This window comes from Nicotiana tomentosiformis, chromosome 11, assembly GCF_000390325.3.
Source record: "Nicotiana tomentosiformis chromosome 11, ASM39032v3, whole genome shotgun sequence".
Classification (NCBI taxonomy): Eukaryota; Viridiplantae; Streptophyta; class Magnoliopsida; order Solanales; family Solanaceae; genus Nicotiana; species Nicotiana tomentosiformis.
This window is the reverse complement of record NC_090822.1, coordinates 19,801,176-19,862,123: the sequence shown is the minus strand read 5'-3', so window position 1 is coordinate 19,862,123 and position 60,948 is coordinate 19,801,176. Positions and strand designations below refer to the sequence as shown.

The following is a 60,948-nucleotide window of genomic DNA, read 5'->3' as shown; positions in this document are numbered from 1 at the left end:
TAAGCTTGTTTACACTGCGTTTGTTGTTGTTTACTCAACAGATAAATCCAGCAAGAGAAAGGAAAATGTAAAGTTTTCCATCGTTACTTCTTTTCCTCCCTCTAGATTCTAATCAAAGCACAAACTCCCTTTAATCATGTGATACAATACATTGAAACTCTAGCAATGCCTCGTCCATAGAGTTGGCAAAGGACTCACCTGAACTGATGTTTTGCAATGTATGAATATTCAAGTTGTAATCGACTCCAACACACAACTAAGTGCGCAAAATTACTAATCTAAACAAATAAAAGCACTCTGAAAGAATAAGAGTAAATCATTTACAATATCAAACAAGTGACAATCAAACCAACAAGCAGCAGATCTACTTATGCCAATTCTGCGCCAAGGAGGTCAGCTATGACATGTTAACTCATGTCAACTGATCTCTCTGTTTCTTTCTTTTTTTCTTCTTTTTCCTTTTTTTTAGGGGGGGAGGGGGGGGGGGGGAGGTGGTTACTCTAACTTATTTTCCTGGGCAACCATAAAAATCTACAAGGTGATGAACTTATAAAAGAGAACTAAAAAGAAACATTTACAGATTTCAGAGGAATCAATTGGTGGCCAAACTGTCTGAATCAATATCATCAACGGTGAGCCAGTCACTCGATTCCTCACCTTCGGAATCTTTATCCCGGTGAATTGATTGGCCAGCCTTCTGCTGACTACCCTGAGCTTTAGAGTTCTCATTTAGTTGAATCCATTCATGGGATTCACTAGATGAGGAAACTTTCTTTCTATGTGTAGGCTTGCTTCCTTGCAGTCTATCTGATAGATCGGTATCATCATCCTCAAGATCACTGAAAGAAACATCGTCCTCATCCTTGTCAGCAAATGAAGTTGTAGTCTTCGTCTTTTCATCTTCTAACTGCTGCTGAGGTTTCTTACCCTGCAAACTGTCTTTGTCTTGAGAAGCATTTGCAGTCTCCGCTGAAATATTTTTCTCCTCCAATTTACTTTCAGAACCTTGCTGCTGTCCACTGACCTTGACATCCTTCTCAGATGCATCAACAGTCTCCAACTCCTTAGATGCCTCTGGCTGTGGGGTTTTCTTACTTTGCAACTGCTGCAGAAGCGTCTCCCTTACTTCAACAATCTACAGTAAAAGTCAAATTAACTTGAAAAGGCTTGATCATATCATCAAAAAATTTCATTCAGAAAAAAGTTAGAGAAAAGAGAGAACCACATGCACGAATGAGAAAAGAAAAGAAAAAAAGGGACATGAGTAAAAGAACTGACTACATAAAAAGAAATGACCAAAAGAATTGACTACATAAAAAGACATGACCAAAAGAACTGACTACATTCCCCCATAGAACAACACACCTGAACAGCACCCCAACAGCTCACCCCAAACAGTCCCCTGAAAACCAGTGATTACATCATCTCTCATCCTAAGTCCATTTTGAGATTACATGTGCTATATGTTGGATCAAACAAAAAAAAATAAGATTCGGAAGTAAACCACAACAACCACCTGAAAAGGCAATAACTTTTGGCATTTCAGGAATGAAAAGTTCGGTTAAGAAAGTCGATAAATGTCCATACAGGGAAGAGCATGCTTTGAGGATTAGATCTTCACAAGGCAAGCCAGTTGAAGCCTACACTATTATCTACTGACTCTCTTTTCAGAGGTAGTAGAATATGTCATTCTTCCCTCCATCTAAAATGCCAAGTCGAGACTTGGATTTTTTTCTTTAGTAGGCCACACTTTGTACATTATCCTTGGCATGAATTGTACAGACGCACTGCAAAATGCTGTATCTTACCATTCCAAGAACTATCTACACCTTCCGATGGCATTGGGTACTTTGGTTTTCTCCAAATTCTCAAGGGTGTAAGAATGATAGTAGAAAACAGATACTTTTAAATAAGGTTGATACTAGAGGGCCAACTTCACGTTCTCATTTATCTTTTACTCTTCGTTTTCAATTTTCTTTCCTAATTCAATGGAGCAGTACAGAGTACTGACAATCATCCAGCTTAATGATTCCGAAGAAAACGTGAGGAAAAAGTATACTACAATCCTATTTTTTCATCTGCCACATCTCTTCTGCCGAATCAAAAGAATGGGCCTCACTGATAATGCAAGAAACATCAGTAGACAGTCTTAAGGACACTATTGCTATGCTAGTCAATGAGCTTGCGAGGAAACACCTTGATATTTCGATCTAAATCTCTGCTTGGCAATCCAAACGCAACACAAAAAACCGCTCTGTTTCTACCATTTCTAAGGTTTAACGTTATTTTGGCTATGGACCATTATTCTCTTTCGGTTTAATTTAGCTGGGACCAAAATGATCCAATTTTGAAAACTTTAAGGGCTATTAATGTTCAGGATGATGTACCTGGGCCTCCCATTGGGCGCTTCATATAAGGATACTACGGTTTGGAATGCAGTGATCGAGTATGCCCACCTATTACTTATCCCTGTTGCAAGCACCGGTGAGCATCACAGAAAAACTGGAGCGACTTCAAAGGAACTTTCTTTGGGATGCGGCGGATGGAACTAGAAAGTTTCATCTAGTGAATTGGCAGACAGTCACTTCCCCAAAGAAGTGGGGTGGACTTGGAGTGAAAGATCTTAGGGTATTTAACAGAGCTTTAATGGGGAAGTGGCTGTGGAGATTCGTGGTAGAAGAGCATGCTCTATGGAGAGAGGTCAAAGTAGAAAAGTACGATTCCACGGGAGGGGGTTGGAGGACCAAGGCAATCACAACACCTTTCGGGTGTGGCATGTGGAGGAGCATCATGAAGAATTGGGAAGCATTCAGTGGCAACATCACTTACAGGGTGGGAGATAGAAGGAAAATCAGCTTTTGGAATCATAGGTGGTGTGGAGAGGATACTCTGAGGGTCTCCTTCCCCCACGTCTTCAGAGTTTCAAACCAGAAGGAACTGATGGTCCAACAGATTCGTAAGGAACATGAAGGGGGTAGTATGGGACCTCTCATTCAGAAGGAACATGCAAGATTGGGAGATTGCGGAGCTCCAAGATTTGTTGGCACTGCTATATGGGCAAGACAGGCCCCAGCCATCCTACGACTCTTGGAGATGGGGCTTGCGTGGCGATGGTTTGTTCACCGTAAAGTCTTTTTACCAGAGTATGTTGGTGAGAGAGGAGACCACTTTTCCATACTCCTCGATCTGGATTCCTACGGCGCCCACGAAGGTGTGCTTTTTTGCATGGCTAGCGGCGAGGGGAGTGATCTTGACTGCTGAAAATCTCCGAAAGAAAGGAATTACACTTGTTAGTTGGTGCTACATGTGTAAAAGCTCAGGGCAATAAGTTAATCACCTTTTGTTGCATTGCCCTGTGTCCTCTGCCTTGTGGAGGGCAATCCTGAATCTTTTTGGTGTTCAATGGGTGATACCAAGCACTGTAAAGGAAATGTTATATAGTTGGGCCGGTTTCCGTAGAAGAAGAAAGCAAAAGGCGTGTAAGTTCACCCCGTTAGCTCTCATATGGATAGTATGGGGGGAGAGAAATAGGAGAGCTTTTGAGGAGATTGAGTCTCCTTTTTCACATCTTAAGAATAGTCTTTTATCTTTGATCGCTTTTTGGTGCACTCATTTAGCCCCTACTTGTATAGAAGATTGGGCGTCTTTTGTAGAGAATCATGTTCTGATGTAAATTCTCTACGTTTTTGGTATACTTCGTGTATACGGGAGTTCTCTCCCTTTTGATTAATACAATTTACCTTATCAAAAAAACAATGTTCAGGATGATGTATTAGGGACCAAGATAAACCTAGCTCGGGGATTATTTTGGTATTTTTTAGTTCTTTCTTCACTTTCTGTCTTAGTTTCTCACTTATTTGACTTACAGGCAATGACGGATGAAGTTTTACGCTTCCCTCCTTCCTTTTTTTAATTAAAAAAAAGATTTTATTGATGAGAGAGAGGACAGATACAGAAGACCAGAAGCAAGAAGTCATCATAAGGAGGGAGTTAGCGAAGATGAGGTACAAAATTCTAGAAGTTAAAAAAACATGAGTGCCCACAGTTTAAAGCTGTTGTAGTGAAGATACCATTGCCCTTCTTCACACACAGGATGTGAAACCCCCTTTAACTCAGACCAAGTATTCTGGTAGATATTTAGTCCAAGCATTTTTCTCGATTCTGTTCTTATAACTGCGCCAATTAGAAACTCTTCTAATTAACTTCAGCAGAAATTTCTTTTGGCATGATATCTTCATATAGTTAAACAAAAATCTGATACTTGACATGTGACTAGTTTTAGACAAAAATCATCGTGAATTTGACTTTAGCGTTTCTTCTTGCTTTAACATTCCTACTAGTATTATCTATTTGGAGAGTCAATATAAATAAATCTCTACACTAACTTTTACGGGATAACTACATACATGTAAAAGGACAATAAAGAGTCAAATCATCCCTTTAAGTTTTGAACAATTTATTGAATAAGGGTTGAGGAAATGAGAAAATTCCAAAACAATAAAACATCAAATTACTAGCTTGCAGTAACATAATCAAGTATAGAGCAAACAGCATGTCTTTCTTATAAGTTCAATGGAAAGGAAAGAACTAGATATTGGTGAAGTAAGTTGTAGCGCTTTCACATGGAGCTGGATTAATCATGAACTCCTCAGATAACCTCGTTTTGGACTAGCTCGAGTTAGTCAGCATCAAGCTCTATCTAAGCTGATTGCTCAAAGCGCCTGGTTAGTAGGCTCACAAGCCGGTCCGTATGTTTCCATATTACATCTTCCATAAGCTGACACGTTTGTTGCTTAAGTTTACAGTGAACTTATTTGTACACAACACCCTACCCCTCTCTGCAACCACCCTCCTCCTTTACAAAAATTATTACACAATCTATTGAGGAAATGGAAGTAGAGATCAAACCAATTATTACACCCTCCTCCATGTCATTTGTCATAATATGAGGAGCTCCTGCTGGTGCTTCTGGCTTCAAGAATTTGGGGATATGCAGGAGGATCATGAATGAGTCTAGAAAGATTCAAACTGACTTCTCAGCAATCTATTTTTTTGTGGCATTTAGGAGTTTTTGGGATAATGAGGCTAGTATGCAGGTAAATCAAGAATACCGAATAAATCAAAAATACTGCCCAGGTTTTCTTAATTCTATATTGGCAACTGTACAGGGCAGCTCCTCTTTGGTGCCTTTCGATATTTTCACTTAACTAGCTTATCTAAAGCTTATGGAATCTGAAACACTCGGACTAAATTTGAGCCTGAAATCTTCTAAGAAGCACCCTAATAAATTTCAGCTTGATTCAACTTGTAAACAGTCATAAAAAGATAGATAAAGTATATCCCATGGGCTGACTATGTAGGGAAATCAAGAAACTTAATTCGATGAAATTATGTGATTCCCAAATTTCGTGTAACGGAAAAGGAGGATGTTCTGACGTTATCATCTCTCCCCAACTTCAACCGCCACCCCACCCCCTACCCCCCCCAAAAAAAAGAGTCAATAGAAAGGTTCTCATCCAGTCTAATAAATTTAAAGATCTCCTCACTTTTTTGGATAAGGTAAATTCAAAATCCCATCAATTTCCCAATAGCAGGCTTCAACAAAATACGAACCAAGCTTATTCGGTGGGTGGAATGGTGATTGTCTTGGGTAATCCTCATCTCTTGAGCTAGCTTTTAGGGTTGAGTTAGACCGAGGTCCATTTCTTTATCAGGTCAATAGATGGTATTAAATATCATCTAGTGGCCGTGTAAACTTCCTTCTCTTATTATAGAAAGAACCCAGCTTAGAAGACCACACAGAAAGTAAGAATGCAATTATTTCAACTTGCATTAATGAACTGGATAATTTTATTGTTCAGTAAATGCTATGTGAAGTAGTAGCAGCACTTTAGAGCATACAGTTTTTAATCTACAGCACTGCAAATTTTTCTCAGATTAAAAATCTCCTCTCCACTCACAAATTTATAAAACATTGCAGGCAAAACAGCGCCATTTAGTATATAACTTATCAGAGAGAAACTTGCCTCAGGAGTTGACAACAGCTCCAGGTCATTCCCATTCAACCTTGGAAGCAATAAAACAAAATAGATCATCCAAAATTGCCCATCAGACAATTCATGGCAAACCTTCTGCCTCAAGGAATCAAGACCAGGCACAAACTGCTCAATAGACGTCACATGTTCTTTCTGACTATCAGACATGGTAAAATCTGCAACAAAACTTCATAAAGATCAACCAGAGGCCACTAGACATATGAAGAATATTTGTACAAACAAGGATTCTATCAAGGAAGTACTCCTTTTAATTGACATATGAAGTATGTAAGCATCCAGAAGTGGTCGAAACTCGGAAAAGAACTAGAAAGGAAACTCACTGCTCATTATTTTTGAGAATAATAAATATATACTCACTGCTTATAATTCTAGGTACATTCTTTACATTTTCTTTGATAAAATTCTACATTAATAAAGTCTTCTTTACGAAGTGCGTAGAGCAACATAAAATTGTCCCACATCATATTAATACAAAGTATGTTACACCTAATGCAACTCTTGGTGACAGTGAAATGCTATAGTATACCAAATACCCAACTCTTGGTGCCCGCAAAGATTTTTTCTCGGTCATCTATGAATCTCCATGAGAGTCAACAACAACAACAACTATGCCTCAGTCCCAAACAAGTTGGGGTCGGCGAAATGAATCCTCGTTCTTTTCATTTAGCTCAACTCATACATCGTCATTACCAAAATAAAATAAGAGTGCAAGTAAACTCTATGAGATTAAGAGAACACTTTTTTTATAAGGTAGAAGTTTTATTAATGAAAGTACGAAGAAAGTACATAAAAGAACAAAAACCACACAGCCCCTACAATAGTTTGAAGTTACATAATTTCCAAGTGAATCCAAGAAATCCAAATAGTGATCCATATTCCCAAGCTAACTCCTGTTACACCAAAAAAATAAAAATAGATTATGCCGAAAAAGGTTCTTGACTCTAGAAATATGATTCTTTTTGTCCTCAAAGCAAGCACTATTGCTCTCACTCAAATAGTCCAGAAAATATACAAAGGATTGGTCATCCAAAATTGTTTCTGGATCATCTTCTGCCTTTTCCAGCTTTCCAGTAGGCACCTGACATATGAAGGCATTACCCAAGCTACACCATACAGATTTAGAAAGAGCTCCCAGCATTGCTTAGCAACTTTACAACGAAGAAATAGGTGATTGACTGATTCCAGTTCATCTTCACAAAAATAACATGTATTACTTAACATGAAACCTTTCCTTTGCAAATTATCTTGGGTTAAGCATGCTTCTCTGATGACAACCCACCCAAAACAGGACACCTTGACAGGTGCTTTGGACTTCCATAACAATTTTTTTTGGATAAGTAAAGTCTTCTATTCATCTGGTACCAAGATGGTACTGGAACAGTTACGTATTTCCCCCAATAAATATAAAAAAGTCCAAATATTGATCTATCCTACCAAGAGTACTGCTATAACACCAAAAATATAAATTCTTTATACACGTATTTTTTACTCTAGCAATCTGCAGCCTCTTCCCCTCAAAGCATGCTTTATTTCTTTCCAGCCAAAGAGTCCACATAGTGCAATTAGGAATAGTCCTCCATATCTGCTTCAAATTTCTTCTTACTCTTTGAGATTGCCAACTTTCCAACAGGCTCTTGATCTTCTGTGGTAAGACAATAGATACACCCATATTGTTAAGGAATAATTTCCAGCATTGTCTGGAGTACCTGCAATGCAGAAATAAATGCTCTACTGTTTCCTCCTCATTGTTACAAAAAAAAGCATCTGCTACACAATGGGAAACCTCTCCTCTGCAAATTGCTCTGAGTTAAAGTTAAACAAGCCTCCCTAGTTGCTATCCAACCAAAACACGCTGCTCTCACAGGTGCCTTGGTTTTCCAAATCACCTTCCAAGTCCAACTAGAAGTCCCATGACTATTCTGCTGTAAAAGCATTTTATAGCAATTATTATCTGTGAAAAGCTTGACCCTGCTATTTGATCAAACTAAATTGTCTATTTTGTCCATACTCCATAGCAATTTGGACTTCCATAACAATTTTCCATGACCAATATGGCTCAAAATACTTTGATTGCTTTTGCAGAATGCTATAACAGCTCTAAACAAAGTATTTAATATCTTTACTTGCTGTCCATACTATAACCTCCTCTTTATCTTCCTCTGCCACTGTTTCACCCAATAGTTGTAGTGATTGCCCGACATCCTCCACCTCCCTATCATTGAAATCACTTCTAAAATTCAATTGCTACCCACCAGAGTGAAATTCAGAAATACAACCTTCACTATTAAAGGAGTAATCGTACAAAGTTGGGATCCATAACCAATTTGGTCAACTTACCTTAGGTACTTTGACTATGTCCTATGATCGAGATCTATATATTGATTGGGTATTGGTTTGATTTTTAGGTTTAGGTATGTATATATATATATAGTATGAGAATGCTTTTCTATTACGCGAGATATTATATGAATAAAATATTGGTGTTTAGAAATAATAAAGTTCTATTAATTTTAGTTCAATAACTTTAAATAATTGAAATGTCTACTTTATATGTCATAATCAACATTTATTGCCCTTTTCCGTCCATACCCCGAATCCTAAAGTTTATGTGATGAAGAATCCGACCTCTAGATCCGCACTCGAATCGGATCCCCGTACCAGAGTCCAAGCAACATAGATGACGGCTCATTAATGATTCAGGAAAAATCCCTCATAGCTCTTGTATTTCTAGCATCACCGTTCTTCTCATCCTCAAATCTAATACATTAAAATCCCCACTAATTACCCAAGGTTGTGAGTGTGAGGTCAAACCATAAATTGCAGCCAACTCCTTCCACAATCCTATTCTCAACTTCCTGTCACAAGGTGCATAAATCCCTGTGAATGTACATTGAAAGCCAGAATTTTCCTCCTTTAGAAACATAGTTACGAAGTGTTGTCCCACATATTTGTCCCTGCAACTGCATCTCCTTATATCCCAGTACACCACTATTCCCCTACTATTACCTTGAGCAACTCCACCCATTCACTCCACCTAGAACCCTGAACTTGCATAATTTTTTTGACTCATGCCATTTATTTTTGTTTCAGAGAAACAAACAAGGTCTGCATTCCATCTCCTTAAAAGGAAATCTACCCGTCTTCTTTTACCATTGTCATTCATACCCCTAACATTTTTTGCGTGAATCAATAAATATATGGCTCAATCCAAATCATTTGGTGTTGGTTATATGATCTATATTAAATCTACTCTATTCAGGTCTACTCATTAACTCCAGTCATAGCGGGAATGTTTACCCAGCGAACTGCTAGCTGGATTAGTCGAGTTGCAGGCATCTGGCGCAGAAACAATGTTTACGCAAAAAGCACACAAACTCCTTTAACAAGCGGTTGTGGAGTGGACTAGTTGTTAGAGAATATACTTGTCCTTCATCAGTTATGTAAGGGGTTTATAATATCCTGGACAACACCCATTACCTTAAGATTTTGGGTTGGACGCACTTATACTTTAAACTAGTGACACATTCAGCAAAGAATAGAGTAATGAATTTCTTACACCATCTGTGCAATTTAACCAGCTACAAAAGGTCACTTACCATTTATTCTAGGTTATCAATCAACAATATTAAATAGAGTTGCTTATTCTAAAATGATCACCACTCAAAGAAACTAAACAAGTAATAATACTCCAAAACATAATCAGTAAACTAGAGCAAAATATTATTTAGGAGTTACCAGTGGGTAAAGATAGTGGAAAATCGGTCCACAACTGAGGCCGCTGTGAGATTGTGCTAACAAACTCCACTACTTCATCCGTAATGCCCACAATTTCCTCTTCGTAATCATCATCGTCGTCGTCGCGATCTTCATCTTCAGTTTCACGATCATTCGGCGACTCATCACTAAACTGTAAAAAATTAGAAGCTAACTTTGAAATCTCTGAAACAGTTTTGTTCGAAGAGAACAAAGAGAGTCCTGATTTAAAGCTATCTCCAATTTCAACTAAGTCGTTTTTAATTCCACTGAATTTTTCAGAAGACGGAACTTGCTCCGACGACTGAGTCGGCGATGGCGGCGCCAGAAAAGAAGCGACACCGCGGAGGTGGTGGGAGAAAGTTTGGGAAATTGCTGAAAAATCTTCCTTTATGCTAGAGGAATTAGGATCGGAAATTTTCTCACCCGCCGGCGATGAGGGTTTTTCGCCGCCGCCGGCGTCGTCGTCGTCGGATTTGAAAGGATTGGGAAGAGGAAGAGAGAACCAAGATGACATCTTTTTTTTTCCTCTTTCTTCAATCTGCTCTTTCTCTCTCTTATTATTATTACTTCCTTTTTCCTCCTTTAATATTTATTCTTTTTACCAAATTTTCTTCTTTTTTTCTTTTTTATCCCCTTGTTTTTTTATTTGCAAAAATGTTACTTTGGGAGTAAAGCTCTGCAGACAAAGCTTGAACCCGAGACCTCTAGTTAAGATACATTTATTATTTTATCATAACATTTGATGGTTACAAATTTGTTTTGTTCGTTTTAAAGAGGATAGAAATAATATCCCAAAGAAGAGTTAGTGTTAGCTATATAATTTTCATTCAGTGTGATTCTCTATTTAACTAATCTTAAACTAATATTATGCATAACAAAACTATAAAAAAAAAAAGTAGTAGAAGTTTTATATATTTTTACAAGCATAAAATTTTTTGATAGAGTTTTCTTTAAATCATAAAATTGGCTAGTTTTCCACTGAGTATTATAATCCTCTTCTTTTATGCGGTTTCAAACTACAACAATGTGAGTAATATCATATAAGTGGCGCTTAAAGAAGGACATATCGGAAGCAAATTATTCATACGAGTGTGACCAACTAATTACAATTAAACATAAAATTTAGTTACTTTTGTACATTTAAGTTACTCCAAGTCTATTGTTTAACATGATTTTCTTATTTGGTTAGAGATCGTATGTTAGTAGAGGGATAAGTGTTGAGTCATGATAAGTTATGTTTCTTTTGTTTTGATGATTTGACAAACTTTATGAGAAAATCAGATACGGAACCTGATACAATTAGTTTCCTTGTGTTCAGAGTAACTAGTGAGATGTCTGGTTCAATTCTCAATGAAATCAGATAAGGGAACAACAGAGGAAACATATACGGATCAGTTCCCCTAGTCGTCGTGTTGTCAACTCTATAGTTGTAAAAGTTGTTGTATTGTACCTTCTGGCAGGTTGCTGCACTGTACCGTCTGGCAGCAGTACATAGCACAATTGTAGCTTGCTAAGGCCAAACTAAAGGACACTTTATTGCATCATCCTTGATGACATCACACACACATATTATCAACATGAGGCAAGAGATTTTTTTTCTCTAACACTTGCAAATCAAAAGATAATATTCTCTGAAGTGTTAGCCACCACGTCTCTCACGAACAAAGTTGTTGCAACCTCAAGGACCAGATTCAAAGATTGAAGATATGTTAAGTCCTTAGGTTTGTTGAGTCTTTGTTATTTTGTTCTTCATTTGTAAACTTACACTACTTTCAAGAAGTGTCTTTGTAAGATAGATTTAAACTACTGTTTGGTTTAGTTTCTTGACTAGAGTTAGTCAAGTTTTGTTGCTTTGTAATAGAGTTATTGCAAAGGCTTACAATAGAGGTTATCGTAAGGGGTGAGGGTTTAAGAGTTTAATTCCTAGATTGACTAGAGTTAGTCAAGGTTTGATGCTTTGTAATATAGTTATTACAAAGGGCTTACAATAGAGTTATTGTAAGGAGTGAGGGATTAAGAGTTTAATTCCTAGATTGCAATAGGTTGTAATATGAAGTTTGCTCGGTTTAGTGGAGTTGAAGTCCTAGTAGGGTAGGTTGTGGTTTTTAATCCCTTGAGCAAAGAGTTTTCCACGTAAATATCGCGTTTTCTTTATTTTCTGTGGGAACAGATAGAAAACTTGGTTCCCTATATTGTTTGATTTTACAGTTTGTTGCTTACTGTGGGAACTGGTAGAGAACGTGGTTCTCTATACAACTTGGTGGACTCTTAGTTTCTATCAAGTCATGTGTTTGATAGTAATTTATTTTCCACGTTTAATTAGGTAATTATTTATTAATAGAGCAATGATTTAAGAATCATTATTTAAGAGTAAAACGATTAAAATTACTAAAAAAAGGTAGCCCGGTGCATTAAGTTCACGGGGTCCGGGGAAGAGTCGGACTATAAAAGTCTATTATACGCAACTTTTCGTTACATTTCTGCAAGAGGTTATTTTCACGGCCCAAACTCGTGACATCCTAGTCACATGATAACAACTTTACCACTTACCAGTTATGCCAAAACACCCCTTCTAAAAAAATTACTAAATATCTCAATATAAATTATTGAAATGAATCAGAAATTTTTAGATTCATATACTCAATTAAATTAATTTGAGATAGAAATACTGGTATAGTTATTATTTTGGAAAGGTTATTATCAAAGGAAGGTCAGTAGTAGTATTCCAGTAGTTAGGGCTCTTTGACTGTTGACTCTATCTGTTGTTTTTTCCGCTTGTTCTTTTTCTTATTACTATTTTGGTGGGGAGATGTGTAATAAAGTTGCTTATTTGGTTGCTTTATTTATGGTATATTTGTTTATCTTTATCTAATTTTGGGATGTCTCTATCTGTTACCAAAAGTTGTATATTGAGAATGGTGGGTCCCCCAAACTCACTACTTAACTCCAGATCCTACGCCAAGTAATATGACGGCGAATTCTTCAGAAAAATTATAACTTTCATAATGGAATTTGATAAGTGAGATTTCGAATATAAGTATTTAAATAATCTTCTTTTGTACGAAAACATAGAACAACTTATTTGTTCCTTAAAGAACGACTCTTAACGAGGTTAATCCATTAAAAGTTATGAATAATCATGTCTCCCAAGAGCATAATATGTTAAAGAGTGAGGGTAATATTTATTATCGCCATTTTCTATTTTACTTTCTTAGCGTTTCATAAAATATATAGAATGAAGATAATATAAAAATCGAGTTAGTTCAACAAAACTTGTGAATAATTGAATATTATAGACAAATTTTATCGACTTGGCAAAACCTGTTAACAACATGTTCAAATTACGTTCATCATAATTGTAAACAAGGCAAGTTTTGTCCCAAAAGAAATTTGTAAACAATTTGTACTAAAGTTATACCTCGTCGCTCTAACTTGTAGACAAGGCAAGTTGTGCCAACCTGGCAAGAAAACTAATGTTCCAATACTATCTTCGCACAAATTCCTTAATCGAGGATAAAAGTTAAACAACGGCACAAAAGAATCATATTTTTAGTCACCTCTTGCCAAATATACCTCAACATAGAAGAGTTCCTTTGAAGAATTCATACAAAGAAGATAGTAAAAATAGAGAGTATACAAAAGGACCACATTTCATATGCAAATCATGTACAATCACTAAGCAAATTTGTTTCACAATACAAATCTTACAAAAATTCAAAACTGATAAAAGAGCCAACAAATGGCATTAAGAAAATCCAACCCGAGAATAAGCAGGTTTAGAAGAAGAAAAAAATTGAGTCAAGAATTATTGAGCGTTCCCGCGATGTTTGCAAATAAAGAATGAACCAAGAAAGTTACCTAAATATTTAACAAATAATTTTACACTACCTCCTGCAGTGATACAAATCTATTCATCAATATCTTCTGAGTATCAAAATCAATAGCTGTATGCAGCAACATGTTCTCTCTGTAAATTGCTCAAATGAGGCCAGTATTATAGGGATTATATGCTTGTACAGGCATACCGGGGCCGTATGGATTGGCATTTGCTCCGTAAGGGTTGGCGAAAGGATTCGCAGTTAGCAGTGGTTGGGGAGTCATCATCATCATCTGTTGTTGTTGTTGCTGTAACATGAAAGCCTGTTGCTGGTTGGCCATGGCTGCCATCTGCACATTAGTTGGGGCAGCCACCATGTTGGAGACGTAGAACGGGTCGTATCCTACGTTCGGCATCATTTGAGAAGCTGCTGGTGCTGGTTCCCACGGATTATAGCTCACATTTTGGTTGGTTTGTCTCATTGCATCATCATACAAACTATCTAGCGTAAGTTTGTCAAGTCCTCCGGCCTAGTTTTTACAAAATTAGGAAGCGTCAGTACAAGTATGGCTCTTTATACATGTGACGAAAATGTCCACCTGTGCATCTAAATCTTCTGCATAATGGGTCGGATCCACGATTTAACTTGATGTGTTCAACCTTTAATATTCTTAGACTGAACTCATTGTACTTTTGAAATTATACATTCAAAATTCAATGTTTGTTTAAATTTCATAGGTTTTTCACATGAATATCTATGCTCTGTATCGCAAATATTGGGTTCAATTGAACCCATTGTACGAAGATTGCATGCACCTCTACTTGCATCCATTACTTTAGCCCCCCCAAGTTCAAGACGGTGAAACCATATCGTTGTCTCTTACAATACGATTCATTCAATTTTTTAGTCAATGGGCACTGATTAAAAGCAGCGAAATGAGAAAGACGCGTAATTGTACCAGTTTACTCGCTGTAGTGGCACTCTCATTCGAGCTGGGAGCTTCGACAAGAGCCAATTCCCAACCTGTAGCTCCATTAGTAAAATTTGAACCGGTTGAAGCCGGTGGGTTGCTAGAGCCTGTGACAGCACCGAGAGTCAGAATAACAAGGCTCGGACGAGTTTCAAACATGTATATGGTGCAATTGATTTTGAAACACGTACCAACTGGTATGATAGCTAAAGCCAAAGAATTTTTCTCATCTAGTTCTGCAACTGCTGGAGAAGGATCATCCAAAGACTAGGGACAAATGAGGCTTTAAATATCCAATCATAGAGTTAAGTACAATAAGGTTATAGATAAAATATGTCTTGAAACTATTACCAAAAGATCAGCAGGTTCTGCTGGCGGAGCTTCCGTTTTAACCGGCTCTGGCTTTGGTTCAGGTTCCTTTTCAGGTTCAGGTGGAGGGGGAGAATGGGAGCCAGCATCTTTGACCTCTGAGTCCTTTTTGTACTCAATAGCCAAAATAGCTTTGGGTTCCTGGAAGTTGAATATAAATTGCATAGAAATTTAAGATCTCGTTGGAGTAAAACAGACTTGTACATATCATAAGCTCTCAGTTTTTTGAACTGCATTATTTTCAAAAAAGCATTTTCACATGCTCCGCCCAAGAAAAAGAATCACATTCGCACGTGAGGGGGCTTGTTAAACATAAATAAATATAAGTATTTCGTTTATGTATACTAGCTCCGTCCAGAGATAATTGACATTTATCAAGGCGTGAGAGAAGATTGCTTACCGAATCTTTCCGCACGGTAGAAGCTCGTGGTGCTTCTCTCACATACTCCTCCATTGCTTGTAAAAATGATGCAGGGGGCTTGATAATAAATAAATGCAAAAGGATTAGGAAGACATCTACAATCGCAATCAGAAAAAAGAATTGCATATATTTTTTAGAAAAGTCATATCGTACCTGCTCAATTTTAATAAATTTCTCGCCACGTCCCACGTCAATACTTTTACATATTTCGTAAAACTCTGAAAGTGCCTCAGCCTAAAAATGAATGGAGATGTGTCAGCAAAGGTGTCTATATTCCTAAAGGAACACAGTAACTCGAACTGTTTTGATGTATATTAGCTGGTTCTGAAAATAATCTCTCGGGATGGTACCTGCTGGCCAGCTCTGCGGTATATATCAAGAGACCTAAGAGCATCATTCCGTTGCATCTCAAAGAACTGTCAAGAAAATAACTCAGTTAACCGTTTTTAGCTATTACAGAGGAGAAATAAGACTATCTATATTATAACCAAAAGAAAAGCCTACCTTGTCAACTAAATTAACTGTACCATCACTGATAGCGTTGTAGATTTTAATGCTCTCTGAAGCAACCTATCAAAATTATAATAAGCAATCAGATAGTGAAAAAACAAATACATCAATCGTTTCTGATAAATCAATGAACAGATCACTTACCATTGAAAGTGCCAACTGAACCACAAAATTGTGAACGGACGCCCCTTGTGGCTGCACGAAAGTTTCATGATCATAAGTTTAAGCACAATGTACGTATATGCTAATCTAAAATTCTAAGTGGGCGTTTGGACATGAGAATCGTAAAATTTCAAGAAAAAGTGAAAAAATATTTCAAGTGAAAATGGTATTTGAAAATTAGAGTTGTGTTTGGACATGAATATAATTTTGGGTTGTTTTTGAAGTTTTGTGAGTGATCTGAGTGAAAATTTTGAAAAACAACTTTTTGTAGTTTTTCAAATTTTCGAAAAATTACAAAATTCATCTTCAAGTGAAAATTGAAAATTTTATGGCCAAACATTGATTTCGAAAAAAAGTGAGAACTTTTCGAAAAAAGTGAAAAAATTCTTATGTCCAAACGGGCTCTAAATTAAGGACATTTTGTCAAAGTAACCACCATATCGAACTGATTATGAAGAGTAACATACCTGACAGCCGATAATACGATACAGAAGTTGCTGTAAGGCTGGTAACTGTTCAAGCAACTCCGGTGTGTCCAGATCTTTAGTTCTCTGCATTAAATGCATCAAAAATATAAGGAAATCTCAACACTCGATATTTCACTTCACCTAAAGATAAGATTTGTATAGAAAGCAACTGGATCCTCATAATATAGAAGACCGATAATTTCCACAGAGATAGGCCATCTAAATATAAGAAGATTGATACATACATATGTTTTTTGTTTTTTTTTTGAGAAAGATAATATGTAGGTACACACACACACACATATATTGTGTGGATACACACACACATATATATCTAATATATATGTATGTATATGCATATGTATATGTATATATTGGAAGAGATTAAAAGGGATGGTTCTCTTACCGGACGATCGGTCTCCACATCATATTTCAGCACTCGGAAACATTCCAGCCTCTCCTCTAGGAACAAGGCATACGAACGCACCCAAGCAGAGTAATCCCATGCTGAAGAGTTAATCAGAGCAATTTTCAATTTCAGAGAGCACTACGGCCAACTTTCCATAAGCAAGAAAAAGGTAGATAATATTTATACCATTTGGACTAGAGTCATCTTTGAAATGAGCCATGTTAAGCATGCGATTTCTGCTGCGACCATAGTTAATAAGTTCCTCCTGGAATGTAGGGTCCACCTCTCTTAAAGCGCGGTGAATGACGATCAATGTTTTTAGCGCAACCTGTAAACAATCGACAGTGACAAATGAATCAGTAAAGGTGCTTTATGCATCAACTTTGGAGAGTATTCGAGTTAAGATTATCAATTATCAAGAAAGCAATGTTATTCAAAGCGCGATCAGCTTTTATGCTTGATGAATTGATGTGAAACCAAGCATATTAAAACAAAGCAAAATAATTCCTTAAACATTCAAACAAATACTTGACTATCAACATTATTCCTCAGCTCCAAAAGTTAGACCTTTCAAAAAAGCAAGACGATATTTAGTCCTTTGCGACTGAAGCTAGTTTCAGAAAGGACAGGCTTATAATCTGATCTGTCCTCACCAATGAAATTAAGGTCAGAGGCCATCAGTATCATGTGTCAGTAGACAGAACAACTAAGTACACAGCACGCATACTGTTGCCTTATCTTATATGCTCTACATAAGAGCTCTTAATATATTGGATCTCAACATGAACAAGCGAAAGACGATCCAAATCTTAATGGGTCTTCATAAGAACTTAGTTACGTCAATGTTCTCTTGAATCATGATGCTATGATGTAATGTTGCCTTATACTTTACAAACTAAACAGTGTAATGTCGTCTTACATTTTAAAAGCTACACAATCCCATGACAACATAACGTTCAAATGTGTATATTTACCCTTAAGAAGTGAGAAGCCGTGGAAACTCACCTCGTGACTCACAAAAGTACAATACCGCTGGCGTTGCTAAGTTTTGACGTAGACACTAGAATGCTGCAACGCGAACATTACCCTATTGAGGATCTTAGAGTGATATACCCCTTAAATGCAGGTCCCTCTTGATCCAAGAAGAGAGATTGTGTGGCATAAGAACAATGGACTGACTGCCCAACCATAGATGAGTTGTTACATTTCGCTTTGTGGCCTAGCCCAAGGGGTAGTGTATATGAATCCTAACTCGTCTAACCCTTAAAATAGAAAGCAATTACTCTTGGAGGAAGTTGTTGCTTCAAATGCGGTAATTATGTGGATCGGTTCACTTCAGTCGAATAGTTGGAAACCTGGAAGCTAATGAACAGGGAATTAACACCCTATTTAATGTATAGTACTTTTTCGCTTGGAAATTTCGGCGCAATTAACGGAATAACATGGCATGTATTGGACTGTAACTCAGTTACCCAAATTGCAAGCTTATAGGCTTGGAATACAAAAATTCCCTGTGTGTTCCTGGTCTCTCGTGCAAAAGGAAAGAAAAGAAAAGTAAAACGAATATCTATCTTGAAATGTTTACAAATAAAGCCATAGGGAGCAGTTGTATCTCACGTCTACTCTTAGAATCTTTATGGTAATTTGTGAGGCTGTAAATAAGGAACAAAGATTAAACTAAAGGACTTTGTCAAATCAGTATTTTGAAGACTACTTATCTAAAAGGTGTGGGACATGCTTATAATTATCTTTCATGAAAAAGGTGCTACTATATTGAATTAATTATTCATACCGCCCAATTATGCGTCTTCGACAATCTTCTTGCGAGAGCATGAATGCAGTATGCAACATCAGCTCGAGGCCTGGTAGCCGAAATGGCAGAAAAAATGGCTGAAAATGAGAACCGAAAAATTCTATCAAGTCCCATCCTGGATGCATTTATCGCTATAATTCAGTAAGTTACATCTCCATAACATGACGATCTGATGCTTTTACCTCTTATGTACTTCTCTTTTGCTGGCTGTTCAACATGATTCGTTGCCTTAACTATAGCAATATCCAATTCCTAAAGAACATTAAGGAAACAGGTATTAAGAGAGCACCCCAAAATGGAAATAGAACGAGAATAGGCAGCAAAAGAATATCATTACCTTATAGCCGCTATTAATTTTAGCTAAACTGACAGTAGTTGTATCCTTAAGTGCTCCAAGGGTTTTTCTTAAGCTGTTCTGCGTACCTCCTCCCGACATTTTCTCTCTTCGCGGCAAGAACTTCCAGCAGGCAGTGGCTATAATAATAATAAGTCCTACATTAAATGAATTCAAATGTACCATAAAGAAACTAAACGTTTCTCCGATGATCAAGATTGATTCAATAAAATTCAAGAAGAAGTGACATAATGCTATCCTCTAAACTATTAGATAACCGACCACTTAGAATCCTGACAAATTGCATACAAAAGACATAAAACAATGAATTTTGACAAATCTTCTACTCGTATGGTATTCATTTCACCTGAAAATCCAAACACCCTATATCCAAGTGGTGAATCTAAACAAAGAATCAAAGAATTCAAAGAACCCACCAAGAATCAGGCTGCACACATTGACTCAAACACTCAAAATCAAAGATCCAACAAAGTTAAAATTCAATCATTACTCATATCATACATCAAGTTTTCAGCTCAATCAACAATCCCACAACCAAAATGGCCAAAACGGTCTCTTCCTATGCACAAAATAAGAACCAAAAAAGCAGGTTTGAAACTTAACTTCATTATCAAGGACCCAACAAACTCAAAATTCAATCTTTACTCATTTCATACCTCAAATTTTCAGCTCAATTAAAAAAAACCACAACCAAAAAGGACAAAGGGGTATCTCTCTACGAACAAAAAAATTCAAAAAGCAGGTCTGAAATTCAACTTCATAATCAAAGATCCAACAAAACTCAAAATTCAATTTTTACTCATTCATACCTCAAATTTTCAGCTCAACCAATAATCCACAACCAAGAAATCCAAAAGGGTATCTTCCTATGAACAAATAATAACCAAAAAAGCTCAATTTCATAATCAAAGATCCAACAAAACTCAAAGTTTCAATCTTTACTCATTCATACCTCAAATTTTCAACACAACCAAAAATTCCACAACCAAGAAAGCCAAAAGGGTCTCTTCCTATGAACAAATAAGTATCAACAAAGAAGGTTTGAAACTCAACTTCATTATCAAAGATCCAACAAAACTCAAAAAAAATCAATCTTTACTCATTTTATACCTCAATGTTTCAGCTCAACCAATAATTCCAAAACCAAGAAATCCAAAAGGGTATCTTCCTATGAACAAACAAAAAGGCAGGTTAGAAACTCAACTTCATAATCAAAGATCCATTGAAACTCAAAAATTCAGTCTTTACTCATTCATACCTTAAATTTTCAGCTCAATCAACAATCCCACAACCAAGAAAGACAAAAGGGTGTCTTCTTATGAACAAATAAAAATCAAAAAGCAAGTCTGAAAACTCAAGTGAAGTTGAAGAATTTCAGAGAGAAATTTGAGGAGAAAGGAAAGAGGGGTGGAAGGGAGGAGGGGGTGTTAGGACAAGGGGGAGTCTTTTTTGGTGGCCTGCAGCATGGAGAAGAAAAGTCTCCAACAATGAATTTTCTTTTGGTTGGCGGTCGGCGTCATTTACCTTTTATTTTTTTAATATTAATTGCATTTTTTAAAATTAAAGTTTTGCTTCAGCTTAGCGAAGACATAAATCGAATATTTGGAGGTCGAGAATGAATATAAAAGGTTAATAGGTAGTCGACTAATAGTGTTTGTCTTATACTTTTATTATTATTAGATTTTTATTATTTCTTGTCGTTATTATTTTTTTTTTTTTTGTGGTCGAGGATGTATCAGAAACAGTCTTTTTACCTTCAAGGCAGATATAAGTTATGCGTATACACTGTACTCCTCAAAATCAACTTATGAGATTACACTATATTTGTTATTATTGTTTTTAAAATTAAGCATATCTATACACTTTCTTTTGTCAATTCATATGTGTATACTGTAGTAACTGTACTCATAATTGTACACGTTACTTGTGTGTGTATATATTCTTTATGTCTACTGTATCACTCCTTTCTTTTGGTTCTTTCTTCCATATATAGAAGCTTCGCTTGACATTTTACTGTTGAATTTAAGTGATGCATTGAGTCTATAAAATTTACACAATAGTTAGTTTTTTGATAATCTATAATCTAGTAAAGATGATAATTAAGTACTTACTTGCTATAAAAAAAATCGATTTTTTTTTTTATACGACAATATATATAACTTAAATCATTTGCAGTAAGTTGCTAATGTACGTATACTTGCAACTTTGGAAATTAGGCATTTTTTATTGACTTCCGGTTCTCGCAATTTACTAATCTGATTAATTGAAATTTATGTCCCACAGTTTGATTCACTAAAGGGGACAAAGAGCTAACTATAGTTAGTTATTTTATTTCTATGACTTAACCACAAACCTCTAATTGCGAATCTCAACTTACAATACTTTTAGATTATGAAAATTTGGCTAAGGTAAGTGCAAGATGGGCGGAGGAGTGGAGGAAGTGAAGGCAAAAAATGTATAATAATTATATCAATAAATACAAAATATATATCATTATGTTTACTTAAATTTTACACCATTTGTGGAATTATACAGAATTTATTATTATTATTATCTTTACTTAAATTTAGCACTTAATTATAATTAATTCAAATGTGATTTGTACATCATGTTGAATAAAATGTATAAAAGACAAGCTTTTAATGCTTATTCTCTTGTTCTTGTACTCCATATAGATATAAGAGCATTAGTATTATTTGTGAAAACATAAAAATAACGAAGTTTAATATTAAAGTAAAATACTTATTATTTGCATTCAAGGAAAAGAAAATAAAGAATAAAGCTAATTGACCTTAATTTGTATGCTTAGACGAGATACTTTCCTTTTTAGTTTGTTCCAAAATAAATAACACATTTCTAAATTTGGAAATAATTTAACTATAACTCTTCATTTTACCTATTTTATCTTTAATGAGAAGTTTTTATAACCACACAAATGTCATGATCTCACTAAGCTTTTAAGACCACAAGTTTCAAAAGTTTTTTTTTACTTAAACTATGTGCCGAGAAAAACTACCCCATCTAAATTGATACGGATGGAGCATAAACTAAATTCATGTGGAGATTGGATAAATCTAGATTGTTAAATGTGGTGCGTGAAGATTTAATAACTAAATTCAATGTGAAGATTTCTTTTTGCCTTCTTTTCAAATATATCACATTACTGTTACAATTTTCTCGACTTTTTATTTCCCATTCAGTGTATTTGAAGTCCTACCGCATAAGATCTCTTAAATGGGAGCATTTCCTATCGAAATTTTTTTAGTAGGCGTTTGGACATAAGAATTATAAAATTCAAAAAAATGGTGAAAAAAATTTCAAATGAAAATGGTATTTAAAATTTAGAGTTGTGTTTAAACATAAATTTCAGTTTGGGTTGTTTTTGAAGTTTTGTGAGTGATTTGAGTGAAAATTTTAAAAAATAACTTTTTGGAATTTTTTAAATTTTCGAAAATTTCCAAAATGCATGTACAGATTTCGAAAAAAAGTAAAAAATATTTGGAAAAAACTTCCATCAAATTTTATGTCCAAACGGGCTCTTAGTCCCAGAGCTTGAACTCGAAGCTTCTGATTAAGTATGTGATCTTATCTATCTTGAGATAATAATTCTTAATTTTCCTAGATAATAATTCTTAATTTTCTTATTATAATTTCTATTAGTGGCAAGCTTTAAAAAAAAGAATAATTGCTAAGCCCAATAAAATTTTGAAATAATAATACTGGCAGTAAAGTTCTTCCATTTAGCTACTCCGTTTCAGAAGAAAAAGTTGTCAGAATACGGAAGTGTACGATGAATCTACCCAACAATAAATAAATTTCTTATACTATTGTTATGATCAAATGTAGACCGTTCGATTAGTGGTGATAAGATGGATCATCAGTAAAGTGGGACCCAAAGTTTGAGATGTGTAGTAGCTGTCCACAGCTGAGCTTAGCTCAAAAGACAAATCCACAACTACATGTGCAATTTAGTGAAACTGACCACATTGTACTAACCTGTACCTGCTAATGATCAATCTTGTTTTTTAAACAAAAAGAGAAGTGAGAAAGAGAAAATGGTGGAAAAAAGGACAACCTTTTCTTGATTTGGTATTTAACATTTGAGTTATCAATGGGGCCTTGCTAATTTGAAGATACCTAAATTTTCAATTTTTTTTCCGTTAGATGTCTGATATCTGTCTTGAGAACTCAGACTAATTTGGATACGGGTCGTGTAAGGCCCAGTAAAAAAAAATACACTTTATTAGGGTTATTTATATTTTATGGTCAATTTCATTGTTAATTAACGCTAAAAGATGAATTTCTTAATATATGTTAAAAAATCTAAAAACTCAATTAAAGTGGACATGGGAGTAATAAAATAATTAATCACATCTTGCTAATTACTATATTTGTTTGAAAATATTACAATAATGGGCTTTGTATTTTAAGGATTATATCTTTTCAGAAACTTAAATATTACACACATATATAGAGAGAGGGGACCAACTTTAGGGATTTTGTTTCTTGAAAAGGTATTTAGGAAATTTTTAAAGAAATGTTAGAAACTTGATTATCGGTTAATTAATTGTGTAAAAAACATTCTTAGTGGGACATAAAGAACAAAACCAGCATCTTTAATAAAGGAATAAAAGAAAATTTAAAACACAGCATGACAAAAGAGTATTCTTTGTGCTTGGCGGGCAATTACTGTATTATTCCTTTTTAGACTGGCACAAACACAAGGAAAGATCTAAAACCAATAATTGAACATTAAACAAATAAAAAGTAATTCTAGTTTTTTTTTTTTTATCTGGTATCCGGTACCCATATTTAAACCCGACTATATTGAATTCGCACCGTATATGGCCCCATTCGGGGGTAGCGCTCCCTACCAAAGATTTTTTCATACCCAGAGCTTGAACCTGAGACCTCTAATTAAGGGAGGAACAACTCCATCCACTGCACCACATTCTTTGGTGGTAGTAATTCTAGTTCATGAACCCTCGAATTATTTATTTATTTAGTTCCGTATGAAAGCATTTGATAATTAAGATTTTTGGGTGGTTTACCTCTTTCTTAATCAAACGAGAGGTTAAGATTTTCATTGTCAAAAAGTTGTTAACATAAATTAACGTAAATTAAAAGGCACACTGAGAATCTTTCATGACTCCAAATTATTAAATTCCTTTCGGAGTTAAGTCAATTCGCTTAACTACCATGAAGGGAGCGCATACGCATAGGTTTTGAGTTCGACTTTTTAAATATGGAGAAAACAAAATTCAGTAGGGAGCATTTTCTCTTTAATGGATCTTATGTGGGGATAATCCGGAGAAGTTATGCAACAATAGTGATGCACCAATATTTTCAAGTTTTTCCAACAATATCCACTTGATAAACTTACTATTCGTATTGGAAATTCAAGACTCATTTCTTCGAAACATTATACTTCCATTGCTATAAAATCGAAAAATATTTTATACAACAACTAAGAAGAAGGAGAAATAAGGAGGTGGAGGTGGTGGTTTGTCCGAAGTTACCTATAATGTGGGTACCTAAAAAAAATATTGGGAGATCAAATAAGGTACCCCATGTAATTTTTATCACAAATCCTAATTACTCCGAGTTCCAATATAAGTATTAAACAAAGGGGCGTAGGCACCTAGTACCAACGATATCACGTGATACTACTTCGTCAAACATTCTTGTAAATATATATGTATGGATTATAAGCAACATGAAAATAGCGAGTATAAATATAAGAAATGATACCACTTGTTGTTATAGTAATTTGTTTATTTGTTGACATTGCTTACTAAAATTTTTGTGTACGCTGCTGCTAAATACCCTATAGGAAACCAAAAAATATCGCATATTAACTAATTCTGACTTATGAATTTAAAATTTCTTAATTCATTTTTGAATAGTTTCTTAATGGACAACTTATAGCTTCTGTCTTTTGTTTCAACTTTATTACTTTTACTCCAACATCTTCTTATCAAATCAATAAAAGAAAGTTTATCTATAATTCCTCCCCCCCCCCCCCCTCCCCCTCCTTCTTTTAGTTTTCAACTTTGAATGTGACTCTATCTAGAAGTTACCAACGTTTCCTCAAGTTTGACTAACTATGCATTCAAATTTTATCTTGAAGTCAACCACAATTACCCAATAGTCCAATACTGCTCAAATGTATAGCTCACTATAATCCTAAATGAAATATAGACCATATGAAACAACTAATAAGATACTATTAGTTAGATATATATTTATTTATTTACACTATCATGTTACTTTTATTACTTTTATTTGTTGTAGCATGTAATAATCTGCTTTATTTTAAGATTATAGATCTCGTTTATGAAAAATTATTTGTAGATCTGACAGTGTGAAAATTTCTATACACTATAGTGAATGGAGTATTAGTTAAACAATATATATATATATATATATATATATATATATATATATATATATATATATATATTATGTATTTTGACTTTAGTTTTTAACTATTAAGATTAAATTACGGTCCAAAAGAATACTTATCTTGTAAATACTTGGTTATAATCGCTACATATGGAACTCTAACTTTGACATCCTCGGCCAAATGCTGATATGGAATTACAAAAACTAGGTATCTAAAAGTAGTAATTAAAATATTTTCTAAGCTAATCGTTTTAAGTTTTAGAAGAGAAAATACGCATAATTTAACATAGTATTGTAATAGATAAAAGTTCTTAAATCTCATTAGTTCACATCAATCAACCTAAAATATTTTCCTTAAGAAGATAAGCATTTATATACAGACAATTCATTACTCTAACAATATTTAATTATTACAAAGTCGATTCCACAGCTTCCAAATATATGCTTCTGTATCCAGCAATTATACTCGTGGTTTTGCCGGTTAAGAAGATTAACTAATACAGTTTCATGTGCACCAGTTAAGGCTGGCAAGTGGACCGGTTCCAAATTAAACGGGCTAAATGGTCCCGGGCCAAATAGTTTTTTTGTAAGTACCAGTTTGGGATCGGGACCGGGACCGTTTGGTCCCGGGCTAAACGGTCCTGGCCCGCGAGTTAATGGGCCCAACGGATTTAAAAAAAATCAAATAGATATTAGAGACAAAAGGATGTTAAAAAAAAATATCTAAGGCAATACTTTGTAAATTTTATTATAAAGTTGTGACCTAAATTTTATTTAACATCCTAAATTTTAATATTCAATATTTAATATCGAATATAGCTTTATATATATATACATTTAGTATATATACTATACTATATTATACTATATATACTATACTATATATACTATATATAAATCTTATATATAGTATATAAGATGTATATATAGCTTATCGAATATAGCTTATATATATATATATATATATATATATATATATATATATATATATATATATATAGCTTATATATTATACATTTAGTATATATACATCTTATATCGATATATACTTTTTAGTAGTAACATGAAAGAACCAAAGTATAATACTTTTTAGCTAGTATAAATATGGGATTATGGAAGATCAAGTTTTAGCTCAACTCAGATTACAGTTTTAACTAATTTCCCACTCTTAGATATATTATCCTCTCTATCGGCTAGCTACACCAGTAGCATAGCTAAATATAATGTCGCTTAAAATCACAGCAGAGAATTTGGCAGTTGATGACCCCATTAAAATCACAACAGAGAATTTCCCAAGAGTTTACAACCAATTATAATTGCAATCAATAGTTTAAAGTAGAAGTAGAAACAACAAACAAGAATGTGGAAGTGTAATCTAAGGCATATCGTACAATTACACTAAATCCTAATCCCAATTCTAACTCCCTGAGGATTCGACCCCGGCTTGTGTTGGATTTTATTATTGCTTCGACCGCCTCACTACCTATATTTGTGGTGTGACTTTGGGCGACATCAACAATACTGAGTGATTGAGTATTCTGAGAATGTGAGTACATGAGTTCATCATTGAGATGCATTGCAATTGACATGCGTACCTGAGATATAGGCATAGAGATGCATTTCCTCTTGCTACCCGATTTCTGTGACATTCATGATTTCATCTGTATATTGACATGTAGGCATAGAGATGAATTTCCCTTATGCTATCTGAAAAAAATAAAATATCTTATTTATTTTTGAAAGGTTTTTGAAAATAAAATCACGGTTTTACAAACTTACTCATATTTTGAAGTTTTCGGTGAAAGATCTAGGATTTACTGTTATACTTGAAAAGCATGCCTATTTTCCGTAAATGTGAACCATCTGGGTTATTTCTTGTACTATCATTATTATACTGTTATGAACTATTGCTGGTTATTGGAGTGGACTCTGACCCTTGTTCCAGCGCGTCACTACTTTCAACCTAAGGTTAGGTTTGTTACTTATTGAGTACATTGGATCGGTTGTACTCATACTACACTTCTGCATCTTGCGTGCAGATTTTGAATGTTGATACTGTTGTACATGGCGAGAGCTAGCATTGAAGATGTACCTACGCTCCAGTCACACCTGCCTCTTGTTCTAGGTAGCTTTAGAATTTTTTTTTTAAAATTTGTTCATGTATATTTCAAACAAATGACATATTTTTATTTCACACCAGCTTTTTAAATTCTAAATCTTAGAAGCTCATGATTTGTACTACCAGTCCTTGGGAGTGTATTAGAGTTAGTTAAATATTAATTGAATTGGATTGTTGTTATTTTGCTTACCTAGCGGGTGAGGTTAGGTGCCATCACGGCTAGTTGGATTTTGGGTCGTGACAAGTTGGTATCAGAGCACTAGATTCATAGCTTCTACAAGTCATGAATAAGTGTCTAGTAGAGTCTTGCGGATCGGTATGATGACACCCATTTCTATCTCCGAGAGGCTACAGGGCATTTAGGATAAATTTCTCATCTTTCCTTCCTTATCGTGATTCAGCTTGAAGCGTAACTCTTTGAATTCCTTCCACACATTCGTATGCGCATATGAGCGCTCGGTATCAACCGTGCATCGCCGGCTTGTGAATTCTATGGATGAGGTGCGAGATGTGATTTCTGTGTCTGATGATGGGCCAGTCTGGAGGACTTGAGGCCAGGTTAGGACCGCAGCTTAGGCTCGGTAGCTTTAGTTATGTGAACTTGTACATTTGGACTCATATATCCGTTAGTGTCCCTATGAGTGGAATTTATGGATCGATGAGCGGTTGAATGGCTATATGATAAGTATGATATGACTGCGGGATGTGTTCATATGGGTTGAATGTGACGAATAAAGTTTACTTGTGACTCAAGAGTTTGCTATTGGGTACTTGATTTCTATCTTGATTTGACGTATAGTCTCGAGTTGTGAGTGTATTGAAGAATCTTTCATGTTGTTAAATTGTGGGACAAATTAAATTCTCATGTCTTGTGGATGAGTTTAGACTTTAGACTCAGGAAGGTTAAGTGATTATGTAGTAATTATGGCTGTAAAAGTGTATAGAAAGATGCCAGTTTGAGGCCAAGCAGGCGGGTTATCACATACGGGGTAATTTATGGATGTGTGATGCTTATAATATTGAGTTGAGAGTTTCTTTTCTACCAGCGGAGTATATGTGTTGAGATTTGAATTTGAATATGGGTGAGAAAGTTGACTTGACTGTCAAGAGAATAAATGCGAGCTTAACGGATGATCGAGGTATTTTATGGTTGGTGTTGCATGAGTTTGAGAAGAATTTTTATTGAACTGACTGCGGTATCATGGCAGTAATACAGTATGGGTATTGGAGTATGGGTATTGTGAGTTATCAGATGTTTTATTCTACGACTTTGAGCTAAGTGGGGGAACCTGCTATTGACGATTTGATTTCATGGTAATGTGTTAAATACTAGTGTTGGGTTTGAGGCATAATTGTGGACCCGTTATGACTTGCGGAGGTTGAGATCGAGGATGACTCGAGTAAAAAAATTCTTTTATACAGGTTATATTGCACTTTATGAGTATATAAAAATCATGGGATGATCGAGTTGTTATTGTGAAGGATGTAGTACACACAGAGTATGAATTTGATTGGTAGTGTTAAGGTAGGGTTACCTCTTTGAGTATTGTTAAGCTAAGGAGAACGTGTCTTTCGGCCCTTTTGGGCGGTGCAATTTAGATTTGAGCAGAGTGGATGACTCTCTAGAAGGTTCTAATGGGTTCTAGATTTATAAATAACAATCGAGAATTTTTATGGATTTGTGTATGGATAGAATCTGAGATTTACATTTGATGGTGTCAGGACTTGCGGTAATTCTATATGACTATGGATTCTACATTCTAGTATAAGAAAGGTAAAAGAACAATTTTAAATTCACATAAGGTATTTTTAGAGTGGGTGTTTCAGTTGTGGTACTTATGGGGGTGCTTAAGAAGAATACAATGGCTTATGGGCCTTAGGGCGGTGTGGTTTTATGTTAGGATGTTTTGTAGTGAGATCTGGGTAAGAATCGTAGTGTTCTGACAAGGAGAAGTGTCAGCTTTGAGGGTAATTCAGAAGAAACTCGGAGAAAATAGGACAACTGGGTAGTAGACTAGACCAATATGGTAATGATATACTCGGTTCTTTTGGGTACTTATGATGTGGTGAGGCTTTATGGGTATTTTGTGGTAATACTCTCGGATTTGGCAACCTGTGTGGCTTGGTCGAGTTAGAGAAATTCAGTTCTGATAGCTTGGTTATGTGCAAATGGGTTTCGAAGAGTTCTCGATGGTTTCTATCATGGTTTGATATGGATATGTCCTACCGGCGCGAGGAACATGTTGTGTATTGGGATTTCCTCCTGTATGGGAGCAAATGGAAGGTTTCTAACTAACCGGGTATGTATTTTGCTTGTGACTTAGAGTGTTAATGAGGTTCTCGTGTTTTCATAGGATGACCTAATAGAGGCGGTGCGAGGAGTGAGATTGGGATTTGCATGTGCAAGTAATACGATTCAGTTTCAAAAAGAAGGTCATGAGTTTATGGAGCAGATACGATTTCAGATATTGGCACTAGTGGTATTACCTGAGAAGAGTGTACATTCAAAAGGGCACATTGTTTTTTGACTTACGGATGTTTCATTGGTATTGTGGTATTCTCTTGGTTGATTGACTGCTGATATTCAGATTTTTGCTATGTGGCATGGGAGAATTATAGAAATATTCCTCGTGAGATAATCGTGCATGAAAGAAGTGTTAGTCATTCGAGTGCTGGAGTTGGGATCAGTTACAATGATTCATGTGTTCTATGAATTTGGAGACTGGGAGTTCTCAGAAGCATATTGTTTCAGGGTTGCGGCCTGTTTGAGGTGAGTATTTTATTTAGGCCTCGTTTGGCCATAGATTTTGTCAAAATAAATTTGGGTTTTATTTGGCAAACACATGTTTGGCCATTGATTTTGCCTACATTTTGGCAAAATCCCAAATCCCAACATATCACTATTACATTTTTTAAAAATTGCCCCAAACTTTTATATTTTATAAAAGAGCCCACCATTTATTATTTTGTAACAATATTGCTTCGTATTCTCGGTCACATGATAGTGTATCATGTAGTTCATTATAAAAATGATAATTTTGTATCAAATTTATTTATGTTCAAGACTATGGTTTGCGATAATATAATGAATGTTATTGATAATGGTACTGTTGGGTATTTGTGATCGTTTTTAGAACTTGTGGGTATAAGTCATGTTTTATGTTTTTTCAAAATAAATTTGGGAAATATGTTTTGAAAACTGATGTCCAAACACATTTTCATCTTCAAACCAAACTTCACCCAAATCAGATTTTTCAGAACAAATTTGGGAATCTATGGCCAAACGCTATCTTAAACTCAGTGGAGACACTTGTTGCGCTAATTATTTGTGATAGCTACGCGCTATGAGTGCGCATATGTATGGGGTTTGAACCCATGTGCGAGCGTCGGGGCAAGTGTTCATACTCAAAAGAATGCTTAGGCTATGATATGTCTAGAGTTAACTGTTAAGCATAAAATTATAACGTTTCTCGTATTCATACCTTTGTGGAGAACTATCTGGGCTATACTTGAGGTTACAAAGATGCTAATTCCTTAATTAAACTTGGTAATTACTATTTCTGTGTTAGCTTGTCGATTTGAGTTGTGATAGCACACTTTGCACATGCCTACTCTATGGGGTTCTATTTATATCAGTCCAGGAGCATAAGAGTCTTATTTCAATTATCATATACATGTGTACTTATTTGATTACTCATGTATGATATGCTTAGACTGGAGGCATGTGACCATGTCGTGCGGTTGATGTTAATGTGAGCTCTAGGAGAGCTGGTTACCGTTATTTGATTTGTGTGTCTTGGTTCTACTATGTAGGATGAGCTCATAGCATTACGGTTGTGGTGGTGCTTGTTGAACTTGCGAAACGGTTATCTTCTTTGAGACATTTTCCAATTTTTGGGAACACAGATTACGCAGTTTGTGGATTGAGTTATATTGGTGTGGCATGTATGTGGAATAGTTGTGTTGATAAAAAAAATAAGGGCATTGGACCTACAATGGGTAGTATCAGATTTGATTACGGTATATTTGGGAGGATAATATCGAAAGTCGACTTAAAAAGTGATTTTGGTTCTGGTTGGGGCGAGAGAGCTCTATGACTAGTTGATCTGATGAGTCGTTATGAGTTTCTGCGTGTTTCTTTCATTATCGGCAATGTACGAAGGTTTTGGAATGAGGTTGTGTTTTATATAGGGTTTAATACTAGTACCAGGTCAGATATAAGTGGTTATTGTGATCGAAAATGGTGCTGCGAGTATGCGAGTTGTGTAGTATGTTATGTGATTATATCTAGGGTTATGGTTATGGTTTGATACAGCTTGTTCGGACTTATACCGTATGTATAGGTTTAATTCGGGTCTTGTAAGAATTTCTAGATGTTGGAAATTTGGTTCTAAGTTTTACGGACTAAGGTTAAAGTAATGATCTTTAATTATGTTATGTTGTCAGGCCTATATGGAATAGGGTGGCGTGGGATCACCTCGGGGTACGTGCGTGATAAGATGGCATAATAATTTGAAGGTTTATGAACAACTCCTGGCACGTTCGTGGACGAATGTATGTTTAACTGGGGGAGAATGTAACGACACGACCGGTCGTTTGGGGCATTTATGCCCCTTTCAACTATTTGAAGTCTTGAATAGCTTCATATGATGTATTATGATATGTATGAATCGTCGGTTTTGTTTTCAGGTGTTTCGGAACATGTTCGGAAGAATGAATTCCATGTTAGAAGCCTTAAGTTGAAAGAGTTGATCAAATTTGACTTTTTAGTATTCGACCTCGGATCGGAGTTTTGATGATTCCGTTAGGTCCGGATGGTGATTTTGGACTTGGGCGTATGCCCAAAATTTAATTTGGATATTTCTAGAATATTTCGACGTCATTTTTTCAAGCATAAATGGTACCACATTAAGAAAATGAGCTCCAAATTTAGTTTTGATTGAAGCATTAGATCCGTATTGAAATTACGGATCCATGTAAAAAAGAACCGTTGAATTCAAATATCGTATGAGAGAGTTATGCCCATTTTTGTGTCGGAAAAGATTGCTGTTTTTCTGGGGCACATGCAAGTCGCAGATGTCAAATGCGACTTGACGGACAGATTCTAAAAATGGAGGTTTCGTTCATTTTAGCACATTTGGAGATATGGAGCTCGAATTTAAGCGATTTTAAGGCGATTTTCACCATATGGATTGGGGTAAGTGATTCTAACTCGATTTTGGTTATATTACATGAATCTATTGTTGTTTTTATCAACAAATTATTGTTTTGGGTTGAAAATAATAGAAAATTTCATAGACTTTAATTGAGGATTTGAAGGCAGAGTTATGGTCGAATTTGAGTAATTTTGGTATAGTTGGACTCGTTGTTGAATGGGGGTTCGTATTTTGTAACTTTTGTCGGGTTCCGAGATGTGGGGCCCACTGTGATTTTTGGAGTTGAATTTTGGATTTTTATTAGAAAATTTAGCATTTTCATATGGAATTGATTCCTATATTTAGTGTTGACTATATCGAATTAATTGTGACTAGATTCGAGGCGTTCAGAGGCCAATTCATGAGGCAAAGGCTTATTGGAATAAAGAATTGCACAGTTTGAGGTAAGTAACATTTTTAAACTTGGAGATGAGGGTATAAACCCCGAAAATACGTGTTATATCATTTGTTTGGGGGTGACGCACATGCTAGGTGACGGATGTGTGGGCGTGCACCGTAGAAACTATGACGTAATTGATTCTGTGGAATTGTATAGTCATCATGTTTAGCCTAATGTCGCACGTCTACATGTTTTAACTCTTACTTGCAATTTGTGCAACATGCTTAGTTGAATTACCTGTTTCTTTGATTTTGTATTCAGTCTTTAACTGTAGGATTCCTTGCTGTAAATTTGTAGTTCCATAGTTTATGAGTGGTGTATTTACTTTTGGGATTACGAAGCGGTACCTCGGGAGCTCCCCTGTTGCATATTTACTTTTGAGACTGCGAGGCGGTACCTCGGGAATTTCCCTGTTACATATTTACTTTTGGGACTACGAGGCGGTACCTCGGGAGCTCCCATATTGCATATTTACTTTTGGGACTATGAGGCAGTACCTCGGTCGCTCTCCTGCTGAGTATTTACTTTATGGGACTACGAGGCGCTACCTCGGGAGCGCCCATGTAGTTTATTATCCAGATATTGATATTATAGCACGTGAGTTGTCCGTGCGGATCCAGATATTGGTACTATGGCACGTGAGTTATCCGTGCAGCACACGAGTTGTCCGTGCGAATTATAGCGCTTGGGCTGAAGGAGCCCCTCCGGAGTCTGTACCCCACACAATGAGCGCAGTTGATTTTATATTTTTGGGATGAATTTTCCCTTGCATGGACCTTACCTAATTATCTATATTGAGGGATGGATCTTCCCTGGGCTAGATTGGCCTTATACAGTACTGAGTGACTGACTATCAGTGATATATATTTGGGGATGGATCTTCCCTGGACTAGATTGACCATATATAATACTGAGTGATTGAGTATTTTGAGAATGTGAGTACATGAGTTCATCATTGAGATGCATTGAAATTGACATGCGTACTTGAGATATATGCATAGAGATGCATTTTCTCTTGCTACCCGGTTTCGGTGACATTCATGATTTCATCTGTATATTGACATATAGGCATAGAGATGAATTTCCCTAATGTTATCTGACAAAAAATGAAATGTCTTATTTATTTTTGAAAGGTTTTTGGAAAGAAAATCACGGTTTTACAAACTTACTCATATTTTGATGTTTTCGGTTAAAGATCTGGGATTTACTATTATACTTGAAAAGCATGCTTATTTTCCATAACTGTGAACCATCTGGGTTATTTCTTGTACTATCTTTATTATACTGTTATGAACTGTTGTTGGTTATTGGAGTGGACTCTGACCCTTATTCCAGCTCGTCACTACTTTCAACCTAAGGTTATGTTTGTTACTTATTGAGTGCATGGGGTTGGTTGTACTCATACTACACTTCTGCACCTTGCGTGCAGATTTTGGATGTTGATGCTGCTGTACATGGCGGGAGCTAGCATTGAAGATGTACCTGCGATCCAGTCACAACTGTCTCTTGTTCTATATAACTTTAGAATTTTTTTAAATCTATTCATGTATATTTCAAACAGATGACATATTTTTATTTCACACCAGCTTTGTAAATTCTGAATCTTAGAAGCTCATAATTTGTACTACCAGTCCTTGGGGAGTGTATTAGAGTTAGTTAAATATTAATTGAATTGGATTGCTGTTATTTGGCTTACCTAGCGGGTAAGATTAGGTGCCATTACGACTAGTTGGATTTTGGGTCGTGACACTAACCGCACAATACACTTGGGACCAATGAAAACTATGATTTCAATCACTAATAAATAAGTATGAGCTTAGAAAAGTAATCATAAAACCCATGAATGGTACTTAATCGAATTTGTCTTTTTTAAGTCTCATGCTTTTCAAGTCAAATCAAGTTTAGCCAACTTATTTTGCAAAGTAAATTAAAACAACTAAAAGTCCTAAAAATATTCGGTTCAAAATATTACGACCAAGGCAAAGAACCGAACAAGAAATCCATGTAAGTACATGAAATAAGTTGTCTTAGTAATAAGGCAACTCAAATTTTATTTTTTAACTTTTTTTAAAATTTTTACTAAAAACACATTTTTCAGTTGTAACATATACTTCTTTTTTACCTTTTTTTACAGAGAAAAAAAAAGACTTAAAAGAAACACATAATATAACAAACAAATTCCTCTACCCCAAGATTAAATAATGTCATGTCCTCATGACAAGAATATTAAAAGTAAAAAGAGATAAATGTGCTTCCTTGAAATTTTTCGATTCTGGCCTCATTTTCTTTTCCCGCGTGTCACGGAATTTTTCTGTTATAACAAAGGCAAGATTCTGGTTAAGAAACTACTTCTCTGTCATGACAGAGAAAGTTTTATTTGTCATACCATGGGAATGTCTCTCCTTTTTTATGATAATTTATTAATACATACTATACACCTATTCTTATAAATATATAGTAAAAGCATGCAAATATATTTTTTAACTCATTTTTTTTAAAAATAAAAATAAATTTTAGCATATAAATAAATATTATATGTTACTACTAATTTTACTTAAAATATTAAAGAAAGGGTAAGAAAATAGTTCTGAGTTTAATGTCGTTAGCTCGACTTATTTTAAAAAATAGGCAAAAAGGATTGTTGAAGCCTGTTTGTCGAGAATCTACTGATATAAGGCTTCAAACGATGACCGTTTACTTTGAATTTGTCTCCCCCATCTGTATGTTGTACTTCAATGGCACCATAAGGGGTCACTTCTGTTACCGTATATGGTCCTGTCCAGTGTGACTTAAACTATCCTGGGAATAATCTCAATCGGCTATTGTACAACAGAACTTGATCTCCAACTTTAAAATCATTTTGGCGGATGAGCTTGTCATGCCATTTTTTGTCTTTTCCTTGTACAATTTAGCATTTTCGTATACTGTAAGTCTGAACTCTTCACTCATCAAGCTGCAATAGATGATTTTTACCTGCATCTGGTAAGTTTAGATTCAACAATTTTATAGCCCAATATGCTTTGTGTTCTAATTTCACAAGCAAATGACAAGCTTCCCCAAAAACTAGTCTATAAGGAGATGTGCCTATTGGAGTTTTATAAGCAGTTCTGTATACCCAGCATCATCTAATTTTGAAAACCAGTCTTTTCAACAAGAACCAGCCATTTTTTCTAAAGTTATTTTTAATTTTCTGTTGGAAACTTCTACTTGTCCCTTGCTTGAGCATGATATGGAGTTCTTGTTTTATGAGTTACTCCATATTTTAACAACAAACTAGAAAATTATCTATTTACAAAATTAGTTCCTTGATCACTTATTATAACTCGTGGAGTTCCAAATCTAGAAAAAATATTTTTCTTGAGAAAAACACAAACAATATGAGCATCATTTTTTCTAGCAGCAATTACTTCTACCCATTTTGAAACATAGTCAACAACTACCAAAATATATTCATAGCCGTTTGAAGGAGGAAAAGGACCCATAAATTCAATGCCCCAAACATCGAAGATTTCACACACAAAAATAGAGTTAAGAGGCATTTCGTTCCTTTTTGAAATATTACCGATTCTCTGGCATTTATCGTAAGTGGCGACATAATTCCTTTCATCTTTGAATAGAGTAGACCAGAAAAATCCAACTTCAAGTACTTTAGCTGCTGTCTTTCTTCCTCCATAGTGTCCTTCTACAACCCCATCATGGCAGTGACTTAAGATGTTGTTCATTTCTGTCTTCGGTACACATCTCTTGATTATGTCATTTGCACAAAATTTAAACAAGCAAGGATCTTCCCAGTAATAATGTCTTGCTTCTTTTTTAAGTTTTTGCTTTTGTTCATAAAAAAATCTTTTGGAATCCATCCTCGAGCCAAGTAGTTGGCAATATCAGTAAACCAAGGTGGTCGATTTATAACGGTTGTGACTGAAAATATATGTTCATTAGGAAATTCCTCTTTGATATCTTTTATCTCAGTAGGAGGATTTTCCAAACGAGACAAATGATCAGCTACCTGATTCTCAGAACCTTTTCGATCTTTTATTTTAAGATCAAATTCTTGCAAAATGAGTATCCATCTTAGTAATCTGGGTCTAGCATCTTTCTTTGCTAAGAGGTAATTTAAAGCTGCATGATCAGTATAAATTGGAACCTTTGTTCCTATCAAATAGGAACAAAATTTGTCAAATGCAAATACTACTACTAGAAGTTCCTTCTCAGTTGTAGCATAACTTTTTTGATCTTCTTTAATTGTTCTACTTGCGTAGTAGATAGGTCTGAAGATCTTGTCTCTCTTTTGTCCCAATATCGCTCCTACTGCTGTATCACTTGCATCACACATTATTTCAAAGGGCTCGCTCCAATAAGGAGAAACAACAATTGGAGCATTAGTCAATTGTTTCTTGAGAATCTCAAATGCTTTCCCGCAATTATCTGAAAATTCAAACTTCACATCTTTCATCAGTAGGTTAGTTAGAGGTTTTGAAATTTTTGAAAAATCTTTTACAAACCTTCTATAAAAACCTGCATGCCCTAAGAAACTTCTAATGCCTTTAACAGTGGTAGGAAGGGGTAATCCTGCTATAAGATCAATTTTAGCATTATCAACTTCTATTCCTTTAGCAGAAATTTTATGTCCTAAGACAATTTTCTCTGTTACCATGAAGTGACATTTTTTCCAATTAAGAACCAAATTTGTCTCTTCATATCTTTTAAGCACCAAAGTTAAATGATAGAGACAATCTTCAAATATTTTACCAAAAAGTGTGAAATCATCCATAAATATTTTAAGAAACTTTTCAGTCATATATGAGAAAATTGTGGACATGCAACGTGTCACGACACAAAATCCACTATAGGTCGTGATGGTGCCTAACACCACCGTCAGGCAAGCCAACGGTGATTGATCGACTTGTTTACTCATTTTATTACTTTGAAGTCATAATTTCCATTAATTAAATAGTACAAAATAGAATTTACAAGGTAAATGATATTATTTACATGAACTACAATAATCAACGCGTACCCAGTGTGTATCCAGCCTAACCCCAAAGAAGTAATGACGAGGGGTCAACATCGATACTTACTAGTCCCGAAGGAAAATCAAGAATACCATAACACCAACGAGCCTTAATGTGTTCAACAAGGACGATGACACCACATCACAAATGAGAATTCCACCGTGCTCGAAAATATCAAGTCTCATTACTCCATCAACCAAAGCCTGAACATCTATAGTCCAATTGCCTTTCCTCCGCTGGAATTAAATGCCGAACCTCTAAATCATGCAATGAGAAGTCCTCCTTTCAAGTCATTCACTGCCTCGATAAATAAACAAATACCCTACCATAACACCAACAATGTGTGATAACAATGCATGAACATTATAACAATCTGTGCATAAACTCAATACTATATGAAATACAGATACTTAGCTTAATTAAAGAACATCCTTCCACAAGGCGACGATAATAGCCTGCTCGAATACGCAGAAAAAAAAAACATCCTGCACCACGTCTGCAGTACCACTATAACTCCTCGATGCCCAATTGATAATAAGCGCTTCACCTCGCATAATATTGAGTATAAAGGAAATAAAAGCATAAGCCTCAAAGGAATCAAATCGCACGATGAGGAATCAAGAAGGGAAGTGATCCTAACAGCCCTGCAGCCTCTCGACGATAAGTACAGATGTCTCCGTACCGATCCGCAAGACTCTACAAGACTTGACCATGACTCGTGAGACCCATGTGAACCTAACGCTTTGATACCATCAAACCAAGCTGTCACGACCCAAAATTCACTATAGGTCGTAATGGCGCCTAACACCGCCGTCAAACAAGACAACTATGATTGATCGACTTGTTTACTCATTTTATTACTTTGAAATCATAATTTTCATTAATTAAATAGTATAAAATATAATTTACAAGGTAAATGATAATATTTACACGAACTACAATAATGAACAACCCGTAGGAACCCCCAAAATCCGGTGTCACAAGTGCATGAGCATTAACTAGGAAATATAACAAAATACAATATTTGTCTGGAATACAAGTTAGACTAAGGTTGTCCAACGGGACGGGCCGTCCTGGTCCCGTCTCGCGTCCCGTCCCATCCCGTCCCATTTCATCCCGTTTCATCTCGTCCCGTCTCGTCCCGCCCATCCCGCCTATCTCGCTTCGTTCCGTCCCGTCCCACGTCCCTTTTTTTTGAATTATAGCCGTTGGGCAATGGCTATAATTGCAAAATAGTCGTTCCTAACGGCCAAAAATGGCCATATTTGGCCTCCTCCCCCCCCCCCCCCCCAAAAAAAACTTTTAATATAATCCCTAAGTTTAATAAATTATACTTTGGCCCTATTTTCTACTATAAATACCCCCATCATTCTTCATTTATTCCCACAAAAATAAATCATACTCTCTCAAATCTCTTACATTCTATCTATATTATTCTCTCAATTTTCTCACAATCAAGTAATAAGTTTCAAGTATTTGGGAAAATATTTGGAGCAACTTTCAAGCTTCAAATTAATTCATCAAGTATTTGAAGCAATATTTTGGGCAATTTCTTCAAGTTTTAATATTTAATCACGGTGCACTCGTTCCATCTCCTAATTTTAATATATAATTTTTGCGCATTAGTTTTTGCACGTGTTCTATTTTCGTATTTCATTTGTATTTTTAATTTTTGTATTAACTTTTTTAATTTAATTTCGTATTTAAATTATGGAACCTAAGAATGTATTTGGCGTATTTAAAAAAATAGTAAAAAAAGTAGTAAAGGTTTTAGTAGTAATCCTAATCCTAGCCCTTCTCCTAGAATTAGAAAACATATAGATGAAATGACTCATGTTGATGAAACTTTATTTTTCCAACCCCCCGCATGTTATAATATTAAGTTCGGAGAACAACTAGATCGTGAAACTTTAAAAAGACAATTTGGCAATGATATTTTTATTGAGGACGAAGAAAATGAGGATGAAGAAAATGAGGAAGAAGAATTAGATGAAACACCCACTAGTCCCGCAACACAAGCTTCAACTCTGAATCAATCTCGGTCTCGTCCTGTCCCGTCCCGTCCCATCCTATTTATTAGCGGGACGAGATGGGCCTACCGTTTCGTCCCGCTTGTCCTGTATCGTCCCATCCCGTTTGTTAGCGGGACAGGATGGGCCTACCGTTTCGTCCCGTTTGTCCCGTCCTGTTTCGTCCCGTCCCGCCACCGTCCCGACTAAATGTCGTCCCGTCCTGTCCCGTTAATTTTGTCCCGTCCTGTCCCGTCCCGCGTCCCATCCCGGCCCACTTAATTGTGAACAGGATGAGCCCATGTTAAACGGGATACGGGATGGGACATGATGGCCATTTCGTCCCGTTTATCCCGTCCCATTTCGTCCTGTTCCGTCCCATCACGCCTGTCCCTCGTCCTTTTTTTTGAATTATAGTAGTTGGGCAACGACTTCAATTGCAAAAATAGCCATTTCCAATGGCCAAAAACGGGCATATTTGGCCCCACCCCACCCTAAATCACCCCCTACACCCAAACTTTTAATATAACCCCTACTTTTATTAAATTATACTTTGGCCCTATTTTCTACTATAAATACCCCCATCCTTCTTCATTTTTTCTCATAAAAATTAATCATTCTCTCTCAAATCTCTTACATTCTATCTATATTATTCTGTCAATTTTCTCACAATCAAGTGAAAAGTTTCAAGTATTTGGGCAAAGTTTTGGAGCAACTTTCAAGCTTCAAATTAATTCGTCAAGTATTTGGAGCAATATTTTGTTGATTCTGATTGGGATCAGATCAAAGAGCTTACTAAATTTTTAGAAAATTTTTATTATGCTACAAAACAATTTTAAGAAAAAATATTATCCTACTGTTACACAAATATTATGGTATATTTGTGGAATTTCTATCGTATTTGGTAAGTATAAAACTAATCCAACTTATGCACCGGCCATTAATGAAATGATTGCAAAATTTTAAAAGTATTTTTTTCCTATTCCCCAAGTTTATTTAATTTCTACTATACTTGACCCATCTTTAAAATTAAGAGGTACAAAGGGACTTGTTCGTAAAATTTATGAGAATTTAGCAAATCAAGAAAATGAACAACCATCTCTCGAAGAATGTCAAGCTAACATATATTCTTATGCTAGATCAATGTTTGGTAAATATAAATCTATGGAAACAACAGGTGGTGAAACTGCTCCTTATACTTCTAAGTCTAGAGTAGAAGTTCTATAGGAAGATATGGATGATATAATGGGTTTTGATTCCTCTATTAATGATGAACTTGATTCTTATCTTAATCAAGGATTGGAAAGCATTAAAGACGAAGAAGGCAACAGACAACTTTTGGCATGGTGGAGGGAGCATGGCAAGGCTTTTCCAACACTTTCAATAATGGCCCAAGATATCCTGGCTATTCAAGCATCATCAGTAGCATCAGAGAGTGCTTTTAGCGTGACAAGATTTCAAATCGGAGATCATAGACATTCATTAGCGGAGGACAACCTAGAGATTTCCGTATTATTTAGAGATTGGATTAATTCAGAAAGAAGAAATCTTGGTTTTGAAAAATTAACCACTAGGGAAGAAGAAGAACACAATGAAATACTTAGCACTGGGAGCGATGATGGCATGGAACTCATGGAACATCAATCAACATTGCCAATTCCAGAACAATGTCCGAGAGAAATTATAGATAAGTTACAATGAAGTTATATTGGAGCTTACAAATATTAGTATGATAATTTATAATTGGCTACTAAGAGGCCTAATTCAAATAGAACCCTTCCTAGAAAGTGGCTGCGTAGATTAGGTGCTCTTCAAAAGAATTATATTTGTATGTGAGATTTGAAAGTTCTATTAATAAAATAAAAGGCTCTAAGCGTTGATTTTTTTAATGAATTGTCTTACACTCTTACTTAGTTATTTAATGGCTTGAAATTATATTAAATAAATTATAACTCTGTTATAAATTTATAATTACTGAAATATTTTATTATAAGTCTTTTGTTTTAATATTTTATAATTCTTTACTTAGTTTCCTAATTTCTATTTTAATTTTTAAGTTTATTAAATAAGTCAAAAAACTAGCAGTTGCAAACTTTAAAAACTTAGTCATTGTCAAAAATATAGCCGTTGCCAAACTTAATGCTTAAATATTTTTTTTAAACGACACTTAAGGCCCGCGAACCCATCCTGTCCTGTCCCATCCCGTTTGTTAGCGGGACGGGATGGGCCTACCGTTTCATCCCGTTTGTCCCGTCTCGTTTCATCCCGTCCCGCCACCATCCCGACTAAATGTCTTCCCGTACCATCTCATCCCATTAATTTTGTCTCGTCCCGTTGGATAGCCATAAGTTAGATATGAGAATATAAACAACTCTTATGGAGACTCTGTATGCTGCAGATCGTAACATGGAATGCAGCCATAATTAATGTCACGCCTCTGCGACCAGAGGACCACCAGAAACATATATATACCTGCACAATAAGTTCAGCAAGTGTATCAGGAGTACGTAAATCAACGCGTACCAAGTAAGTATCTATCCTAACCCCAAAGAAGTAGTGACGAGGGGTCGACATCGACACTTACTAGTGGCCCAACAGGACAGATACAGTAGAAGTAAACAAATGTGAGACAGAGTAAATACACGGAATAACAAGTATAATACGTGGTACAATTCTCCTCTCAATAATAAACTCGAGCTCTCAATTAGCAGTTACCTCCTCAACCGGAGTATATATATAATGGGCCTCACCAGATAGGTCGTCATAGTTCGAATCAGGAAAAACCCACAGATTCACTGGCTTTTTGTCAAATATTACGCACGATTCCATACGAGTAGTTTATAGAAATGCCGAGGTGTACGACCCGATCCCATCATAATATGTGCACTGCCGAGGGTCGAACGGAAACCATATATACATCTATTATATTGCTGAGGCTACGACCTGCTCCCATGAGAGTGTGATACATAATCCTGCCGAGGCGATCGGCCCGATCCCTTCATAATGTGCGCACTGCCGAGGGTCAAACGACACGAACCATAGATGTATCTATTATGCTGTCGAGGTGAACCACCAGATCCCATTAGAATAAGAAGCTTTAACGGGTCCTTGACCCCACTCATGAATAAACGTGTGAGTTATAGATTTTAAGGAAAACCTTTTGAGAAAAATGTGTAGCACGAGAGAAATTCGTAAGAGGAGTACAATTATTTTGCCGCTAATCATGAAGCCCATCCAATCTCTACAATATCAAGTCTATCACTCTATGCAAGTCTAATCTCAATTTGTAATGTAAAATAAAGGAATTTAATTGGTAAGGGGCAACTCAAATAGTACAGTTATAGCATGGCGGGAACCTAAGTCTACCAGGACATAACATGATCTAGCTACGTACAGACTCTCATCACCTATATGGTTTTAATCCACATATAAACCATGTATTTAACTCACAAGGTGTAAAAATCACTTACCTAAAGTTTGATGATGAAAATGGCACTCCAAAATCGCCCCAAAGTCGGCTCACATGGATTGAATGAGGTGAAAATGAGCCAAACCCCCGAAATATAGCTCCTGCCCAATTATTAACCCTTCGCGGTCGCGGAAAATGCTTTGTGATCGCGAAGCACAACTTTTCTCAGCTTAAAATTGCCCTTCTCGATCGCGGAAAACCAATCGCGATCGCAAAGAGCAAGCTGCCCAACTCCTCCAGACATCCTCTAGTGTAATAGTCATAACGTTTTGTACAAAACTCCAAATAACAAATGGTTTGCCTTTCTGAAAACTAGACACCAAGGGATACAACTTTCATTTTTGGATCATCTCCACATTCCTTATACATTGCAAGATATAAGCTTCCAAAGTCAGCCCTATGCAACAGAAATTTCTTCTTCGCGAACGCGAACCTGCCTCCGCGAACGTGATTCACAGACTCCTTTCTCCCATTTTCCTCTTCTTGAACGCGACCCTTTCCTTGCGAACGCGAAAACGGGCACACCAAACCTCAGAAAATAGCAGTTCAATATGGTGAACCCTCCGAAACACACCCGAGGCCCCCGGGACCCCGTCCAATCACACCAGCAAGTCCCAATACATGACACAGACCTGACCGAGGTCTCAAATCACACCAAACAACATCAAAACTATGAATCGACGATCGAAATCTTTCTTTAAACTTTCAAACTTCGATGAACGTGTCCGATTCATACTTAAACATTCCGGAATGACGTCAAACTTTACGCATAAGTCATAAATCACGATACGAACCTATTGCAAGGCTCGGAACCCCAAACGGACATCGATAACACTGAAGTCCACCTCAAACCAAACTTAGAAAATTCTAAAACCTTCAAAATGCCAACTTTTCATAATAAGCGTCGAAATGCTCTTGGGCGACTCAATACTCAACCCGAACATACGACCAAGTCCGAAATCATCATACGAACCTATTAGAATCTTTAAATCTTGATTCTGAGGTTGTTTACTCAAAAGTCAAACCTTAGTCAACTCTTCCAACTTAAAGCTTTCGAATTTAGAATTTTCCATCCGAATCAACTTCGAACTTCCCGAAATTCAATTCCGACCACACGTACAAGTTATAATACCTGAAGTGAAGCTACCCAAGGCCTCAAATCGCCAAACGACACGCTAAAGCTCAAAACGACTGGTCGGGTCATTACACAATGCTGAAATGTAGCAGGAGCATTGCATAGTCCAAATGGCATTCTTCGGTAAGCATACGTACCTTGGGGGGCATGTGAATGTGGTTTTCTCTTGCTCTTCTAGATCAATTGGTATCTGATTATACCCAAAATATCCATCAAGAAAATAGTAAAAACCATGGTCTGCAACTCTTTCAAGCATTTGGTCAATAAAAGGCAAAGGAAAATGGTCTTTTCTTGTGGCTTTATTAAGTCGTCTATAATCAATACAAACTCTCCATCCTCTGACTGTTCTAGTAGGTATGAGTTCATTGTTTTCATTTTTTATTACTGTCATACCTCCTTTATTTGGTACTACTTGTACATGACTTACCCAAGGACTGTCAGATATTGGATAAATGATACCTGTTGCTAGAAGTTTCACCACTTCTTTCTTGACGACTTCCTACATTGTTGGGTTCAGTCTCATTTGGGGTTGTACTATTGGCTTATACTCATTCTTCATAAGAATCCTATGCATACAAATAGCTTGACTGATTCCTTTGATGTCAACTATAGTTAACCCTAAGGCTCTTTTTGTGTTTTCTCAGGACTTCAATCAATTTGCTTTCCTGTTCTATAGTCAAAGAAGATGAAATGATTACTGGAAATAATTCAGGTTCAAGAAACACATATTTTAAATGATAAGGAAGATCATTGAGTTCAATTTTTAATTTAACTCCTTCTTGTGAGACTTTCTCTCAATTTTTGACTTTTTTCCAGCATTTCAGCTTCTTCTCCAATTATGGGGTTATCATCACTTATAATACCTGACCTAGCGTAACATCTCTCCAATGAATCAGTAATTAACTGATTATCAAGGTCATCTATTAAGTTAATTTGAAAACAAGATAATGATGATTCATCCCCAGGAAATTTCATCATTTTCGCATGTCAAAAGTCACTCTTTCCTCATCAACTCGTAATATTAATTGTCCTTGATGACCATCAATAATTGCTCTTCATGTTGCGAGAAATGGTCTACCTAAAATTAATGGTACCTCAGTATTTTCTTCCACGATCGAGGCCTAGGCTCGAGGGCCATGATTGAAGCCACGATTGAGGCCCAGTTCCGAAGGCTGCCTGGGCATATTTATAAAAGAGGGCATTCGTTCCATTCACCATTTTTAACAAATTGGAGCTTGAGCAGAGGCGATTTTGGATAGATTTTCAAGGAAAGACATTTGGGGTAAGTGATTCTAACTCGAATTTGGTCTATATACACAAATATATCATTATTTTCACCATTTAATTAGTGTTTTGAGATTGAAATTTGGAAAAATTTTAAAATCTCATAGAAACGAATTTTCGAGATTTCGGTATCGATTCGGAGTCGGATTTGAGTGAAATTAGTATGGTTGGACTCATAATTGAATGGGTTGTTTGATTTCGTAACTTTCATCGGATTCCGAGATGTGGTCCCCACGGACAAATTTTTAATTAATTTCGGATTTTTATTGAAAATGTAGTATTTTCTTATGGAATTGATTCCTATAATTTTTAGTGATTGTATCGAATTATTTTGGCTAGATTCGAGCCAGACAGAGTTGGATAATCGAGGAAAGGGTCTACTAGTAGATTAAATTAGAGCAAATTAAGGTAAGTCTCTTGTCTAATCTTGTGAGGGGGAAATTACCCTATAGGTAATTAAAGTAATAATAGTGTATCTAATTGTGGGGGCTACGTACGCACGAGGTGATGAGAGTCCGTGCGTAGCTACTATTAATGCTAAAGTCCGGGTAGTTTAGGACTCAAAGCATGAATTACTTGTGTAAATTATATTCTTTGTTTAATTAATATTATTTGATATATAAAAATATATTGTGAATTGTTAGATAAAAATATTAAAGAATGGAAATCTCATATACTTCATTTCTGTTTAAATTTATTAATTGTTAAGAGAAATTGTTCTTCCTCCCGAATTTATCTTGTAATAAATATACTCTCCTTCCGGAGAAACATAAGAAAATGTCCTGCTTTCTTGTGGAGCGGACCGAACGACTCAACAGGATAGATGCATCTATGGATCGTGCCGCACGTCCCTCGGCAGTGTACACGATACTCTGGATCGGGCCGTACGACCTCAGCAGAAATCGTGCTTAATAATAATTATTACACGATATTTGGATAGTTTATTGCAACTTGTGAAGCTAATTGATAAATTAGAAATCTTTGGAATTTAAAGAATTAATTATCTCTGCTTGTTAAGGAATTATTGTTATCCCTGTAAATGAGGTTAATTAATAGATGGGAAATTGTTGCATTTGAAGGAGTTTAATTATTTCTGCTGGTTAAATAAATTATTGTTAACTCTGTGAATCATGTTGATTTAGATATTCTAGTTTTATTTCAATTATTATTATTGACCCATAGTGAGTGTCAAAGTCGGCCATCTCGTCTCTACCACTTCGAGATTAGGCTTGATACTTACTGGGTACAGATTATTTACGTACTCATACTACACTTGCTGCACTTTTTGTGCAGGACCTGAGACAAGTACTAGTAGAGGACCTATCGTCTTACACCTACGTTATCCTGGGGCGTAATGGTGAGCGGCCTTTCTGAGCCGTTCTGCAGCTACCAATATCTTTTCTTGTATTTACATTCTGTCTATTATATTTCAGACAATATTTGGAGTTTTGTATAATCTAATAGATGCTCATACACTTGTGACACCAGGTCTTGGCACACACATTAGTAAAATTTGGAATTTGTATTATTTTCTTGGATTTAAGTTAATCTATATCTTTTTAAATTTCTTTAAAATTACTAGTAAAATAGTAAAATTTCTTAGAAAATCATTTTGAAAATAATTGATATATGTTTAATTTATTTGTTGGCTTGCCTAGGTGTAGTATTGGGCGCCATCACGATCTATATGTAAAATTGGGTTGTGACAACATGGTATCAGAGCTCTAGGTTCACGTATGTCTCACAAGTTAAGAACAGACCTAATAGAGTCTTGCGGATCGGTACGGAGACATCTGTACTTATCTTCGAGAGGCTATAGGGTGTTAGGAAACTACCTTTCTTCATATTCCATCGTGCAATTAATGTAGTACTAAATATCCTTCTCTTATTCTCTCATAGATGGTGAGAACACGCTCTAATGAGGTTCCAGACTAGGGAAGAGCTACTCCCCCAGTTGCTAGAGGCCGAGGGAGGGTTCCAGCCCATGGTAGAGGGCGAGGACATCCCACGACTGTTCCAGTTATGCCTCCAGTAGGTCCAGCAGAGAATCCCATTGTTGAAAAATAGGGTGAGGTGCCTGTGGCAGAGCCAACTCCGGTGGATTTCACATCTGCACCGGGATTTCAGGATGTCATGGGTCGTATGCTGCGGTTCATGGATAATATGACTCAGGCCGGTTTATTTTTGGTAGACCCAACTACCTCTTAAGAGGGCAGGGGAGCACAAACCCCTACCGCGCTGGCTCATGGACAGGAAACTGCTGTATATCAGACCCAGGGTGCACTACTTGTGGGTGGAGCCCAGCCAGTGGCAGCAGCTACACCTGAGCCCAGGCCAGCTACAACCGCTGATCCTCAGAAACTATTGGACATATGGACTAGAATACATCCTCCTGTCTTTGGGGGTGAGCGACATGAGGAACCCCGGGATTTCATATCGGTGCAAGGATAGACTGTACAACATGAGGATATTGGAGTCTCATGGGGTAGACTTTGCTACTTTTCAGCTAGAGAGCAAAGCCTGTAAATGGTGGCAGTCTTATGTTCCTGGCAGACCAGCAGATTCTCCTCCCATGACTTGGGACAGGTTTACCCATATCTTCCTGGACTAGTATATTCCACCCTCCACGAGGGAAGAGTTGAGGTTTCATTTTGAGCAGCTCTAGCAGGGTCAGATGTCAGTGACCGATTATGAGGCGAGGTTTTCTAAGTTATCTCGCCATGTACTTATGATACTCCCTACTGAGGTGGAGAGAATGCGGAGGTTTGTTGCGGGTTTACATACTGGCATTCAGGCCACTATGGCTCGAGATGTTGAGATGGGTACTTCTTATGAGCTAGTCGTGGAGATAGCCCATAGGATTGAGGGTGTACGTCAGCGGAGCCGAGAGCAAGTTATGAGAGATAAGAGGTCCAGGTATTCTGGAGAGTTTAGAGGTGCTCCGTCTGGGGGCAGAGGTCAGTTCGTGAGAGGGCAGTCCAGCAGGCCCCCGTATCCAGCACCACCGCCTCCTCGAGGTGCTCCAACGCGACCCTATCTCAGTGCTATAACGGAGAGTTATTATCTCCCACCAGCTATTCAGGGTCCTCCCAGTGGGTATTCAGTTCCCTAGGGCCAAACTCTTAGTCAACAGCCCATAGCACCGAAGAGTTGTTACGAGTGCGGGGACCCCAGTCACATACAGAGATTCTGCACCAGACTTTGGGGTAGGCCAGTGCAGTAGGGTCAACAGCCTATGATTACCAAACCAGTTGCTCCAACAGTAGTCCGACCACCAAGAGGTGGAGGACAAGTGGGTAGGGGTCGTCCTAGAGGTGGAGGCCAGCCAGGTAGAGGCCAGTCAGTTAGCATTCCAGCTCGGTTCTATACTTTTCTGGCCAGACCAGATGCCCTGATTACATGTATTATTTCTGTTTGCGGCAAAGATGCCTCAGTATTATTTTATCCAGGATCTACATATTCATATGTGTCATCTCTATTTGCTCTATTCCTGGGTGTTTCTCATGAATCCTTGAGTACTCTTGTTTATGTATCCACTCCTGTGGGCGATTCTGTTATTGTGAACCGGATCTACCGGTCCTGTATTATTACATTCTGTGGTTATGAAACTAGAGTAGATCTCCTATTGCTTGAGATGACTGATTTTGAAATTATTCTGAGCATGGACTAGTTATCTCCATATCATGCTATTCTAGGTTGTCATGCAAAGACTGTTACCTTGGCTATTCCAGCATTGCCTAAGATGGAGTGGAAGGGTTTGTCTGTTAGTTCATTTAATCGAGTTATTTCTTTTATAAAGGCTCAACACATGGTTGAGAAGGGTTGTTTGGCTTATCTAGCCTATGTTCGGGATACTACTACAGAAACTCCGGCTATTGATTTAGTGTATGTAGTTCGGGAGTTCTCCGATGTATTTCCTTCAGATCTTCCAGTTATGCCACCTGATCGTGATATTGATTTATGTATTTACTTGGCTCTAGATACACAACCTATATCTATCCCACCGTATCGCATGGCTCCGAAAGAATTGAAAGAACAACTTGAGAAGTTACTAGCCAAAGGGTTCGTCAGGTCGAGCGTATCGCCTTGGGGTGCACCGATATTATTTTTGATGAAGAAGGATGGAACAATGCGGATATGTATTAATTATCGCCAATTGAATAAAGTCACTATTAACAAAAAGTACCCGTTGCCACGTATTGATGATTTATTTGACCAGTTCAGGGTGCTAGGGTGTTTTCTAAGATCGACTTGAGGTCGGGGTACCATCAGTTAAAGATTCGGGATCCGGATGTTCCAAAGACTGCTTTCTGGACTAGATATGGTCATTATGAGTTTCTGGTGATGTCTTTCAGTTTGACTAACGCCCCGACATCGTTTATGGATTTGATGAACATGGTATTCAGGCCATACAATGATTCGTTTGTCATTGTCTTCATTGATGACATCTTGATCTACTCGCGCGGTAAGGAGGAGAACGAGCAGCATATGAGAGTGGTGCTTCAGACGCTCCGGGAACAAAAGCTATATGCTAAGTTCTCTAAATATGAGTTTTGGTTTGAGTTTGTAGCATTTTGGACATGTTGTATCGGGCGAGGGCATTAAAGTTGATCCCAAATAGATTGAGGCAGTTCAAAATTAGCATCGTCCCACTTCGGTGGCTGAGATCAGGAGTTTTCTGGGTTTAGCAGGTTATTATCGTCTGTTCGTGGAAGGGTTTTCATCTATTGCCGCACCTTTGACCAAATTAACACAGAAGGGTGCTCCGTTCTGATGGTTCGATGATTGTGAGGTGAGCTTTCAGAAGCTCAAGACAACATTGACTACAACACCAGTGTTAGTGTTGCCTTCTGGTTCGGGGATGTAAACAGTGTATTATGATGCTTCATGTGTTGGCTTGGGTTGTGTATTAATGCAGGAAGGGCGGGTTATTGCATATGCTTCACGTCAGCTGAAGACCCACGATAAGAATTATCCAGTACATGAGTTGGAGTTAGTTGCGATTGTTTATGCTCTTAAGATTTGGAGGCATTATCTTTATGGGGTGTCTTGTGAAGGTTACACTTATCATCGCAGTTTGTAGCATTTGTTCAAGCAGAGAGGCCTAAATTTGAGGTAGTGCAGATGGCTAGAATTACTAAAAGATTATGATATTACTATCCTATATCATCTGGGCAAAGCAAATGTGGTTGCAGACGCCTTGAGTATAAAGGCGGAGAGTATGGGTAGTTTGGCTTTCATTTCAGCAGAGGAGAGGCCATTAGCTTTAGATATTCAGTCCTTGGCCAACAGACTTGTGCGGCTGGATATTTCAGAGCCCACCCGAGTTCTTGCATGTGTTGTAGCTCAGTCTTCACTATTTGAGCAGATCAAGGCTCGCAAGTATGATGATCCACACTTAATAGTTCTTCAAGAAACGGTAGTACGGGGTGGTTCCAAGGAAGTTACTATTGAAGCGAATGGTGTTCTGCGACTCCAGGATCGTCTATGTGTTCCTAATGTGGATGGACTGAGGAAAAAGATACTAGAGGAAGCACACAGTTCCCGGTATTCTATTCATCCAGGTGCTATGAAGATGTATCATGACCTGAGGCAGCATTATTGGTGGTGACGAATGAAAAAGGACATTGCTGAGCATGTAGCTAGGTGTCTAAATTGTCAGCAAGTTAAATATGAGCACCAGAGTGCAGGTGGCCTACTTCAGCAGATGACTATACCGGAGTAGAAATGGGAACACATCACTATAGACTTTGTAGTTGGGTAGCCGCGGACTTTGCGGATATTTGATGCAGTTTGGGTGATTGTTGACAGGTTGACCAAGTCGGCACATTTCATTCCGGTGGTGACTACGTATACTTCAGAGAGGTTGGCCCAGATTTATATTCAGGAGATAGTTCGGTTGCACGGTATGCCAATTTCTATCATATCAGATAGAGGCCCTCAGTTTACTTCACATTTCTGGAGAGCAGTACAGAGTGAATTGGGGACCCGTGTAGAGCTCAACACGACCTTTCATCCTCAGATTGACGGGCAGTCAGAGCGGATAATTCAGATTTCGGAGGATATGCTCAGGGCATGTGTGATTGACTTTGGAGGTCAGTGAGATCGTTTCTTGCCTTTTGCCGAGTTTGCTTATAATAACAGTTACCAATCCAACATCGAGATGGCTCTATTTGAGGCTTTATATGGTCGGCGATGCCGTTCACCCATTGGATGGTTTGAGCCCGGTGAGTCTAAGTTATATGGTACTGATTTGGTGAAAGATGTCTTGGAAAAGGTAAAGTTGATTCAGGAGAGACTTTGTATAGCACAGTCCAGACAGAAGAGTTACGCATATCAGAAAGCGCGTGATTTATCATTTATGATGGCTGAAAAAGTTCTCTTGAAGGTTTCGCCGATGATGGGAATCATGAGATTCGGGAAGAAGGGCAAGTTGTGTCCATAGTTTATAGGCCCATTTGAGGTGTTGAGACGAGTTGGGGAGGTTTCTTATGAGCTTGCATTGCCTCCCAATCTATCAGGAGTTCATCCGATTTTCCATGTATCTATGCTCTGGAAGTATCAGGCCGACCTATAACATGTATTAGACTTCAGCACATTTCAACTAGATAATAGTTTGGGCTATGAAGAAGATCCAGTTTCCATTATTGATAAACAGGTTCGCCAGTTGAGGTCCAAGAGGATTTCTATAGTAAAAGTCCAGTGGAGGGGCCAACCAGTCGAGGAAGCGACTTGAGAGGCCGAGGAAGACATGCAGAGCAGATATCCACACTTATTCAACACTCCAGGTACAATTCTAAACCCGTTCGGGGACAAACGTTTGTTTAAGAGGTGGAGAATGTAATGACCCAAATAGTCATTTTGACTTTTAGAACCCCGTTCCCTGAAATAAAACTTCAAGTATGTGCATTTAATGATTTATGACTTGCGGGGATGGTTGGTTCGGAATTTGGAAGTGTTTGGATTGAAATCGGAACACTTGGTTCCTTAAGTTAGCCTTAAAAGGGCCAAGTTTGACTTCGGTCAATATTTTTGAGAAAACGACCCTGGAATCAGGATTTGACGGTTCCAATAGCTCTGTATGGTGATTTTGGAATTAGGAGCGTGTTCGGAATTTTATTTGGAAGTCTGTAGTTAAATTAGACTTAAAATGGCTAAAATAAGAATTTAACCTTGGAAGTTTGACCGGGGAGTTGACTTTTTGATATCGGAGTCGGAATCCAGTTCCGAAAATTTTCATAGCTCAGTTATGTCATTTATGACTTGAGTGCAAAATTTGAGGTCAATAGGACTTGATTTGATAGGTTTCGACATCGAATGTAGAAGTTGAAAATTCTAAGATTCACTAAGCTTGAATTGGAACATGATTCGTGATTTTAGCATCGTTTTTTGTGATTTGAGGTTTCAAATAAGTTCGTATGATATTTTAGGACTTGTTGATATATTTGATTGAGGTCCCGAGGGCCTCGAGTGAGTTTCAGATGGTTTGCGGATAAAAAATTGGACTTAAAAAGCTGCTGCAATTTTTCTCTTCTGCTAGATATTCTGGGATGTGATCGAGCCCAAGATCGAGCTCAGATATCGAGCCCAGGGTCGACGGCCAGGGTCGAAGTCAGAGACGAGGCTCAGGATCGATGCCATGATTGAAGGCCAGGCTCGATGCCATGATCGAGGCCCTGATCGAAGGCCCAGGCTCGATGCCATGATCAAGGCCATGATCGAAGGCCCATGCTTGATGCCAGGATCGAGGCACTGATCGAAGGACCAAGATCGATCCTATGATTGAAGCCACGATCGAGGCCTAGGCTCGAGAGCCATGATCGAAGCCACGATTGAGGCCCAGTTCCGAAGGCTGCATGGGCAGATTTATAAAAGAGGGCATTCGTCCCATTCACCATTTTTAACAAATTGGAGCTTGAGTAGAGGTGATTTTGGATAGATTTTCAAAGAAAGACATTGGGGTAAGTGATTCTAACTCGGATTTGGTCTATATACATAAATATATCATTGTTTTCACCATTTAATTAGTGTTTTGAGATTAAAATTTGGGAAAGTTTTGAAATCTCATAGAAACGAATTTTCGAGATTTCGGTATCGATTCTGAGTTGGATTTGAGTGAAATTGGTATGGTTGAACTCGTAATTGAATAGGTTGTCTGATTTCATAACTTTTGCCGGATTCCGAGACGTGGTCCCCACGGACGGATTTTTAATTAATTTCGGATTTTTATTTAAAATGTAGTATTTTCTTATGGAACTGATTCCTATAATTTTTAGTGATTGTATTGAATTATTTTGGCTAGATTCGAGCCAGACAAAGTTGGATAATCAAGGAAAGGGTCTACTAGTAGATTAAATTGGAACAAATTGAGATAAGTCTCTTGTCTAATCTTGTGAGGAGCAAATTACCCCATAGGTAATTAAAGTAATAATTGTTGCTAATTGTGGGGGCTACGTACGCACGAGGTGATGAGAGTCCGTGCGTAGCTACTATTAATGCTAAAGTCCGAGTAGTTTAGGACTCAAAGCATGAATTACTTGTGTAAATTGTATTCTTTATTTAATTAATATTATTTGATATATAAAAATATATTGTGAATTGTTAGATAAAAATATTAAAAGATGAAAATCTCGTATACTTGATTTCTGTTTAAATTAATTAATTGTTAAGAGAAATTGTTCTTCCTCCCGAATTTATCTTGTAATAAATATACTCTCCTTCCGGAGAACATAAAAAAATGCCCTCCTTTCTTGTGGAGTGGGCCGAACGCCTCGACAGGATAGATGCATCTATGGATCGTGTCGCACGTCCCTCGACAGTGTACACGACACTCTGGATCGGGCCGTACGACCTCGGCAGAAATCATGCTTAATAATAATTATTACATGATATTTGGATAGTTTATTGCAGCTTGTGGAGCTAATTGATAAATCAAAAATCTTTGGAATTTAAAGAATTAATTATCTCTGCTTGTTAAGGAATTATTGTTATCCCTGTAAATGAGGCTAATTAATAGATGAAAAATTGTTGCATTTTAAGGAATTTAATTATTTCTGCTGGTTAAATAAATTATTGTTAATTCTGTGAATTATGTTGATTTAGATATTCTAATTTTATTTTTATTATTATTATTGACCCATAGTGAGTGTCAAAGTCGGTCATCTCATCTCTACCACTTCGAGATTAGGCTTGATACTTACTGGGTACACATTGTTTACGTACTCATACTACACTTGCTGCACTTTTTGTGCAAGACCTGAGACAAGTACTAGTGGAGGACCTATTATCTTACACCCACGTTACCCAGGGCGTAGTGGTGAGCTGCCTTTCTGAGTCATTCTGCAGCTACCAATGTCTTTTCTTGTATTTACATTATGTCTATTATATTTCAGACAATATTTGGAATTTTGTACAATCTAATAGATGCTCATACACTTGTGCCACCAGCTCTTGGCACACACATTGGTAGAATTTGGAGTTTGTATTATTTTCTTGGATTTAAGTTAATCGGTATCTTTTCAAATTTCTTTAATATTGCTAGTAAAATAATAAAATTTCTTAGAAAATCATTTTGAATATAATTGATATATGTGTAATTTATTTGTTGGCTTGCCTAGCTGTAATGGTGGGCGCCATCACGACTTATAGGTGAAATTGGGTCTTGACACTATATTTTTCTGTAAGCTTAACCACTAAAACTTCTTCCAATTTTCTTTTACTTGACAAAATTTCTTTGAGAAATTTAGCATAGGAAGGTATTTGGGTCAAAGCATTTGTGAAAAGTATGTTAATGTAAAGTTGTTTCAAAATATCGAGAAACTTGGAAAACTGTTTGTCATGCTTTTCTCTTTTCATCTTTTGGGGAAAAGGGAGAGGTACATAGTGAGGATTTGTTATCAATTTATTTTCTAGTACATTTTTTTATTTATCCTTTTGTTCTTTTGGGAACTTAGATTCTGTTTTATTCTCACCGTTATTTACCTTTTTCACTTCTTGTGGCTTTCCTTCTCTACCTCCATATGGATCATCAAGAGCTTTACCTGACCGTAGAGAAATGACTTTGAGGTGTTCTTTTGGATTTTTCTCAGTGTTGCTTGGTAGAGCACCTTGAATTTGTCCAGACATGAGGGCCGCTAATTAGCGTACCCGAATTTCCAAATTCTTGATAGTTGAATATTGACTTTCAACCTTCTCGTCAGTAGCCTTAATGAATTTGTACATCAGCTCTTCAAGGCTTTGTTGATGAGCTTTTTGGGGTTGCTACTGATATTGTTGGAAATTTTGTTGCCTTCTATTTTGATTTTGAAAACCAGGTGGTCCCTGTACCTGCTGCCTTTGATTAAAAAATCTTTGAGTATTTTCAATACCATTAGGATTACTCCATTGAAATCCTGGATTTTTTGTGCCATGGGACTACCGGATGAGTAATTATTTCTATAATTAATCACATTTAACCGTTCCTCATTTTGTGTTGAAGCTTGACATTCATGATTCAGATGATTACCTTGACAAATATCACAATTCTCAAGTTGGGATGATGAGTGAGCACCTACCTGAAAGGCCTCAACTTTTTGTGGTAAGTTCGCAATTTGTTGTGACAATGAATTCAAAGCTTCAACTTGATTTACTCCTGCTGTTTTCTTGATAATCATTCTGCCTGAGGGCCATTGAACAACATTTTCCGAAATCTCATTAAGAAATTGCATTGCTTATGTAGTAGTTTTTTTCATTATTGATCCTCCTGATGCTGCATCAATTACATTTCTAGCAGAGGGTTTAAGATCGTGATAGAAAATATATAAAATGTTAGTGTCTTGGATACCATGATGTGGGTATTTTCTTAACATTGTTGCTAATCTTTCCCATGCCTGGTACACATATTCAGTATCTATATGCATAAAATTATTGATTTCTTACTTCATTTTAATTGTTTTTGCAGGTGAACAATATTTATTAAGAAATATTTGTGTCATTTGGTCCCATGTTGTAATGGAACCTTTTGGTAGACTTCGCAACCATGTTTTGGTTTCACCTTTTAATGAAAAAGGAAAAAGCCGCAACATGATAGCATATGTTATGGCTCCATTATCCCTGCAAGTTTCAACTAATTCAAGAAAATCAATTAGATGTGTGTGAGGATCTTCACTTGCATCACCAACAAACTGACATGACTGTTGAATGGTTTGAATCAAGCATGTGCGGATTTCAAAGTTGTTTGTTGCAATTGGTGGTCTTCTCACACTTGATTCTCCTTCAAAATGATCTGGCCTTGCATAATCACGGAGTATTCTATCACGTCGTGGTGCCACCTCATCAAACTATTCTTCTACTTGATGCGGTGGAAGTTGGTTATTGAGTTCTTCGTTATCCATTTCCTGTGATGTGAAAATTTGAGATCGTGAGGTTTGTTCTTTTCGCAAGAACCGCAAGGATATTTCAATTTCAAGATCGTATTCAACTGGTTCTCTAGAAGAGGAACATGTCATACCCTTTCTGAAATTTCTACAGAAAAGTTAAAATAATTAGACAATAAAAAAATCTCAAATTAGTAGTAAAGCAATTAATCTGTAGTAGACTTTAGCCAATCCCCGGCAACGACGCCAAAAATTTGACGAGTGTCTAGTGTATATAAAATTCTAACTCGTACTCTGCCAAATAATAGTATAGAAAGATGTCGAACCCACAAAGATTGGTTTATCTATTCTACAGATGTTTTTCGTTTTAATTACTATTTGAGAAAATCAGAAAGAGTTGAGTTATGAATTAATTAACTAAAAATGCACGAATAATGCAATAGAAAATATTCTGTTTTTCACAAATATAATAAAAAAGGTGTTGGGATCCTGACTTCACTTAATATTTCTATTATATAGTAGAATTATTATTCTTCAATTTCTATTTCTCAAAAATATATAAATGTCTCTCACGATTACAAATATATATTATTACTCAAGTTGAATAATTAATTGCACTCCTTTCGGTTATACAAATTAATCTTCAAAATAGTAGTATTAAAGAACCAGAAATATATGATTGAACCAAAACATGCTCTTGTTAGTAAGTCCCTTTCGGTCACCCTACTTGTTATAACTGATTATTACACTATTCGCCTCTCTCGGTTACACATAAGTGTAAAATTAGTTATAACATAAATAGAGATAGATGTTACTGAATAAATATTAACATTTATCAATACTTCAATAACTATATTATTTCTTCCGCCTCTCTCGATTACATAATTAATAAACAGTTAATATGTAGTACAAGATATATAAATATTAATAAATCAAATAACGTCTAATTGTAAAAGCAGATAAAAGTTAAATAAAAAGTTTTAGCTCAAGCATGTGAATTTGAGGAATAATATCTACTATTATATAGAAATATTAAGATTCGTCTTTCTCCCAACACAAGAAAAGTTACTCCATACTGGAAGTAGTACTAACAATGAAAAAATTCTTGTCCATCAAATAAAAAAATAGAAAGAAATATTCAAGAAGAATAATTTTTCCTATTTAATTAAAAGCAGGAACTAGAGTAATTTCCTACACTGGAACTTATTTAGAAACAACAACTAAACCACTCTTATGATTTGAAAGAAAAGATAACTCGATACTAGTGAAAGAAATAAGACAGTGAAACATATTAAGAATTTGTATTCAGACTTCTATCTTTAAGATTTCTCTCCACTCCGATACCTCTTCTGATCGGGCAACATCTTCTTCTTCTTATATAAAAAAATTTCACGACGACTTCTCAATTTGGTGCTAGATTTCCATGGCAAATCTATATTTTGCATTTGCAGAGATGAGAATTTTACTTCTCGATTTGGTTTTAGATCTGACAAATCTAGATTTTGAATTTGCAGAGATGAGAATTCTGTCATTCTAAGTTTAGATTTCGTCGATTTCATCATGGCAAATCGAGACTTGATGCATTATCACAGCGGTAATGAATCATAGCTCGATCTTACACTTCTTTGTTGTATTTTTCTTGAATATTTATTTTTCTTTTTTCATGTTGCGTACAACAAATCTTCTATAATTATTTCTGCAAAATAAAGTTAAGAATATGGAGTAAATATAATAATTTATATGTTTTTATGAGAGAAATTATGTGGTTAACATCTGGTAAAATACACTCATGAAAGTCTCCGTAGCAAATCTTCAACAACTAGATAACGACTGGCACGCTCAGAAATACCTAGATCTACACAAAAATATGCAGAAGTGTAGCATGAGTATACCATAGCGGTACCCAGTAAGTATCAAACTAACCTCGGTAGAGTAGTGACGAGGTAAGTCAAGACACCCACTAGACAATAACCTGTGTGAGCATTTAAATATAAAGCTAACAGTAGAAAGAACATCAATGTAGGGCTAACAACGGAAGGAATATTAAACAACATGTAGCAACAAGAAGCAACAGGTGATAAAATGGTAAAGAAAGCAAAAAAAAATTAAAATGTGAATGAAATCAACTAAGGGAAATAAACGACAATTCAAGTAATCAAGTCGTTCCAACACATGATTTACAACAACAATCACTCCGAGGCACCACACCCCCTGATCACAAATCATAGGCCACAATCTCAATCTGGCTCACATGGCACCTCGTGCCCACATTATCAGTCACCTTCGCATGGCAAAGTCCATGTGCTATCACATACATTGAATCCGTGTCAAATTCCAAATAAAATATTTGAGAGATTTATTTAAATACAATAAGGCATAATAACAATCTGGAATAAAGTAAAGCGTCAAATGAGATAATGAGTTTATTGTAGGAATCAAGTAAAGTAAAATAAAGTACAATTAATATAAAATAGAATCAAATGAGTTTACTTTAGAAATCAATAAGGTAAAGTAAAATAACATTTTTAAATAAAGTAAAACATCAGATAAGTTAACGAATCAAATATAGAATTAGTTAAAGTAAAGCATGATATCAATTTTAATTAAAGTAAATCATCAAATAGAGTGATGAGTTTAATTTGAGAATCAATTAAAGTAAAGTATGATAATCATTAAAGAAAATAGTAAAACACTGAGCGAGAAGTCACATAAAATAAAGCATCTTAATAATTCTTTTATTTAAAATCATCATGTTACCAACAACTCAATAGAGCATGAGATAATGACTCCACGCAAGTAAATTCATATTGAAAATTAATTCACCAGGTAACACGGAGGCACAAGTTGGCACATTAAAGCAACACAACAGATCACATAGAATGCATGACTCACATAAGAAGTCACAATCGTTCCAATACAAAATAACAACAAATAACCAAATACAATCAAAATAAAAGCGAGATGATTTTAAGGAAAATATAATAATTGTTCAACTCAACAAGCTTTTCCAATGAAGAATGTACAACAAAATCACACCGAGGTACCACACCTCATATTCATATTTCACCAATCACAATCTTCCCTATATCACAGCATGAGCCTTGCATTTATTTTAAAAATATTTTTTCCGAAATAGCTACACGCGTTTTAGCCCCCTTATCTCACCGTGTGGCTTCAAGTAATTCTCTTACTAGCAACACACGTATAAGTCCCACCTTATCTCACTGCATGCATATCAACCCCTATCCTTATATTACCGCAAGCATATCAATATCACAACACAATAATCAACTCGCACCGCACGTGCCCAATATGCCACAACATTTTCAAATCAACAATAACAATGTTACCACAAAACATAGCCCGTGACTCAACCACAATGTGTACAAGAATCTCAAAAATAACAAAATAAATGAGAAACAACTCAACATGTAAGATATTCCAATAACTAAAAATTTCA

The 60,948-nt window shown here is 36.4% G+C and overlaps 2 protein-coding genes across 7 annotated transcripts; both read right to left on the bottom strand.

The window, feature by feature from the left end:
* Positions 1-274: 274 nt before the first annotated feature.
* Positions 275-10,380, bottom strand: LOC104107644 (uncharacterized). The gene is made up of 3 exons (XM_033659043.2): positions 9,792-10,380; positions 6,027-6,211; positions 275-1,135 (listed from the first exon to the last, which is right to left on the bottom strand). Exons 1-3 carry the CDS (start codon positions 10,324-10,326, stop codon positions 593-595), a joined length of 1,263 nt encoding a protein of 420 aa, XP_033514934.1. The 5' UTR covers positions 10,327-10,380; the 3' UTR covers positions 275-592.
* Positions 10,381-13,444: 3,064 nt separating this feature from the next.
* LOC104107645 (putative clathrin assembly protein At5g35200) lies at positions 13,445-20,594 on the bottom strand. 6 transcript variants are annotated; one of them, XM_009616504.4, is made up of 19 exons: positions 20,365-20,594; positions 20,217-20,274; positions 20,059-20,116; positions 19,916-19,972; positions 19,089-19,243; positions 18,934-19,003; positions 18,731-18,828; positions 17,125-17,266; positions 16,936-17,036; positions 16,530-16,613; positions 16,045-16,095; positions 15,895-15,960; positions 15,741-15,806; positions 15,544-15,624; positions 15,370-15,447; positions 14,952-15,110; positions 14,792-14,867; positions 14,589-14,707; positions 13,445-14,159 (listed from the first exon to the last, which is right to left on the bottom strand). In XM_009616504.4, exons 5-19 carry the CDS (start codon positions 19,185-19,187, stop codon positions 13,791-13,793), a joined length of 1,659 nt encoding a protein of 552 aa, XP_009614799.1. In that variant the 5' UTR covers positions 19,188-19,243; positions 19,916-19,972; positions 20,059-20,116; positions 20,217-20,274; positions 20,365-20,594; the 3' UTR covers positions 13,445-13,790. The 6 variants fall into 6 exon arrangements, with proteins under 6 accessions (XP_009614799.1, XP_009614798.1, XP_009614801.1 ...); XM_009616503.4 differs by having other exon boundaries at positions 19,089-19,225; XM_009616506.4 differs by lacking the exon at positions 19,916-19,972 and having other exon boundaries at positions 19,089-19,225.
* Between the last annotated feature and the right edge of the window lie 40,354 nt (positions 20,595-60,948).

Coding starts and splice junctions, on each gene's coding strand:
- LOC104107644 (XM_033659043.2), bottom strand. CDS start 10,326: ATGTCATCTTGGTTCTCTCTTCCTCTTCCCAATCCTTTCAAATCCGAC. Junction 6,212..9,791: donor TCCACTATCTTTACCCACTG/GTAACTCCTAAA, acceptor GTTTTGTTGCAG/ATTTTACCATGTCTGATAGT. Junction 1,136..6,026: donor AGCTGTTGTCAACTCCTGAG/GCAAGTTTCTCT, acceptor CTTTTACTGTAG/ATTGTTGAAGTAAGGGAGAC.
- LOC104107645 (XM_009616504.4), bottom strand. CDS start 19,187: ATGTCGGGAGGAGGTACGCAGAACAGCTTAAGAAAAACCCTTGGAGCA. Junction 17,267..18,730: donor CGAAGACGCATAATTGGGCG/GTATGAATAATT, acceptor GATTGTTTACAG/GTTGCGCTAAAAACATTGAT. Junction 15,961..16,044: donor TTCAGTTGGCACTTTCAATG/GTAAGTGATCTG, acceptor TAATTTTGATAG/GTTGCTTCAGAGAGCATTAA.